The sequence below is a fragment of the Loxodonta africana genome, chromosome 7 (genome assembly GCF_030014295.1).
Source record: "Loxodonta africana isolate mLoxAfr1 chromosome 7, mLoxAfr1.hap2, whole genome shotgun sequence".
In the NCBI taxonomy this organism is placed as follows: Eukaryota; Metazoa; Chordata; class Mammalia; order Proboscidea; family Elephantidae; genus Loxodonta; species Loxodonta africana.
In genome coordinates, this window is record NC_087348.1 from 36,673,340 (window position 1) to 36,744,070 (window position 70,731).

Consider the following 70,731-nt stretch of genomic DNA (forward strand, 5'->3'; position numbering starts at 1 on the left):
TCACCCTTCGAAAACTTCTGTTCAGCTCTTTTGCTTCATCATTTCTTCTGTTCGCTTTAGCTACTCTATGTTCAAGAGCAAGTTTCAGAGTCTCTTCTGACATCCGTTTTGATCTTTTCTTTTTTTCTTGCCTTTTTAATGACCTTTTGCTTTCTTCATGTATGATGTCCTTGATGTCATCCCACAACTTGTCTGATCTTCAGTCATTACTGTTCAGTGTGTCCAATCTATCCTTCAGATGGTCTCTAAGTTCAGGTGGATATGCTCAAGGTTGTACTTTGGCTCTTGTGGAGTTGTTTTAATTTTCTTCAGCTTCAACTTGAACTTGCAGTCATTGCCTGGCCTTGCTCTGACTGATGATATTGAGCTTCTCCATTGGCTGCTTCCACAGATGTAGTCGATTTGATTCCTGTGTATTCCATCTGACGAGGTCCACATGTATACTAGCTGTTTATGTTGTTGAAAAAAGATATTTCCAATGAATAGGTTGTTGGTCTTACAAAATTCTATCATGCAAACTCTGGCATCATTTTTATCAGCCAGGCCATATTTTCCAACTATTGATCCTTCTTTTTTCGAGCTTTCACGTTTCAATCACCAGTAATTATTAAGGCATCTTGACTGCAGTGTTTTATCAGTTTCAGACTGGAGGACTTGATAAAAATCACCAATTTCTTCATCTTTGGCATTAGTGTTTGGTGTGTAAATTTGAATAACATTTGTATGGATTGATCTTCCTTGTACGTATATGGATATTATTCTGTCATGACAATGTTGTACTTCAGGTTAGAACTTGAAATGTTCTTTTCGACAATGAATGTGGTGCCATTCCTCTTCAATTTGTCATTCTTGGCATAGTAAACTATAGGATTGTCTGATTCAAAATGGCCAATGTCAGCTCACTAATGCCTAGGATATCCATCTTCAAGTGTTTCATTTCATTTTTGGCAATTTCCAATTTTCCTAGATTGTACTTTGTACATTCCATGTTCAGATTATTAATGGATGTATGCAGCTGTTTCTTCTCATTTTGAGTCATGCCACATCAGCAAATGAAGGTCCTGAAAACTTTACTTCATCCACATCATTAAGGTCTACTCTACTTTGAAGAGGCAGCTTTTTCCCAGTCCTATTTTGAGTGCCTTCCAACCTGAAGGGCTCATCTTCTGGCACTGTATCAGACAGTACTCTGGCGTTATTTGTAAGGTTTTCAACTGGCAAATTTTTTCAGAAGTAGATCACCAGGTCCTTCTTCCTAGTCTGTCTTAGTCTTGAAGCTCCACTGAAACCTGTCCACCATGGGTGACCCTGTTGGTATAGGAAATACCAGTGGCATAGCTTCCAGCATCGCAGCAACATACAAGCCACCACAGGGCGAAAAACTGACAGATGAGTGAGAACTCTCTTCCCTTGTGCCATATAAAGTAAAGTAATCTAATTATAAGGGTAATATCCCATTTTAGTCATAGGTCCTCAAGGGAATGGAATTATACAGAACATTTACGACAAACAAAAAAACTCAAACCCGTTGTTATAGAGTCAATTCCGACTCATAGCAACCCCAAGTGTTACAAAGTAGAACTGGTGCATAAGATTTTCTTGGCTGTAATCTTTACAGAAGCAGATCACCAGGCCTTTCTTCCATGGTACCTCTGGGTGGGTTCGAACCACTAACCTTTATGTTAGTAGCTGAGCACAAACTGTGCCACACATGTACACCAGAGGGCAGGCATCTTGGATGCCATATTAGAATTCTTCCTACCACACAGGTAGCTGCTCTAGGTCTTGAACCCAGCTCTTTCTACTCCAAAATCCGTGCCTTTGATCCAGCTGAGGCAAAGGCTACAAGGACTAAGAAATTGGTAGGTTTTAGGAGAACCAAAATAGACACTGTGCACCCAGCACCTAGCACAGTGCCTGCCCACTGTAGGTGCTAAATGCTATAGTTCCCATCCCTGTTGTTAGATGCCGTCGAATCAGTTCCAACTCATAGCAACCCTCCCTATGTACAATGGAACAAAACACTGCCCTGTCCTGCACCATCCTCACAAACCTTGTCATGCTTGAGCCTATTGTTGCAGCCACCGTGTCAATCCATCTCATTGAGCATCTTCCTCTTTTTGCTGACCCAAGCATGATGTCCTTCTCCAGGGACTAGTCCCTCTTGATAACATGTCCAAAGTACGTGAGAGGAAGTCTCGCCATCCTTGCTTCTAAGGAGCATTCTGGTTGTATTTCTTCCCATCCCCACAAGAAGTCCCTATATGCTCTCTGCTTCTGCACCCAGCCGTAGTGGGTACTTGGAGGAGACTTGGGGTGTGGGGATTGCTGCAGAATTCTTTGACTATCACGTTTGAATTCTGTACCTGGCTGGGTGAGGGAAGCCCACTAGAAATGCCTTCTCACACCCCTCACAGACTAGAAACTCCATTTACTCTTCCCACTCCCTCCTCTCTCAACCCACCGCCACCCCCACCGCCCATGAAGAAAGGTACAAAGTCAGGGATTGATGCTGCGTCTTTTTTTTTTTTTTTTGATTTTGCCTTCTTAAAGCATGTGCTGAGCTAATGGATGGAGCAGTTTGGCAATTAAAAAGGCCCAGCGGCTTGGGCAGCAGCAGGGGGAGGCCAGGGGAGGGGGGGGCAGACCCTCTTTCCTGGGCCAGGGAGCAGCAAAGCCCGCACTAACTTCAAAAAATATAAAACAAGGGAGGGGGAGGGGAGGAGGGAGACTTGTAAAATACAATATCTTAGGGGCTTGGCAATAATAAAAAATAAGGTTCATTATTTACAAACAATTTCTGTTCTTGGTCTCTGTACAGTGGGAGGTGGGGTGAGGAGGAGTGTGTGGGTGCATGTTGTGTGCATGGTGGTATGTGCGTGCACGGGGGTGGGGAGGCAGTGGTTGTGTTGGTAGTTAGGAGGAAGGAGGAGGGTACCCAGTGAGTGGTCTGTGGACGGATGGCTGTGGAGGGACAGGTGACAAAGGAGTGGTTGGCCCAAGGGAACAGTCCAAATGTCGGGGTGACAGGAGAGGCCCCAGACAGGGAATGGGGCAAAGAGGGGCTGGGGAGAAGTGGGGCCCTTTCTCCTGGGATGGGAACCCCCAGGGGGCAGGGGTGCAAGCCGGATCCGGGTTGGTGAGCGAGACAAGCCCTCTTCTGGGTGTCGGGGTCCGTCCTGTGTCCTGGGTCTTGGCATGGTCTAGGAGAGTTTAATGGTGGTGTTGGGGCCCAGATCCCTGGAGAGAGAAGAGAAGCCAGGTGAAGCAGGGGAAGGGAGAGGGTGCTGCAGGGATGACCCCAGGGAGAATCCTCTCACCCCTCTGCATGGGGGTCTGCACATGGGAGGGATGGGGCCTTGGGAGGGTGTGAGTGGTGTGGGGGACTGAGGGTGGGCAGAGGGCAGGTGGAGCCCAGGACCCCAGGAAGAGTGAGGCCACCCACCCACCTCTCATGGAACCACTCCTTGGGATGGGAGAAGTCGGGGCTGGTGCCGTTTCCGCCGACATCCTCCGGCCAGGTCTCACTCAGGTACTTGGTGGTCTCGTGGGTGCTGTCCAGAAGGTCATGCTGCAGATGGTCCTGGGGCCGCTGCTCCGCTGGCCCCCCGGGCTTGATCTCCCAGCCATCCGGGGGCTCCACGGGCAGCAGGGCTCTGTGGCCATCATCCCATGAGCCTGCTCCCTCATCATAGAACAGGAGGCTTCGTGAGGGCACTGCAGAAGGGGGGCAAGTGGTGAGCCGCCCGGCCAAGGGGCACCCATCCTAGTTCCATTCCTGGCCTTGTAGTTAAAACTTGGGCCCTGGAATCTTACAGGCCTAGATTTGAGTCCCAGCTCTAACGCTTCCAAGCTATGTGACCTTAGGCAAAACCACACATTTAGCTTTAACCTTTCTGAGCCTCAGTTTGCTCATCTGTAGAACTAGGATACCAGGACCTACCTCCTACAGATGTGAGGATTAAATGAGATAATACTGAAGAAGCTACTGAAACTATGTTTAGTGAGCACTTAGAAGAAGTTAGCTCTTCCTAAGCAGAGGGTACTGGGTTGAGGCATCAGGAGAGCTGGGTCCTAATCTCCCCTCCACCACTCTCTTCATGTGAGACCTTGAATAAGTCTCGTCCCCATTCTAGGCCCTAGTGTTCCCCTCGGGGAAATGAATAGAAAGGGAACAAACATTTGCTGGACACCTGCTGTGTGCCGAGCATTGTGCAAGGCCCTTTAACCTACATCAAATCGTTAAAATCTTAGAGAGACTCCTGAGAATGAGTTAATCCCATTTCACAGAGTGAGTGAATGAGGTACCAAGCTGTCAGGTAAGTTGACCCATGCTAAAAAATAAAACCAGCTGCCATTGAGTTGATTCTAACTCATGTTGACCCCATGTGTGTCAGAGTAGAACTGTACTTTATAGGATTTTCAATGTACGATCTTTCAGACGTAGATTGCCAGGCCTTTCTTCCAAGGCACCTCTGGGTGGCCTTGAACCTCCAAACTTTCATTTGGCAACCAAGTGTGTTAACCATTTGCATCACCCAGGGACCTCTATTCCATGCTCCCAGGGACCTGTCAGCACTAAAACCAAACCCAAACCCTTTGCTGTCAAGTCAATTCCACCTCACAGTGACTCTACAGGACAGAGTAGAACTGCCCCCTAGGGTTTTCTATGCTGTAATCTTTTCCGAGCAGATTGCCAGGTCTTTTCTCTGTTGGAGTGGCTGGTGGGTTGGAACTGCTGACCTTTCAGTTAGCAATTGAGCGCTTAACCACTGCACCACCAGTGCCTCTTGTCAGCACTAAAGCCGTTGCCATCCAGTTGATTCCGATGCACAGTGACCCTATAGCATAGATTAGAACTGCCCTATAGAGTTTCCAAGGTTGGTGAATTTGAACTGCCAATCTTTTGGTTAGCAGCTGAGCTCTTAGCCACTGTACCACCAGGGCTCCTAAGCAGCACTGAAGGTGGGTGCACATCCAAGCTCCAGGCTCTGTGCTGTTCCTCCCCTCTTGCAGCTCTCCTGGCTGTGACCTCACAGTCTAGGTGAACAGCGCCCCCGGGCATCATGCAATGCCTTAGCCCTGTCTGCAGGCAGCTCTGTGAACCAGCCTGTTCCAAAAGCCATCCCCTATCTCAGACGGGCCTCCCCTTCGCCCTGTCCAGATAATAGTGAAACCAGCTGCCGCCTAGGCGACTCTAACTCCCGGCGGCCCCATGTGTGTTGGAGTAGAATCGCACTCCATAGGGTTTTCAATGGATGATTTTTTGGGAAGTAGATCACCAGGCCTTTCTTCCGAGGTGCCTCTGGGTAGACTCAAACTTCCAAACTTTCAGTTAGCAGCCGAGATCATTAATAGTTTGCACCACTCAGGGACCCCACCCTGGCCAGATACAGGGCCTAAAATTCATGGCATCCACTCCAAGGGGCTCATTTATTTCCTCAAGTCCCCGACTCTGGCTTTGTCCCACATCACCTCTCCACCTCTCACTCGCCCCCTTTACCTCCACGTGCCTTTGGAAAAACAGACCTTGCATCCCTGCTGCCCACCCTGATTAGCAACTGTCCTGTTCTCTTTTCTTGAGCCACACTTGTCCAGGGAGTAGCTCTTACTCTCAGTCTCCACTTCCTCTTCCCCAGCTTCCCACGCTGGCTTCCTCCCCTCAAGGTCACCGATGTCTTGTTCATTCTCCTGGCAGTGTCCCTTCTTCGTAAAACTCACTCCTCCCTGCTCACCTCTCTCTGAACTTCCATCTGTTTCCTCTTTTCCCCCTGCTGTGCCAGATAAGTTGCTCCTGATAAATGGTGGACAGCCGGGAAGTTCCTCTGTAGGTCTACCTGAAGTAGCTACCCTCAGCCTCTGAAATCTACCATACCCTAACCAGCTCTTCCCGTGCCACCCACATGTCTCTTCTCTCATCTTGTGCGCTATTCTAAAAAGGAATGAGTGTGCCCATTTAGTAAGTGCCTGTCGTGGACCAGGCAGTGTGCTAAGAGTTTTACATGCACCATCACTTTTCATCTTCACAACGGTTGTGCTCAGTAAGTGCAGAACTGCAATGTGTATTTTCCCGATAAAGAAATTAAAGCTTAGAGAGCTTAAGACACGTGCCCAAGATCATACAGTTAGCAAGTGGCAGCGCCATGGACTATAAAGCTCCATGCTCTTAACCGTACCTTATACACCCCCATGGGAATGGCAAATATTTGGCCACCACTACCTATCTTCTGCCCGTGGTTGACATCGGCAATGGATTATGGCACATCTTCCTGTTGATCCTGAGTGGTGACTCAGAGTGCTTCTCAATACAGAGCTTCAGTCAGCCACTGCCACCTCTTTGGAAATGGCCCTTGAGTGGAAACTCATTTTCTCTTCCAGTCGTAAAACAGTGATGGTGCTTAGCAGATGTCCCATAACCACTGGTACCCATAATACAAGGGGACTAGGTCCAGAATGTTCTTCTTATCCCCTAAGCCCTCCTCTCCCAGACCAGAGGGGGAGCTGTCTGAGAGGTAGGCTAAGAATACTAGTCCCAATTTGACCACTAACATGGAGCAAATCATTGACCCACTTTGGACCTCAGTTTCCTCATCTGCAAGATGAGGAAGTAGAATGAGATAACGCCAGTCCAAAATTTGGCTCCTCTCTCACGTCTGGCTTCACCCAGAAGTTGGGGTTGGGGATGGGTAGTTGGCAGGACAGGAGGGCACTCACTCTGACTGGCCGTGTAGACACTGTCAGTGGCCATGGGGTCTTCCTTCACAGTCTGGGAGCTGGAGGAGAACTCAGGAAGGCAGGGCATGAGACAGCCCAGCACCAGAACAAAGCACAAGGCTGCTACCTGGTTGTTGAGAGAAAGCAGTGGTCAGGTCTGGGCAGGGAGAGCTGCAACCCTGGCCACCCCAACGCTCCTCCCCCCAAAACAATGGGTGCAAAAGGCTCAGAATTTTTCCAAGAAAGTGGCTCCCAGTGCTATCCACACCCCAGATGTGGGGTCGCCCATCCTCTCCGGAGAAGACGGAGACTACTTTAGCCATCCTAACCCATTGCAGAGGGGCCGCCCACATAGCAGTGCTAGAAAAAAGACGGATGTGGCCAATGTGGTTATCATCTATGGGGAGGAGAAACCAGGACAAGGAAGGAAGGGGAGGTGGAGGTGGGGTTTGGCAGAGGGGAGGGGGACTTATTGCCACTCCAGGTTCTCGGCTGGATTCTTAGGAAAACTGGCTAGCAGGGAGGAGCTGAGAGTCATGGAGCCTAGATTTCTGCCGATATCATGGCTCTGCCATCTGACATGACAAGGATTCTGGAGCGTCTGGGGCAGCCAGGAGGCAAGAGGCAGTACTTTTCCAGGGAAGAATGGATGAGGGACTGGCAGAGGCCTGAGTCACACCCTGGGCATACTTTTGGGTTCTAGGAATTTGCTCAGACTTCTCATCACCTTCCATTCCAGGAAGAATTAAGTCCATACCTCTCTGCATCTTCCCAAGCCCTTCACTCCACAGAGTCTCTGGAAGTCACTGTCTCAAGGGACATTCCCCATCATTCCCTAGCTGGGTTCACTGGAGTCATTAGGCCATTGATACCCATGTTAGAACTGGTCAGGGAAGGCTGTGTTCTGAAAGGCTCCATGGGCTTGGTGAAGGAGGCGCTAGGATGGTTTACCCTGGTGATATGCCTCACAGTATCACGAATCCCTCAGAGTGCTGCCCACTCCTCTAGAGAACCAGCCTAGAGGGTTGTCTCCTGTGGCTCTGTGGTGGAGGGAGAGCACCTACCATGAGGCAGGTCCCAGTTTGGGTGGCAGCCATCTTGTAAGGTCTGGAGATCTTGTTGGTGACCAGGGTCTGGAGTTTCTGCAGCTGTTGGAGCAGGGTCCTGAGGAGGGCACAGCTGTCACCCGCAGGCTCTGATCCAGCAGGCATCTCAGCCCCCTGGAGCTCTCTTGGGGAACCTGGGCTGGCTTTAGACTTGGCTTCCACACCAGGTGACCATTTCAGTAAAGACAGAAAAGGTCACCTCCTGCTTGACTCCTCTGTGGAGTGGTGGGGGCACCTGGGGCCTGCCTCATGGTGACTATCTGGGCCATCCTGTGGGAGCTCTGGGGTGCTCTGTGATGTTCCTGGCCAAAGTGGGGGTTGAAGGGTGTCTGCCACAATCCACCTGGGCTGTGGTCAGACCAACCAAAATCAAACCCATGGTCACCGAGTCGACTCCCACTCCTAGTGACCCTATAGGACAGAGCAGAACTGCCTCCTGCCTCTTAGGGTTTCCAAGGAGCTCTTGGTGAATTTAAACTGATGATCTTTCAGGTAGCAGCCATAGCACTTAACCACTATACCACCAGGGTTTCCTACCCTACACCAGCCACAGATAAGCTGATGTTTTCTCCTTCCCCACAACACTCCGAGCTGACAATGAAGGCACACGTTTGTCACAATGCCTGGTATGTAGTGAGTGTTCAGTAACAGTTATTTGTTAATTTTATCGCTGTTTTTCCTTTGATCACAGCACCTGTAATGCTTTTTTTTATGTATGAATTTCCACATCACTCTCCTTCGCTAACTGTGGGCTCCCTAAGGGCAAGGACCGGGTCCCACCCATGGTGGAATCCTCGGGGTAGAAACAGAAGATGCTCAGCCAAAGCTTGGTGAAAACCAAAAAAAAGCAAACCCACTGCCGTGGAGTCAATTCCGACTCATAGCGACCCTATGGATAAGCTTGGTGAACAAGTGTTTTAGTCATCGCTGTCCTCCACCCAGCCCGGCAGGTGGGGCTTGCAGTTTCCAGAATGTACAGCAGGTGGCGAAATAACTCCAAGCCCCTGGACTTGTCTGGAGCCAGAGAGGAATCCGGGCCAGAGGTATGGGGTGGGGGGTTCCCATGAGAGGGCCCTGCTCCCTTCTCTGCACCCTGCCCACAGTGGGGTTTCCTGGCGAATCACGGCAGTGGCTGGATCCCCTTGGAGGAGCCCGGGGAGAAGGAAAGAAGGAAAGAAGGAAAAAGTCTTGTGTTGAGTATGTGCTACATAACCAGGCTATTGTCTATGTTATTTTAATTAATCCCAGAAAATAATTATTAAAGACCTACTGTGGGCTCACCTGGAAACCCTGGTGGCATAGGGGTTAAGAGCTACAGCTGCTAACCATAAGCATGGCAGTTCAAATCCACCAGGCGCTCCTTGGAAACCCTATGGGGCAGTTAGTTCCACTCTGTCCTTTAGAGTTCCTATGAGTCGGAATCGACTCCACGGCAGCGGGTTTGTTTTTTTTTTTTTTTTGGTGGGCTCAGAGCTGAACACTATCAAGAACTCAGAATAACAACAACAAAGAACAAACGCTCATATGAATGGAGTATTATTAAATGCCAAGCACTCATACCATCTCATTCAATCCTCACATTAACCCTATGAGATAGTGCTTCTATCACCCATTAGGACAGGAAACTGAGGCCCAGAGAGGTTTAACAATTCCCCCCGAGTCACACAAATGCAGAGCAGGATAAGAACCCACAGACATGACATCATGGACCTTCTATGTGCTAGGCACTGTGCTGGTTTCTCCACACTCTTGTTTCTCAAACTGTACTTGTGCATGCAAATATCTAAGGGTCTTGTTAAACTGCAGATTCTAATTCAGGAAGTCTGGGGAATGTCCTAGATTCTGTGTTTCTAACCGGCTCCCAGGTGATGCCTGTCGGGAACTCACTTTGGGTGGCAAGGATCTACGCCAGTGGTTCTCAGACATTGGGGTGCATCAGAATTGCCTGGGCACCCCTGGAGTTCCTGATCCCATAGATCTGGCATGAAGCCTGAAGATATGCATTTCTAGCAAGTTCTCAGGGGGGATGCTGATGCTGCTGGCCTGGGGGCCACGCTCTGAAAACCTCTGCTCTGTACCATCTTATTGAAGTTCCTCAACAGCCCTGTCTGGTGTTCCCTAGTGTTATATACTAGGAAGCAGCATTATTTGTGAGGAAGGATGGGAGGCCAGTGAGGGGCAGGATATAAGAAGTCCTAGGTTGCAGAGTCCTTGTCTCTGCAGTCATTGTCATCCAGAACTCAGTCTTGTCTCCTTGCTCCTGCCTCCCAGTGCAATGTCAGAGCCAGGTAGCAGCTGAAGGGGGCAAGGGGATGGGAAAGGATGTATGTGGCACCACCCACCTGTTGGCATTCTCCAGGGTCTCCACCTTCTTCCATAATTCGTTGTTCTCTGATGTAAATGTCTCCACCCTGTGAAGGCCAAGCAGGCTCAGGCTCAGCGACAGCCCCCAGACTCACCACTGCCCTCTCAGGCCTGCCCACCATGACCCCATTCTCTGTGCCCCAGGCCCAAGGCCCTGATGGCCCCTGCCTCTGGTGTCCCTTGAGAGAGGACTGCAGAGAGCAGGGCTGGCTGGGGAGTGGGCCCAGGCCCCCCACCCATCCCAGGACCCTTACTTCTTTTCTAGACATTCCACGTATTCCTTCTTCTTACGACGGCTCTCCTGGGCCGAGATCTAGAGGGGGAGGCCCCAAAACAGGGGTTACTACTGCCACATATCCACTTCCTGAGACCCCACCCACCCAGTTTCAGGACTGGTATCACTAGGGGAGCAGAGGCCCCATCCTCCAAGGAATCCCACAGAAGTCCCAGGCTCATGCCTTACCTTGTTCTTGATTTTCCTCCGGACCCTCTTCAAGGCCTTCTCCTCAGCTTTGGTGAGGGGGAGTTTCGTGGGGATGGGGTAGCCCTCTGCAATTAAGGTGCGCTTCTCCTCCTCTGTCAGGAGCAGTGGCCCTGATGTCCCCTGTAATTTCTATAGGAAGTAGGACACGGTGGTTAGGAGCTAGACAGCCCTATGTTCAAGTTCAAGCTCTGCCATTTATTATCTGTATGACCTGGGCAAGGTACTCAATTGTCTGAGACTCAGTGTCCTCATCTGGAAAAGGGGCAGATGCGAATTAAATCCAATAACAGGTATCAAAAGTGCCCATGTGGAGCAATGGTTAATTAACGGCTTGGCTGCTGACTGAAAGGTTGGTGGTTCGAACACACCCAGTGGCTCTGTGGGAGAAAGACCTGGTGGTCTGCTCCCGTAAGGATTACAACCTAGAAAAGCCTCTGGGGCAGTTCTACTCTGTCTCAGGGGGTCGCTATGAGTTGGAATTGACTTGATGGCACCAGCAACAAATATCAAGTATTTGGGGTAGTGCCAGGAGCCCTGCAGGGTAGGCACTTGGGACATTGTTTGGGCGTGGGGGCTCCCCAGATCCCTGAACCACAGCCCCAAAACTCCAGGGCCCCTACACAGTCCTCCTCAGACCCATCCTAGGTCTCAGGGTTTAGCTCCATGCCTCCTGGCGGCTCTGGGCATCCTGAGCACTGCACCACAGACAGTGCTCCTTGGAGGCAGCCTGGGCCTCCTCCTGGGGGTCAGGAATATCAAGTTCAATACTGTCCCTGCAACCATGTGAGCTTCAAGGCCTCTTGGGCCTCTCCACCTCAGTTTCCTATTCACCATGAGATGGGGCGAAAAGATTCTCGTTCCCATCTGCCAGGCATGCCCCTCTGTGAATTCTGTTGGGAGTGAGGGTCAGCCTTGGGGCTCCCCAGACCCTTCCCCGCTGGTTAGTGTGCTGGGGTGGATTTACTCGCTCCCTCACCTCCAGGGTCAGCCCACCCCCAGCTCCTTACGTGTGGGGCAGTGAGGAGGGGAGATGTGGAGATGGCTGTGGAGGAGCGGGCCATGGGCCGAACAGGGCTGGAGGGTGGCAGAGAGCGGGGACTCTGCGAGCCATCGCTGTCGCTGCCGTGGCTGCTGGGGGGCGTCGGAGGCATCTGCACCAGGTCCTCTGGGGAGAGCCGGGGAGACCAGATTAGCAGGGTTAGGCCCCAGCTCTGCCCTGACGTTGCGAGTCCAGCTTATCATGGGCCGGCAACCGGCCCCGACCTCATGGAAGAAGGACTGCATGGTCTTGACCTCGGCTGTAACACCAGGTGCCCCTCTGTGGTGTCAGGAAGATGAGCTGACATTCCAGAAGCCAATCCCATCTCTGATCCTGCAGAGGCCTGGCTCCTGTAAGCTTGGTCCTTGGCTTGGACACCACAGAGCTGGCTTCTTGGGGTCCCTCCCCTACCCCTGACTTCATAGGGTCTGGGGTCTTTAAGCCTCACCCCCCAGCTTGGACAACTCCAGGAGGTGACTGTGATCACTGCCCAAAACCAGAGCCAGGCTGGGGAGGGGGCAGGCTCTTCCCTTCCTCCCACTCCAAAGTGTTTAGCTATTGCCACCCCAGGGTTTCCATTTCTAACTTCAGGTAACAGGACCCTGGCGTTGGGCTTTCGGCAGACCAGCCAGGAGCACTTCTCCCCCTCACCCCATTGCCTCCCCAGCCGTGGCAGGTGGTCAGGAAGAGGTGCCAGAGAGACCTGGACAGAGCCAAGAGGACCAAGTGCCTAGATGCAGGGTGAGCTCCCAGGATAGCAGAGAATGTTCAGATAATTCTAGGTTCCAGGAACCTGGAGCTCTACTGTGCTGCAGAATAGACTAAGCCTGGAGAGGAGCTGCTGCGTCCTTCCAGGCTCAGCTCAAGGTTGGCTTCTACAGGGGTCCTCGCTGCCTCCCTGACTCTCATTTGCTTCTCATGGATTCCCTACTGTGAAGAGCACTGTACTCAGAGTCAGAGAGACCCAAGTTCAAGTCCCGACTGTTGCACCCACTGACTGCATGACCTCTGTTATGTTTACTTAACCTCTCACAGCCTCAGTTCCCTTCTCTGTTGAAAGGACTCCCTGCATGGGGCCATGAGGATGCAATGAGCTAAGGTATGTGAAAATGCTTTATAAATGGAAGGGCACTCTACAGTGTAAGGTGTGTGAACACTGGTCCTTCTCTACCCTGTGTGTATCCTGTCTTCTCTCTGAGGCTGTAAGCACCTTAGGGCAAAAGTTGGGCCTTATTCGTCTTTCTAAATCTTGTGGTACTTAGCCCAGGGCCCGCTGCACAGTCGGTGCTTCATCGATGTTTGATGAATTAATGAGGTGGGATTGGGAAGATTCAGTTAGCCTTTTGTCCTTCTGTCCAACTCTAAGAAGCGTTCTCTGCCCCCTTCTCCCCTGTCTGGGCTGGGTGGTCCAAATACGTATTCCCAAGGCTCCCTGGGGCTCTGCTGCCTTCACAGCTGGTGGCGTAACTGGTGGTTTGTGTGTGACCCTCACTCCTCTGTGATCTGCTTGGGTGCAGGGACTGTCTTCTCTTTCTGCTTCCCCAGTGCCTGGGCCTGGGAGATGTCCAATGGACTCTCATTGGATGGATGGATAAATGGGTGAATGGATAGGTGGATGATAGATGGGTGGATGGATGGCTATAGAGTGGGCTTCAGCTAGTGAGCAGATGACAGGGTGGAGGATACTGAGAGCAGTGATGACAGTTGTAGATTGGGTAGGAAGGGAACTGGAAGTAGGAGGGGAACATGGGTGGATGGAGAGTGGGCAAGGGGAGGGTGAGGAGAAGATACTCCAGAGGAAAGTGGAGGCTTAGAGGGGAAGGGGTGGGCTGGATCAAGGGAGTAGGGATGCTGTCTGCCCCAGACTGGAGAGGAAAAGAGCCCCTCCCCCGGACACACTTACCGGGTGTCACTTTGAGGAACTGGTTCACCTCCTGAGGCTCAGCTTTGATCACTGGCAGCTGTGTCATCTCTCCTGGGGCCTAAGGAAGAGATAGTTCCAGCCCTATCAGCTGCCCTCTGGGGCTATTCTCACTGTGCCATTCATCCCACCTCCCTCCCTGAGGCTGGTGGTGTGTCCTGCACAGCTGGAAAGTGGATGGGCTCAGGATTCTGGGCTCAAGTGCCTGGAGAAGCCAAATCACACCTAAGAGAAGAGAATCATGGCCAAGTGGTGTAGTTCAGGCCTTCAGCTCAGAGGACAGCTTCCTATGAAGACCAGATAAGCCTTGGTACGCAGGTTGCCATGATGACAAGAGGTGGTATCTAGCCCATTATAGCTGCTCAATGAATAGTAGTAACAGAACGGAAATAATTACTATAATAAATAGTAATGATAATAATAACAGAAAAAAGAGGCATTGACTGGCATTAAGCTTTCTGAGCAGTTAAAGTTTGAAAGGAGTCCTGAAGTTTAAAAAGGAGTATTGCAGACAAAGGCCAGGGCAGGCAGTGAGTGAGAGGAAAGCCACTGGGGCAGAGGGAAGAGCACCTGCAAAGGCAAAGACAGAAAGGGCATTGCTTGATCTGAAGACCAAAGGTATTCAGAATGTCTAGTGTGCAGGGGTATGTGTTGGAGGTGGCATGTTAAGAAATGAGACCAGAAAGACCTGGGCAGGGGTAGATTACAGACAAAGGAGTTTGAAGCAATGAGGAGCCCCTAATAGGTTTGAATCAAGGAGCTGATGGAATTAGAGTTACATTTTTAACAGCATGCATTTGTATTTGTTTATGTCATAACTTGTTGTTCCAGAAAGGGCTTCAAGAACATGCGTGACCTCATATATATGATTACCAACACACATATAAGTGGTGTTCTCTTTGAGGAAGACACTACACTGAGTGCTAGATTTCAGGACTATTTCTCCCCTCTGGGTCTACAGCCAGCAAAGAGGTCAGAATCTTGCAAGTGGGACAAAAGAATCCCAAATTTAGGCAGATGAGTAAGAATCCCGGAAGGTTCAAGTTGGAAGGGAACTTGGGGATCCTAGTCTTTATCCCAGCTCTGCCCTGGGAGAGATGAGGAGACAGATTAGGGAACTAATACACATAATGTTGACAATACTTCAGTGGTCACACAGCTGGTTATTGACAATGCCAACTCCCGGTCTCTGTGCGTTCTGCTAGGGTGTTGTGACCTCACTAAAGTCTGGGCTTTGGGGTCTGGTGGGCTGAGCTTGGATTGCAATTCCTCTGCTTCTGCTTGTGCGATTTTGGCCAAGTTGATTGACCCCTGGAGCCTCAGTGTCCTTATCTGATGCACATGCCCAAACTCCAACACCCTGGCTGCTGTCACCCCTTCCCTTCCTGCTTTGGTAAGGCCTGAGGAGCCTCTGAGCCACTCTAGGAGAAGTTTTCAAAAGACCCTGCACATTTGCAGCCAACCCTTGATCATTTCAGTCAGTGGAGGGGCAGGGAGGGGCTGACCTTTCTTGCCTTTGGCCGCATACAGTTTGATCAGGTGAGCTGTGTGGCCAGCAGGGGGCAGGGCCAGCCACACAACTCCAGGGATTTAAAAAAAAAAACAAACCCTTGCCATCCAGTCGATTCCCACTCATAGCAACCCTATAGGACAGAGTAGACCTGCCCCATAGAGTTTCCAAGGAGCACTTGGTGGGTTTGAACTGATAACCTTTTGGTTAGCAGCTGTAGCACTTAACCACTATGCCACCAGGTTTTCCAAGGTGACCCCGTATTGTAGAATCTTAGGGTTAGGAGCAAGTTAGAGGTGGTACACTCTTCCATTTTACAGAGGAGAAAGCTGAGGTAGAAAGCGAACAAATCCAACATGCCCAGAGCACAAATGAAGAGTTGAGCTGCGGCCCAGGACCCTCTCTGGGGCGGGGGTCTGGGCCTAATGCTCCCAGAACAGCCTTTAGAGATCAGCTTTGGATTTATAGCTGAATGCCATTATCTATCCATGCATTCATTGGGGGGGGGGGGGGGGCTGGCATGAGAAAAAAAAACAACTATGGGTTAAAAATATTAATTTCATAATGTAAACAATGGAAATATAGCACAATTTTTATAATTCTATTTTGTTCTTTATTCTTTCTTCAAAATCCTGAAGCTTTGAGAAAAGTAAGCAGCCTTGGCTCTCTCCATTGCTGAACACCTTTACTGGGCTCCTGATGCCCAGCCCTGGCTGGCTCCCCTCAAGTTTTCCTTCTGCACACAGTGAGAGCCTCAGCTTACTCTGAGGATGCGGGGGTTTGTGCTCATGATAGAATGGTGAAGGGCCACCATAGCGGAGGCAGAGGTCTGGTCTGGGAGTCTGCTCTCAGTCCTAGGGCTGACATTGCTCCCTGTTCAGAGTCCTGCGGTGCACAGGGCTTTGGATACCTCTTTCCACCAATGACCCACCACCCCTTCTCCCTCCCTTTGCCCCTACACACAGTCCTCAGGCTCACCTGATGGGGGACGGGCAGACTGGACAGGGGGCTGAGGCCCAGCAGCGGGGTGGTGGCCATGGCGGCGGCGGCAGCCATAGCCGAGGAGGCGGCCAGAGGGTCCATGGGCAGCTCCGGGCTCTGTTCCTGCTTCACCATGACGGAGCACAGTTTGTGTCCCAGTGCCCATGCTCCATGCTCCATGTCTGGGGGGAGGGGCAGGACCCAGGCTCAGAGGATTCCTGGAGCAGACAGCTCAGCCCCTTCCCGCCCCTAGAAGCTATTCTCGACTGGACGCAGGAAGATGCATGGGTGCACCAGGAGGCGGCCAGGAAAGGGCAAGGGGGTTGCTTGTGAGGCGGCTGGGTGGGGTGGACTGGGGCCAGGTCAGATGAGGACAACCTCTTCACTTAGCTGCTTACCGAATGGGCTTGGCCAACAGACTTGGACCCCTCCTGTCTGGCTTATGTGCTAAGGCAAGTTGCTAAACCTCCCTGAGCCTTAGTTCCTCTTCTGTACAATGGGGGAAGGAACCAACCAATCAGCTGCTGCAGTGTTGATTCTAACTCATGGTGACCCCATGTGTGTCAGAGTAGAACTGTGCTCCACAGGGTTTTCAGTGACTGATTTTTCGGAAGTATATTGCCAGGCCTTTCTTCTGAGGCACCTCTGGATGGAGTTAAACCTCCAACCTTTCAGCAAGCAGCCCAGAGTGTTAACAGTTTGCACCAGCCAGGGAGTCTGGAAAGGGAACCAAACCAAAGAACCCACTGCCATCGTGTTGATTTCAACTCATAGCGACCCCATAGGGTTTCCAAGGCTGTAAATCTCTATGGAATCAGACTGCCACATCTTTCTCCCAAGGAGCCACTGGCGCTTTCAAACTGCCCACCTTTCGGTTAGCAGTTGATCACTTTAACCACTGCGCCACCAAGTCTCCTTGGGAAGGGAATAGGCAGGTCTTATTGCCTTCCCGAGGATCCTTGAGAAGGCGACCTAATAGGTCCTGCTAACCAAACAGTTGGAGGTTCAAGTCCACCCAGAGGCACTCAGAAGAAAGACCTGGTGATCTTCTTCCAAAAAATCCATGTGGCACAGCTGAACTCAGACACACGTGGGGTTATGAGGATTAAATAGACTAATGCACATAAAGCACTTAACACAGTGCCTGACAAGAAGTAAACATTTAACAAATAGTAGCAACAATCTGTGTTGTGCAGTAACCCCTTGCTGAGCCCTGTGCTAGGTGCTGGGGACTCCGAGCCAATGACAGGCAGTTTGTGTAGTCGGAATGGAAAGTGGAAGATGGAGTCAAGTAGCCAGAAGGGTGGCTCAGCCTTGGAGGTGGGGCTAGGAGCTGAGACTTGATCCCAGAGGTAATGGGGAGTCATTGAAGAGTTTTCAGCATGCTCGGATTTATATTTTTTTAAAAAGATCACTCTGTGTGCTGTTGAGACTGGAATGGCTGCAGGCAAGATGGCGGCAGGGAGACCCGCAGGTGTCCGTTGAAATAGTCCAGGCAGTGGGGATGGAGAGGAGGGAACATATTAGACCCAAATTTAGAAGGAAGAATCTACAGGACCTGGGGACCTAGGAGGTGTGGGAGATGGGAGGAGTGGGGGGTGATGTTCAGGTTTCCCGAAGACAATCTACCTCCTGCCTACCTAGTGGGCCTCCTGGCCTCACCTGGGCCACAGGGCAGTGGCTGGCTGACATCACCTCTTCTCCCTGATGGGTGCCCACAGTCCTCCACCCCACGTCAGCCCTGCTCATGGAGGCCCCAGTGCCTGGACCAGAGGGTAGACAGAGAAACAGCCTGGTGAGGTAGGGGTCTGGGGAGCCAACATGCAGGGAAGGGGCTGGAGGGACTCGCTGTGGGTAGGGAGACGGGTCAGCGGCTTGGCTGCCTGGTTTCATTTTAGAGACCAGGCCCCACCCAACTGGGAGCCTGTGTGCCCGGCTCTGGGCCGCAGCTGCCCTTGGGCTCCGGGAACACCCACTATCTTCCCAAATTACAGGACCAGACCACTGGCCTCCGGGAAGCTGCCCCCTGCAAAGGGCCCACAGACAAATTGCTTTAAAAATAGACTTGGGGTGGCCAGGGAGGAGTAGCTGGGCCGGCCCAGCAGGGGTGGATGGAGAACCTGTCATGGAGGGGGTCTATCCCACATCTATGAGGAGGCCCCCGGAAGCTTGGCTGAGGCCAAGCACAGTGAGAGGCCGAGACCTCAGCAGCCACAAGCTGCCCTCACCAGGGGGTGGTACAAAGGCCTGTCTCTGCTCCTGGGGACTCTCAGAGACCCTTAAATCTGCTCGTACTGCTTGTGCTGCTCATGGATCTAAGTTCTGGATACACATTAACTTGCTTCCTCCTCCCAACAGCCCTATGGGGTAGGCACTGTTATTCTCCCCATTTTATAGATGAGAAAACTAAGAAACTTGCTCAAGATCATTGTCAACTGGAGAGGGAAAAATGAATAAAAATCTTGTTCATTGTTTTAGCCATTCATAGTGTTAACAGGGTTTTTAGCTACACGATGAAAATGTTGTTGTGTGCCATCTAGCTGATTCTGACTCATAGCAACTCTATAGGACAGAGTGGAACTGCCCTATAAGGTTTTCCAAGCTGTAATCTTTATGCGGGAGCCCTGGTGGTGCGGTGGTTAAGAGCTTGGTTGCTAACCAAAAGGTTGGCAGTTCAAATCCACCAGCCATTCCTTGGAAACCCTATGGGGTAGTTCTACTCTTGTCCTTTAGGGTTGCTATGAGCACAACTTGAAGACAATGGCTTTGTTGGTAATCTTTATGGGAGCGGATAATCGGGTCTTTTCTCCTTCAGAGCCACTGGGTGAGTTCGAACCGCCGATCTTTCAGTTAAACAGTTGAACACTTAATCATAAAATAGTCACAAATTATTGGTTATTAACAAAGACTTTTTAAAAGTTATTTTTAAAAATTATATGCATATGGTACCCAGCTCAGTGCCTAGCACATAATATATATCAACAATGAAAATAGCCACTTATTATTGGTGTATATTTTGTGCTGGACACAGAGCTGGGTACTGTATGTATGTAATTTTTAATCCTGACCAGAAATCCCAAAGTACATATTATCTTCATTTTATAGTTGAGGAGACAGAGGCTTAGAGAGGTTAAGTAACTTGCCCAAGGTCACACAGCACCTGGTGGAGGCACCAGGATGTACACTAAGGCCTATCTGGTTCCAAACCCAGTACCCATGCTGCCCATTGAGGTCAGCAAATGGGGCAGGGGCAAGAATGCGAGATTTAGAATCAGGGGGCTTGGTCCCAAGTTCCTGCTGTGCCTTTTTCTATAACCTAGACAACTCAGCTTTCTTGAAGTTTCATTTTTCTTATTGGTCAAAAGGAGATTGTAACAAAAGAGGTCCTTACTTCACATGTCCGTTGTGAGAAACAAACGAGATAATTAACCAGAAGGTGCTTTGTAATTTGGACAATGCTGTAGAAATGCTGACTGTTATTTCTGTTCGTAGATGAAGAAACTGAGGCTTACAGAGGTTAAGAGACCTGTCTATGATTACTCAGCCAAAATTGACGGAGCCAGGACCACCTGTATTTGAGGAAATGTCCAAAGGGCCACTTCTACGTGGGCTAGTCTGGAGTTCTTAAGGACTGACTACCTAAGAGGAAGGACTCAGAGTCCCCTTTGCCTTAAAGGGGAAAAGGGGTTGGAGGTGAAGGGAGTTTTGGGGAACCCCATGTTCAGTAATAAAAGCAGAGTGCAGGGGTCTCCCCCAGGTAGCATCTCGGAGGGCAGCATAGTGCGAGGAGGTGGTAAGGCTCTAGGGTCATTGTAGCTTCTCCACATTTATTATTTTATCATCCCAGTTGTTCCCTCTATGTCAGTGGTTCTCAGACCTGAGGTGCATCAGAATCACCTGGAAGGCTGGGCCTCACCAGTAGGCTTCCTGATTCAGTAGGTCTGGGGTGGGACTTAAGAATTTGTATTTCTGACAGTTCCCAGGTGATGCCCATTCTGCTGGTCCAGGGACCACACTTGGTAAACCAGTAACCTAAGTTATCAGTGAAGATCCTTTGGAGAAGTATTCACATGGGTTTGATTTGCGGGAGAACACAAAGTCAGGGAGCAGCACCTCATGAAAGGGGTTTGTGGGTGGCTGCTTTGGGAGCCTCTGGGAGTCTCAGCTTGCAGGTTCTCCCTTGTGTCTCCACTTGTCCCTCCCTTCCTGGGCTTCTGGGCTTGTCCTGTCCCTAGGCCCTTCCCACCTCTTACCTTGGGTGGTGTCCTCCATCTTGATGGGCACAAGGGGACTCTGAGGCGCTGAGTCACCGCTCAGGGAGTAGCTGTGCTCGGCCTGGATGCCCGGAGTCGGGGAGTCCAGTTCCATGTCCAGGAGAGGGCTCTTCTCATCCAGTACGGGGTCATCAAAGAAGCTGCTGAACAGGTCGTTGGAGAAGTCCTCCATGTTCTCTGCGAAGTGGTCCAGGTGCTCAGGAAAGTGCTATGGGAGGAGGAGAAGGAGGAGAAGAGGGGATTCATATTAACTTGGGAAGGAGGTCCAGATGCTGCTGTGGTAGTACCCCCACTATCACTGCAACCTCTCCCTTACTGTTCCTACCACCATTAATACCGCCATCACTATTACCAACCACCCCACTACCAACATCACCAATACCATTAATATTATTCCCATCACTGTCATTACCACTGTCACCACCATTCCACCACTGCTACAAACCCCACACACCAGCCCTGCTACCATCACAGCACCATTACCACTGCCATCACTGTTACCTTCATCCCATGGTCCACTACCATTCCTCTACAACCATCAATACCACCAATCACCATCTTTATCCTCAAGGGTGAGCTGGGAATGGGGTGGAAGAATTCCTGCACCAGGCAATAGGACACTGGGTTCTAGTCCTGGCCCTGGGACCTTGGTCAAATCACTTAACTGGCCTGAGTCTGTCTCTTGGTTAGCTCTGCTTTCTTCATAGCCTTGATGTGAAGACTAAGTAAAAGAATAACTGTATGTCTGTGCTAGCAAGTTTACATCCCAAAGGCAACGGTAGAGACTTTGGTATTATCTTGTCCTGGGATATCGGGAGAGAAAGAGGCAGGGTGGTGGGATTATTGAGGCCCCCACTCCCCTCATTTGCACGGTCCCAACCTATCCTTGGGTCTCCAGTATCTTCCTTTTCCCAGCCATTATTTATGCCAAGAGATTAGGCTTGGAGCCTATTGCTTGGGTTTGAATCCTGGCCTTGACACTTCTAGCTATGACTCAGTGCTGTTCAGACTGTGGGTGGTGACTCATTTGGGTTGTGAAATCAATTTAGTGGGTCACAACCAAAATTTAAGAAAAAATAAAGCAGAACAACATAGAGTAGAAAATATCAGAATGTACTGCACATAGTAAAGTTAAATATTGTGATTTTTTTTTATCTCTGTGTATGTGTATACTTGGTAATGATGTAAAACATATTTCTTACAACTGAAAAAGTTTGAAAAATCCTGGGTTCTGTGATCTGGGAATGTTAATTAACCTCTCTGTTTTTCATTTCATCCTCCCTCTGTGCAGTAGAAAGATAATAGTTTCTACCTGTTAGGATTGTTGCAAGGATAAGACAAGTGAAACCACGTAAAGCACTTAGAACAGTCCCTGGCACGCTGTAATTACTCAACAAATGCTTCCTTTTACTATAAATAAAGCACCCCAGTGACTAGCACATAGTAGGTGCTTGTAAGTTCTTTTTTTCTCTCTCTCTCTTTCTCTCTAAAGAATTATAAATATTTATCCTAGAGAAATAAGAGCCGTCATATGAATAGATACAGGCACACCCATGTTCATTGCAGCACTGTTCACAACAGCAAAAAGATGGAAACAACCTAGGTGCCCATTAACAGACAAACAGATAAACAAATTATGGTATATTCACACAATGGACTACTACACAATGATAAAGCACAATGAGGAATCTGCGAAACATCTCACAACGTGGATGAATCTGGAAGGCATCATACTGAATGAAATTAGTTCAAAAAGGACAAATATTGTATGAGACCACTATTATAAGAACCCGAGAAAAGATTTAAACACAGAAGAAAACACTCTGATGGTTATGAGGGTGGGGAGAGCGGGAGAGGGGAATTCACTAACTAGACAGTAGACAAGAATTATCTTAGGTGAAAAAAAAAAATTTTTTTTTTTTTTTCATCTTAGGTGAAAAAGGGACCAACAATTCACCATACAGGGGAAGTCAGCACAACTGGACTAAACCAAAAGCTAAGAAGTTTCCTGAACACAACCAAACACTTTGAGGGACAAAGTAGCAGAGGTGTGGGTCTGGGGTCCATGGTTTTGGGGGACATCTAGATCAATTGGTATAACAATGTTTATTAAGAAAATGTTCTGCATCCCACTTTGGTGAGGGACGTCTGGGGTCTTAAAAGCTTGTGAGCAGCCGTCTAAGATGCATCAATTGTTCCAACCCACCTGGAGCAATGGAGAATGAAGAACAACAAAGACACAAGGAAAATATTAGCCCAAAAGACAAAAGGGCCACATAAACCAGAGACTCCATCAGCCTGAGACCAGAAGAACTAGATGGTGCCTGGCTACCACCCATGACTGCCCTGACAGGGAACACAACAGAGAGTCCCTGACCGAGCAGGAGAAAAGTGTAGTGCAGAACTTAAATTCACATAAAATTCACGTAATGGTCTGACTGAGACTAGAAGAACCCCAGAAAACATGGCCCCTAGACTCTCTGTTAATCCAGAACTAAAACCATTCCTGAAGCCCACTCTTCGGACAAAGATTATCCTGGACTATAAGACATAAAATGATACTCGTGAAGAGTGCGCTTCTTAGTTCAAGTAGATACACGAGACTAAATGGGTAGCTCCTGTCCAGAGGCAGGATGAGAATGTGGAAAGGAATAGGAGCTGATTGAATGGACACGGGAAACCTGGGGTGGAAAGGAGGAGTGTGCTGTCACATTATAGGGATTGCAACTAGGGTCACATAACAATATGTGTATAAATTTTTTGTATGAAAAATTAACTTTAGCTGTAAACTTTGACCTAAAGCACACACACACACACACACAAAAATCATGAAAAAAAGTATCAATATATAAGGAAGTGTTAGGGGGCAATGGTGGTTCAGTGGTAGAATCTTTCCTTCTATGTAGGAGACCTGCGTTCGATTCCTGGCCAGGGCACCTTAGAGCAACCACCACCTTCTGTCAGTGTGTTGCTGTGAACGTCCAGACTAAGGCAGACTAGGAAAAAAGGCCGGGTGGTCTACTTCCAAAAAATCAGCCAATGAAAACCCTATGGATCACAATGGTTTGATCCCACTGTGCATGAGTCCTTATCAGTACAGGCAACTTGACAGCAGTTAACCTCAACAAGGAAATATGACTGTTGATTGTTCCTTATTTGTTGAATGATAGAGGGAGGGGTTGCTTTAGGCCCTGGAGCCCCACCTAAAGACTTGCTCCTGGAGAATTATTTCAAGGTCTGGAATGGAGTTGCTGGCTTTTCTGGCCTGGAATACTAAGAGCCTATCCCAGTCCAGATTAGGAGCTTTGGTGGTACAGTGGTTAAACTCTCGGCTGCTAACCAAAAGTTTGGCAGTTCGAATCCTCCAGCTGCTCCGCAGGAGAAAGATGTGGCAGTCTGCTCCAGTAAAGATTTACAGCCTTGGAAATCCTATGGGGGCAGTTCTACTCTGCCCTATAGGGTTGCTATGAGTTGGAATCGACTTCATGGCAATGGGTTTGGTTTTTCTTTGATCCCAGTCCAGAAGGGGTGGGCAGAGAGACCTCCTGCCTAGTGATAAAGCTGAGAGCTTCAAGGTTAGAAGAGCATTGTCAGGCTGAGCAGAGGATGAGCACAAACTCTGGAGTCAGAGAGACCTGCTTTCCACAATTAACTCCTCTAATTGCTAAGTTACTTAGCCTTTCCGTGCCTCAGTTTCCTCATCTGTAAAGTGGGGGAAATAATAGTTCCTATCTCATTGGCTTGTCATGAGGATCAAGCATTTAAGTACTTAATACTAACCTTATAGGATTATGAGGATAAAATGAGTAAATACATATAAAACACTTAGAGCAGTGCCTAGTATGTAGCAACCCATTGCCATCAAGTCGATTCTGACTCACAGTGACCCTACTGGACAGACTAGAACTTTCCCTTGGAGCAGCTGGTGGGTTAAAATCACAGTTCTTCTGGTTAGCAGTTGAGCACTTAATCACTGTGCCACCAGGGCTCCTTTGTATGTAGTGAGTGCTCAATAATTGTTAGTATTATTAGGAAAACCACAGCCCCTAAATCCGAGTCTGAGCTGAGCTCTGGAACCAATGCAGGGGGTGGCTTGATTCCCCCCTGCCCCCAAAACAAAGTGTGATCAGAAAATCCAGGAAAAAAATGAGTTCAGAAACCCAATGAACTTAGGCACTCTCCCTCCTTCTCAGTTACCAGAAATCATCATCATCTTCCTCCTACATTTTGGTCATGATTTAACCTAACAAAGTGCTTTCATATGCATCATTGCATTTAATCTTCGCGACTACCCAATGACTAAGTGTGGTGCAGTAAGTTACTTACTATAGACCTCCTAGCCATAGTTTCAGTGACTCCCACACAATGACTGGGTGGGACTATGCAAGTAAGATGCTTGTGGCCCACCAATGGGGACTGGACAGCTTGCTATTAATGCAAATAAGGTATATGGAACACCTTGGGTGGGATCATGCAAATAAAGTGTATGGAACCCTAACAAGGGGATTGGTCAGTTTTGCCATCCTGCTAGGATTAAAGGGAGACATGGAGAGAGAGAGAGAGAAAGAGGAGCTGTAACAGGGAAGACAGTGAGAGACATGGCTCAGAAATAGCAACAGCGACAGCAGAGGTCCTGAGATGACAGGAACCAGGAGACTAGTGGGAGATGGGTGCGGTGGGGCTTGCCAACCCACGGAGCTAGGAGCTTTGTAACACTTGCCTGAGTAGGACAGAGACAAGGTGAAAGGCCAGGGCCAGAGAGAGGCCTGCCTGTGGCACAGCTGAGAAGTGGCTGTCCAGATCAATGAACTGTATCCTCAGTTGTCCCGGATTCCGAGTTGTACCTTGTTACTTCCCTAATAAATTGCTTAACTGAAAGTACGGTTCATAAGTTCCGTGAGATGTTGCAGTGAACTATGGAATCCAAAGACCAGCGGGAAAGTACCGAGGGGCGAGGGAACAGGTGATGTTAGAGATGATGAAGTGGAAAAGTTGGACATTTGAGACATCTTTAAACTTTTTTTTAACCTCAGCCTCCTAGGAACCAACTTTGCATTGATCCTTATTAAAGAAATTATTCCTTTAGTAAGGAAGGCTTGTATCTACATTTGACATACAGGGAAACTGAGGCCCAAGGAGCCAAGCGGTCTGAGGTCACACAGCAGGGAAGCACCAAACCCCTCACTGCCCAGTCCTTCACCAACTGCAGCAGATATCCTGCCGTTTGGTAATTGCCTGTTTGCCACCCCGATGTTCAGTAATTGTCTGAAAGCTCCCTGAGGCTCCGGGCTGTGTCTTGTTCATCTGCTGGATCGCAGCACCTGGTCTCTGATAAAAAATAACCCAGTTGCTGTTGAGTCAGTTTTGACTCATGGCGATCCCATAGGTGTCAGAGTAGAATTGTGCTCCATAGGGTTTTCAAGGGATGATTTTTTGGAAGTAGATTACCAGGCCTTTCTTCCGAGATGCCTCTGGGTGGGCTTGAACCTCCAACCTTTTGGTTAGCAGCTGAGCACATTAACCACTTGCATCACCCAGGAACTCCCTGGCCCATGATAGGAAAAAAAAAAATTAAAGTAAAAAACCAAACCCGTTGCCCTTAAGTGAATTTCAACTCACGACAACCCCATGTATGACAGAGTAGAACTGCTCCATAGGTTTTCTTGGCTGTAATCTCTACAGAGCTAGGAGCCCTGGTGGTGCAAGGGTTAAGCACTTGGCTGCTAACTGAAAAGTTGGTGGTTGAAACTCACCCAGCAGCTCCACGGGAGAAAGGTCTGGCAATCGGCTCCCTTAAAGACTGCAGCCTAGAAAACCCTATGGGGCAGTTTTACTCTGTCACATGGGGTCACTACGAGTCAAAATGGAGGCAGATTGCCAGACCTTTCTTCCTCGGTGCTGCCGGATAGGTTTGAACCGCCAACCTTTAGTAGAGGAGTGCCAAACTTTTGCACCACCCAGGGACTTTGGTTCATGATAAACCAAAAAAACCAAACCTACTGCCATCAAGTTGATTCTGACTCATAGCGACCCCATAGGGTTTCCAAGGCTGTAAATCTCTAGGGAAGCTGACTACCACATCCTTCTCCCAAGGAGCTGCTCGTTGTTTTGAACCACCAACCTTTTGGTTAGCAGTCAATTCCTTTAACCACTTTGCCACCAGGGCTCCTTTGGCCCATGATAGACACTCAATAAATACTGGTGGAGGGACAGGGCCTTGTACCCTAGAGGGCAATGCCTTCAGTGTGTTATGCCCAGCGATGCTTGGGCGAGGCAGTACAGGAGGTCAGTTCTCAGCTGAACAACTTTAGAAGAACAACTGGACCCCAGAAGAAAGCCATTCATGTGGTATAAAATCCCCAACCACCCATCTAGGACTCAGTCAGGTCTGTGTTAGCCACACCCTCTGCAGAGCCCAGGCCAGTCCAGCTGGGGGCGCCACTTCCTCCAGCTCTCTCACTCAGGGTCTCAAAGGCCTGGTGTGGGGCCGGTGAGAGGGGGTGGTGAGGAGAGGGTGAGTCAGCTGTGAAGGTATTTCTCCAGCAGCTGCTTCTCAGGAGATAAGGGTTTGCCAAGCCTCTTCCCGGGGCCTTGGAGAGGAGAGACGTTTCCTCCAGTCTGGGCTGCGGTCCCTGAAGGCCTCTGCTCCAGGCAGATGAAACAGGTCCTCCTCAGAGACCCCTTTTGGGGTGCCCACCAGAACCTGTTGAGCGAGCTCAGTTGGCCCCCTTCGTGAGCACCCCACACCCCACCTGCTGCAAACAGCAGCCAAAGCCCAGCAGGACTGAGCTTTCAGAGGTGCCGGAGCCAAGTGGAAGGGGAGGGCGGCCAAGGGGCAGGCAAGGTGGGGGTGGAGGACACCAGGAGCTCTGGTCCTTCTCGCTAAGGGCTTCCTGTATGCTGGGCAGACCTCTGGGGGCAGCGGTGGACATGTCCCCTCCCCTCCCGGCCTGTGAGACTACTGCAGACGGGATTCCGCCTAGAGAGATTTGTGGCCCCCATTTCCCTCTGGAAGGAGTCCCAGCGTGGTGCAGTTAATACGCTAAGCTGCTCACCAAAAAGTTGGAGGTTCAAGTCCACCCAAAGGCACCTTGGAAGAAAGGCCTGGCAATCTACTTCCAAAAAATCATCTATTGAAAACCCTGTGGAGCACAGTTCTATTCTGACATCCATGGGGTCGCCACTCATAGGAGTTGACTTGGGGGGGGTGACTGATTTTACATCCATCTGGTGCCCGGCCTATTAGGAGCTCAGTGACTGTTGGTTTATATCGTCAGTTTAGACAGATGGGACCTGAAAAATCCTTTGGTCCATGTCCCCCCTTACCTGATTTGCTATTGAGGAAGCAGAGGCCCAAATAACAAGGTCACACAGTGAGTTGGCGATGTTGTGGGAGGGGCTTCTCCACAGCTCTGGGGCGGCACAAGGGGTGTGGGTACCCTCTCCTTGTTGTCTTTCTCCCTCTGTACTCACCTTCTCGCCAACCCTGGGAAGCCCACAGTGGAGACCTCAGCTCCAGCCTCGCCCCTTGTCTCCCCTAACCATACCCCCCTTCACATACAAAAAGTTCAGGCTTCAGGCTATCCCATGGAAATTATTGCGGGGTGAGGGTGGTGTCAGGAGTCTACAAACTACATGGGGGTGGTGGGTCAACGTTCTGAGGGTTTAGGGTTCCACGGGGTTGAGGGTTCTATGGGGATGCCTTTCCAAGTAAAGGGGGTGGGAAGCCAGAGAAGGAAATATTATGATTTGTTTCCCTCCTCGTTAAAGACTTTTTCCTACAGTTGTGCCAACAAAAGCTCCTTCTCGGCAGCCACGCAGAGCCGGCGCCGGCTCCATTGCTTGGAGGAGAGTTCCAGGGCTCCCCCGCTCGCAGACTCGCGCACCCCTCCTCTCGGCTGCACCTCCGGCCGGAGCCAGGCCTCAGTAGCCCGCCCCTGGAATTTCTAAGATGCCAAGTCCTGTCTGCCCAGCGCGGCCCACAAAAGGTTAACGTCGACGCGCGTGGAGCCGCCCCTCGCCGGAATCCCGCTTTCTCATTGGTGGGAGCCGTAGAGCTCCTGGCCAATGAGAGGAAGCTGCGAGAAGCCTACAGCCGCAGAGGGGAAGGGAGCGGAGGAGCGCAGGGCTAACGCGGAAGGGGTCCCGGGGCTCGCTGACAGCCCGGGCGTCTAGGGGGGAGGGTGTTCAGGTCCGGCCTCAGCGTCCCCTTCTGTGTCTGGGGCAGCGTAGAGGCAGAAATGGCCCCTTTGAGGTTCCGGCTGGGCCCGGCAGTCCCTCGGTGTCCTAAGGCCCCGACCCCCGCGCCCGGAGTTGGGGAAGTGGAGAGGGAGGGTCTCCTCTGGCGTCCCGGCCGCGAGGAGCGGGCCGGGCCCCAGTTCTTAATTTCCTGTCCGGTTCTTCCAGCTGAGCCTTTTCCACCCCTCCTTGTGGAGCTACCAGGGGTGCACTGGTGGAGCAGCGGCTTTGGGTTCTGTTTCTGGGTGGGAGGCACCTCGGGAGCGATAACAGGACCTGTCAGGTTCCCTTCCGTCCCCCTCCCCTAGCCCCTCCACTGGGGTCACTGCAGAGAGAGGGTGAAGCTCAGGTGGCTCCGCTGTCTATGGGGGGGGCTGTGGGAAAAGGGGCTCCCCAGACCCCGGCACGCTCCCTTCCACAGGCCCCCATCCCCTCGGCGCCTGCACCCCCTCCCACAGACCCCCAGCCCCTCGGGGCCTGCACCCGCATCCCAGGCTTCTGCCCTCCCCCGGCCCAGGCTGATTCAGTCTGTGTTTGGGGAAAGGAGGGAGGAGACCGGAGTGGGTCCAGACTGAGATGTGGGATGGGGGGGGGGAGGGGGGAGGGGGAGGATACTGAGCCCGGACATTCCTTCCGACGCTCTTGGGAGAGAAGGGAGGAGAGTCCTCTCACATTTCCCCCTTCTCCTCCCCCGCAGCTGGGCCCTCACACCCCTCCCCCCAACACTGACCCATACATTCCGGAATGTTTACTTGCCTCGTGGTCACTAGAAAATTGCCCCCATTTCAAGCTGAGGGGCCACCAGCCTGAGTCACTGCTGTGCCCAGAGTGGGGGAGCGGACCAAGGGAGGGCAAGGAGGCACTGAGGGGAGGTGAGGTGGCCCCCTGGGCCCCCAGTTTTCAGACAGATCCTCTCTGTTCTTAAGCATCATCATCCAGGCATTGGGGACCCAGGACTCCCCTTCCCAGAGCTAGACTCAAAGGCTAGTCTGTGACAGGGAAAGGGCACTGAACTCAGACTCCAGAGACCCCGGTTCAAGGCCAAGCTCTGCTCTGAGCAGGTGGCATCTCCTCAATGGGCCTGATCCCCATCTGTTAAAGTCTGTGCTCCTATTGAGGCAGGGGCGACAGAGACAGGGTGAAGTGGGTCAGAAAGTGAGCTCTTTTCCTGTGCCCTGGCCTCTTTGGAGACTGGGAAGGGGTGACGCCAGCTCTCTGGGTCCCTGGAGCCAGCCCCTCCCTGGGCTTTCCTGGCAGGGCGTGGGGGGGGGGGGAGTAGGGAGAGCACAATGTTCCAACCTCTAACCTCACTCCCAGCCCCTGTTCCCCACAGGCCCATGGAAGGAGGCTGCTGAGGTTTCATATTTTCCCCCTACTGAACTACTCACCACAGAGCCCAAGTCCAAATAAACAGAAATCCTTCTGTGTGTATGTGTGTGTGTGTGTGTGCGTGCACGCAGGCACATGCTACAGGCATATGGACTAGGAGGTTCCTTCTTATATAGGAAAGCACCACCTCTCTGACACTACCTCAGCTACACACATTGACACATTCAGACAATTCCATATGCAGGTGCTACCACACGCAGACACATTCTCATAGCTCACATAGGCTGACAGGCACAAACTCAACAAGGACACACTCCTAAGATGTGATGAGACACAGATTCACAAGTGCACGCATACACGCAGTCATGTGCACACGCTTACACAAACACAAGCAACATCTTGCAGCATCGCAGAATGGAAAACTGACCTTATTGGGCCACCTGCCTGAGATGACTGAGTCATGTGACCTCCAGCTAGTGAGGCTGGGGAGTAGCAGGCTAGCCTTTGGGCTGGGAGAATGAGGGCTGGGACTGGAGGAGGGGGCAAAGGTGAAACTGAGCTTTTCTGTGCCAGTGCATGCCGAAGGAAGGGAGGGGGAAAGGAAAGGGCAGGCAGTACTTTCTGTGCGTGGGCTGCTCCTGTACAGAGCAGGGTCCTGTGGAGGGTGTGTATTCTCTGCAGCCCCCAGCCCTGCCTGCCTGGCCCTCCAGTTCTCCCCTCTGGCCGCACCACAGGGCCCTCAGGCAAGTGGAGAGCTGACCACTTGTAGGTTCCCAATCAGCCCCTGGCATCTTCTCACCAGGCGGCCTCTGTGCTGTGGCCCATCCCAGAAGCGGGCGCCAAGCACTGTCTGGGCAGGAGGAAGGGATGGTAGCGACTGCCGCTGCCCAGGACTAGGATTAGCTGTGATTGGCACCACCAAGGGCTCAGCAGCCCACAACCTGGCTGCTGGAGATGCTGGTCCCTAGGCAGTGGCTGGAGGATCTTATGGGGACAGCTCAGGACACCGGAGACCAACTGCCAGGGTTGGCCCTGAGGGCTCTGGAGAGTAAGAGCATCCAATCACATTCATTCAGTATTTACTGAGCACCTATGTTTGCCCAGCCCTGTGGATAGGGAGATAAACAAGGCTGAATTCCTGCCCTCAAAATGCTTCCTGTCTAGTGGGTGACCACTCCATTTATAAATGAAGGTTCAAGGCCTGAACTCTGATCCCTCTCCAGGGCATTCTCCATTGGCATCAAGAGAATCTTCTAAAATACAAATATGACCATGTTACTCTCCTGCTCAACATCCATTGATGACTCCCTACTGCCTTCAGGATAGAGTCCAAGTTCCTTAGTGTAGCTTGAAATGGCCCAGCCATACTGCTTCTGTGTCTTTACTGTGTCCAGCTCTCATCTGTATCCCCCAAACCTATCATGGGTCCAGGCACACAGTAGGTGCTCAGATGTTTGTTGAGTGACTGATTAAATGAGTGGGTAAATAAAAGAATGTATCAGTGAGCTGTTGGACTGAGGCCCTCTTCTTTGCAGCCGAGCCTCCAGGAATGACTGTCCTGAATTCTGCTCCAATGCCAGCCTGCTCCTGCTCCAGGCAGAATTTCCATTTGCTTGGATTCCTTCCCTTGGGTCCTCCCTAGTAGGGCTTGCTGTACCCATTCTCCAGGCTGTTCCTCCCCAGGGCCATTTCATTCTTAAACCTCAGCCAGATCAGGCATCTGGGGACCACAGCCCCCCACTGAGTGAGGGAGGAGCCCCAGACTCAGGCCAGCCCAAGGTATCAACAGAGCCTCACGGCCAGCCTGCTGGAGCTGTTCTCCCAGCCCCTGGCCAGCTGGAAAGCCCTTGGCTGGAGCCTACAGCCCAGCTCTGGCTGGAATTCCCTTGGCCACTTCCCTCTCCCTCTGTGCACTCAGCGCTCGGACTCTGGCTTCCTCAGCGGTCCAGGCCTGTCTGAGTAGTCCTCAGGTTTTATTTTTGGAAGGAGTCACATTCTCTCTCCTTATTTACTCTCTTCTTTTAGGGAAGGTGTGGGGCCCTTGGGCTCGGCTGGGGATTAGGCTGTAACTCCAGCCCCTGGAGCCTGGACCTCTCAGGGCTCCCAGGGGGTGGAGCCTCCGAAGACTCCTGGCCCAACAGATGCTCCAAAGCCAGCTGCCTCTGTCCTCCTTCCCCCACCCAGTGTGTGACTAATGCCTACCCCTGCCCTTCTTGAAGAGTCCCACAATGGCCAAAAAAAATCATGACAATTTTAGAGCCGAAAGGAATTTTGGCATCATTTGGTCCACCTCCTCTTATTTGCAGAGGCAATGTTGCTCAGTGGTTTCAAGCACGGAGGCAGACAGACCCGGTTCTAATCCTGGCTCTGCTACATACTGCCTGTGTAGCCTTAGACAATTTCCTTAACCTCTCTGAGCCTCAATATCAGTTATAAAATGGAGGTACTTATACCTACTTCACTGGGCTATTGTGAGGATTAAATGAGATAACATTTGTGAAGTGCTTTATACAGTGCAAGACACAAAGAAGGCTTTCATTAAATGTAGCTGTTCTTATTCCTGGAGCCCTGGTGGCACAGTGGCTAAGCATTCAGCTGCTAACCAAAAGGTCGGCAGTTTGAATCCACCAGTTGCTCCTTGGAAACTCTATGGGGCAGTTCTGCTCTATCTTACAGGGTTGTTATGAGTTGGAATTGACTCGATGGCAATGGGTTTGGTTTTGGTTTTTTATTATTATTCTTAAGGAGCCCTGGTGGCACAAGAGTTACGTACTCTGCTGCTAACCAAAAAGTTGGTGGTTCAAAGCCAGCTAGTGGCACCAAGGGAGAAAGACCTGGCGATATGCTCCCATAAAGATTGCAGCCTAGGAAACCCTATGAGGCAGTTCTACTCTGTCCTACAGGGTCACTATGAACCCAGCAACAATACCATTATTCTTGGAATCCCTGGGTGGTGAGAGTGTCTATGCCATGATATGGCGCATAGTAAGAGCCCAGGAACTATTAGCTATTATTACCCGTAGGAGTCCCTGGGTGGTGCATGCAGTTAAAGCACTCAGCTGCTAACCAAAAGGACGGAGGTTCAAGTCCACCCAGAGGTGCCTTGAAAAAAGTCCTGGCGATCTACTTCTGAAAACCTAGTCCTAATCTAACACACATGGGGTCACCATGAGTCAGAATCGGCTCATAGCAACTGGTTATTATGATTATTACAGATGAGTGACACTCTGGCCCAGGGAAGGGAGCAGACTTTCCCAGGATCACACAGCTCAAGTCAAGCAGCCATTTCTAGAGCCCCTTTTCTGTCTCTATCGCCCTTCCAACTTAAATTGAGGTGAAAGAGTTGTGCAGGGAAAGGTCTAGCACCAACCCAAAGGAAGAATCTTCTTGAGTTGGGTGGGCAAAGCTATGGGTCTTCCAAGTCTGCCTCCCCCCTCCATGTGAATCCCACCTCTGGGGAAGTGACCCTTTTCTCCACTGCCCTAGGGGCCTGCTTCCTGCTTGCTCACTGAGGGCAAGGGGTCTGGAGAGGAGAACCCAGCACTGAGCCCCAAGGTAGACCCCAGGTCAGTGGGACCCCGAGGAGGGGGGGGATGCTGCATCCTGACATCACAGAGTGCAGAAGCCGGAGCCACAGCCCTGCAGGCCAGCTGGGGCCCTTCCAGCCTGTCCAGATGTCTCAGGAATGTGCTGAGCTGGGAACTACCTCGCTCCTTCCCTCCCCCAACCCCTCATCTCCTCATGCTTGCTCAAGCTTGGCCTCCACCCGGCCCCTACTGCCCTTCCTCTTCCATCTCTCCCTGGGAGGGCCTGTCCACTACCCCTCTGGGCCTGGCTCCTTCTCAGTCCTCTGAAGGGGTTGCTGAAGGCAAGAAGCCCTTCCCCTTCTACAGACCCCCTGGGCTGACCATGCAGAGTAGGGGGAGATGGGAGCATGTGCTAACTGGGAGGGGAAAGCTCTGGGCAAATAGTGCCTGCCAGATCCCAAATGTGGAACTGATTTGCATCCCTGGAAGGGAGAGAGGTGAAGGCTTTGGGGCGGCTGAGGGCAGGGCTGGGCCTCCTCTCTGGGGAGGGACAGCCCTGGGGGATGGCTGATGTGGGGGCTGTGGACATCCTGTCCCAGCTGATGGGTGGGAGGGCCAGGGAGGTATGATGCCAGGCTGGGTTGGGCTGGGCTTGGGAGGGCTCGGATCCCTTGAGGTCCTGGGGCTCAACAGGGACATGGTTTGCCTGATAGTGGAGGATCCTGAGCTATAGGATGGGTTAAGGGAACTCTGTTAGGGTCCTGGGGTTGGGCCAAGGGGCTGGCATGGTTCAGCTTGGAACTCCCTGCTTTGGCCACCTAGCCCCAAAGAGGGACAGCCTGGCCCCAAGTGCTGGGGCAGAGTGAGCCAGAAGGGAACCGGTGTTCCTGCCCAGCTTGAGAGTCACATCAGGGCATAGGGTGGAGGGCAGAAGAGAGAAGGGGCCTGGGGCCAGCTGCTGCCTTGAGTTGCCCTAGGCTCAGGGAGATTCCACAATTCTGTCTCCCCTGTAGGTGCGGGTCCCTGATCATCTAGAAAGCTGACAGATGAAATCCCCTTAATGGACTCCAGACCTTCCAGCACTGAAACAGTTCAAAGGAGTTGGGGAACACCACCTTGAACAGCTCAGAACTAGCAATGGCTCACTCCTGCTGGCTGAACAAACTCCCAGCTCCTTAGCCTACATAGCATCCAAGGTCTGTCATAAACTGACTCCAACTGACCACTACACCTGAAGATCCCTCATCTTTTGCTTGCCTCCGGCATCATTGGACTGACCATTCCCAGCTCCCCAAACCTGCTATGAGTTCTGTTGCCCCAGGGCCTCTGCTTATTCCATTCCCTATGCCTGGAATGGTCTTGTCCTTTATCTTCCGACTTTGACTGTCCTTTAAGGCCAAACTCAAATACCATTTCCTCCAGGAAGCTTTCCTAGATCACTAGCCCCTCTCCCTCTCTGAACTACCACAGCACTTACAGGCTGTTAGGTTATTGGTTAACAGTATACCTTGAACTCCAATTACGCACAGTAGGGCTCCTTGCTAAACTCTAACCTCCTTGAGGGCAGGATCTAGGATGTATTTTATCCTTGAAATCTTTGCAGGGCCTCACACAGGACCCAGCCTATAGTATGCTTAATAGTAATGATAATAATAATAATAGCTAATATGCATGTGCCAGGTACTGTTCTAGATCCTTACATGCAGTATCTCATTTAAACTTCAGAAGATAAGGTAGGAACTATTGTTGTTGTTACCTGCCTTCAAGTCAGGCCCTGGACTCCTGGAACCCCACACACAACGGAATGAAATGCTGCCTGGTCCCGCGCCATCCCCGTGATCGGTTGCAGATCAGACCATTGTGATCCACAGCGTTTTTACTGGCTGATTTTCAGAGTTGGTAGATTGCCAAACCTTTCTTCCTAGTCTGTCTTGGTCTGGAAGCTCTGCTGAAAACTGTTTAGCATCGTAGCAACATGGAAGCCTCCACATGAGGGTGGCTACTGCACAAAGGTCCATTGGCAGGGAATCAAACCTGGATCTTCCTCATGGAAGGAAAGAATTCTACCACTGAACCAAGCTTATTTTATGGATAAGGAAGCTGAGGCACAGAGAAATTAAGTAGTTTGTGTAAGCTCACTCAGTTAGCCAGCGGTTGAGCCGAGATTTGAACCTAAGGACTCTGATTGCAGAGTTACTGCTCTTAGGCTCCCACAACACCACTGGTTGTTGAAGGAATGACTGACTTCCTGCTGTCCCACCCTAGCACCAAGTATAGGGCCAGAAACAAAGAAAACATGAGCCCCCAGCCCATGCCCTGGGTCCACACCGGGGGCCCTGGTTTTGTTCCTTCCATGGGCATCCCTCTCCTGATGCCCAGAAAAACAGAGCCCTGAGAAGGGGCCTTGAGCCTTTTGGATTTACTCAAAGAAAAGAACCTTCCAGCTGCAGAGAGGTCGGACAGATGGGAAAACAAAATCCCTGTGGTCAGGGAGTAGCACAGGCATGGAGAAGGTGGGGTGTTCCTCCAAGGGCTGTCCAACGGGGGACCTTCCTTTCAGACAGTGACAACAGCAATCAGGATAAAAACAGCAGCAGCAACTGTTGTTTAGAGAGAGTGTACTGTGTGCCAGGCAATGTGCTCGGCCCTATACTAGTTGCTACTGAGTCAATTCCAACTCATGGCGACACTACGTGGGCCAGAGAACTGTGTTCCATAAGGTTTTCAATGGCTGATTTTTTGGGAAGTAGATTGTTAGGCCTTACTTCCATGGCACCTCTGAGGGGGCTCAAACCTCCAACCTTTCAGTTAGCAGTCAAGCATGTTAGCCGTTTGCACCACCCAGGGGCTCCCAGGCCTATACAAATGTTGAATCCTCATAAGAACCTGGTGTTGTATGGTCATCCCTACTTTATGGATGAGGAAAATAAGAGGTCAAGGGACTCAAGATGACAAGTGGTGAGAGCCAGGGTTTGCTCTTGCTCCCGGGTCTATGAAGTGCTAGAGTCGACCATCCATGACTACACTGCCTCACCTCAGGTTGGCTCAGCTCCCCTGAGCTTGTCCAGGAATCTGCCATCTGATCTTCCTCCCTGCTGTCTGGTCAGGTGGGGCCTGGAAGTAGGCACAAGATCTCAGGACTTTTCCTGTTCAGAATCTGCCCAGAGTGGGGTAGCTCTCCTCTTCCCCAAACTCACGTGGCTCTCAGAGACCAAGGTGTCCAGAGCTGGGTCCATTTCTTAAGCAATGTAGTGAGTACCCAGGTGTCCATTTTACTATATAACTCGTATCTATGCATCATATAAAAAACATCATATATATCCTTTTATATGCATAATGTATTTCATAATAAAAAAGGCCATCATGGTTAAGTGAAAAGTAGATGTGGGATTTAGGTTAAGATTCATTACTTGAATAAGTAAATAAATAAATAAAACTCATTAAAAAAAAAAGGAAACCCTGCTGGCGTAGTGGTTAAGAGCTACGCCTGCTAACCAAACGGTCGGCAGTTCGAATTCACCAGGTGCTCCTTGGAAACTCTATGGGGCAGTTCTACTCTGTCCTCTAGGGTCGCTATGAGTCAGAACTGATTTGATGGCAATGGGTTTTTTTGTTTTCTTTTTTAAAGGGCCATCAAAGTGGAAGTGTCTTTTTTTCCTCTATCCATTCATCCACCCACTCATGATCCATCATCCTCTCTCCATTGGACCCTTCCTTCTACCCATCTTTCCATCCACCCACCCATTCATCTTCTATCACCTCCTTTCCACTCCTTCCTTCCTCGCTTCCACCTTTCCTCCTTCCCGCCTTCCCTCCACCCCTTCCTTCTTTTCTTTCATCTGTCCATCCAGCCAATAAATAAAAATTTCCTGCGTGTTATATGAGTGAGTCACTATAACCAGATCTAGGGAATGGACAAAAACAACTGATTGACACTCCTTGCCCTCAAAGAACTTTCAGTCTAGTTCAGCAATGCTCAGAACGGAGAAGTGATTTGCTCAAGGTCACACAGCAAGTTAGGGTCAGGACATTCCAGGCCAAGAGAAGGGCCTGGGCAGAGGCTCAGGCCTAACTGACTCCGCAGCAAGCCCCTTCAATCATTGCCTTGAACTGCCTCCTAGTCTCCGTGAGGGCCCGAAGAGCCTGCTGACTCTCCACCGCTGCTCTTAGTTTTGTTATTCTTTTGGAAAGGAAGGTGGGGCCTGGCTGCTGCTGTCCAGCTGTGATGTTGGACCACACATCCCAGCCCAGATGTGTCAGCCTCTCTGGGATGGGTGAAATGGCTTCTGGGCCGAGAGCCAAGGGCCAAGGAAGCAGCAGTGAGGGTTCTATCCCCAGAGAGTTGGGGGAGGGGGCACACTGAACCGGCAGCAGGGAAGCCCGTTATTGTTCAAGCTCTCGAGATGTGTGCCCAGGCCATGGGGATGACATAGTGTGTCCAGGCCATGGGGACCAGGATCTTTGACATTCCAAGGAAACCAATACCTTGACGTGTTTTCTCTGTGAGTCAAGAGTTCCAGGCCATATCCTGCCCCTCTACTTCTTCTGAACCAGACACTCCCACCCCCACTTTTCCCTGAATTTTGGTCAAGGGTCAAGAAGCTTCCACTTGTTCTGGCTTCCCCTAGTCTGCTCAAGGGGGTTACGTGGTGTTCCAGCCAGAGCAATGCTCATGGTCTTGACTTAACTCCACCCAAATCTTCGTCCTCCATCCTGCCCCCTGGAGCGGACAGAATTCCAGAAGAACAGCCTGTTCTCTAGCATCTGGAGCTAGTTTCTTGAGGGAGATTCAGGGGCAAGCCAGGTCCCCAAGAGGGATGCTCTGGGAGGACATCTGTACCAGGGCTTACGGGAGGCACCCATATAGGGAGCAGAGGACACAAAGGGGGGGTGCTCTTTATCCTCCCCTCTCCTGGAACAGCAGTCAGCCTAGGCCAGGCACAAACAGACCCTCCTGGGTCCCAGGAGCTGCAGAGAGCAAAGTCCAAGTCCCCAGGCAGGTGGGGGAGCAACATCCCAGATGAGGATGAGGAAAGGGTGTGGGGTAGGGTGTTGGGGCCTCTCCTCTCACAGCTTGGGCAATGTGCTGTCCTGGGCGAGGAGTTGTCTCTGCCCAAAGCTCTAGACATCCACAGATACCCAAAGGATAGGAGTGGGTGAGGGTGAGGGCAGGGCCTCTTCTGATACCCAAGATCCCAAATTTTCCTTGCCCTGACTTTGAAATCAGAGCAAGAGCCGGAGAGAAGATTGTTCCCTCCCCTCCTTGAAGGACTGCCTGGCCCTTAAACAGAAAGTGAAGGTGCTCCCTCCTCTCTAAGTCTCAGCCCCAGTCCTGCCTACTGAAATGCCTTCCAGGAACTCCCTTGCCAATGTTGTTTTTAGCTCCCATCATGTTGGCCCCTTATTCATGGTGACCCCATGTTGGAGGTCAGACCATTGTGACCCAAGGGGTTTTTTTCATTGGCTAATTTTCAAAAGTAGATTGCCAGGCCTTTTTTCCTAGTCCACGTTAGTCTAGAAACTCTGCTGAAATGTGTTCGGCATCACAGAACCACGCAAGCCACCACCGACAGATAGGTAGTGGCTGCACGTGAGATGCACTGGCTGGGAACTGAACTGTATCTCCTCATGGAAGCGGAGAATTCTACCACTGAACCACCAACTGTCTCCCCGCTCCTTGCCAATAGGGATGAGGAAACTTGGGGAGGGAGAATGTGGAGTCATCTCCCCTGGGAAACCTACCCTGATCTCCTGCTTGAGGTCAGCTTCCGCTCCATGACGGCACCCATCGCGGTGCTGACACTGTCTCTTTGCTGCCTCCCTCCTTTGGCTGTGAGTGCCTGGAGGCAGGCTGTGTCTTCTTCATCTGGGTAAGCCTGGCACCAGCACAGGTGCTCCTTTAGGGCCCAGTTGTTGAAGGAATGGATGTTTGCCTTAAAGCAAGTGAATCTCCGGCTGGTCCCGGGAATCCAGAGGGACCTCACAGCAGACGGGGGTGCAGACCCAATTTTTGTGGAGCCTAGCACCCCCACCACCCTCAGGGCTGGCCAGGCTAGGACCCTGAAACCCTGGAGCATCTACTGGAATTATCAGTACATGTCTTGAACGCTCAGGTCTGACTATTTTAACAATCTCCTCTTCCCTTCCAGGGATTGGCCCGATCTAAAGTAATTTTCTCCACAAATACAGTAAGCCCTTGAAATAGAGCAAAGTTTCCTACAATGTGACTGGCACTTAGCTTCCATTCTATGCTCAGGCCCAATCTCAAAAGTGGGCACAACTCTTGTCTCTGTGGGGTTGGTAAAGAAGTGACCGCTTGGAGTTCACTTAGATCTTTCTCTGTTGGGTCTGCTGCATGCAGCAAGGTGTCGTGGTCTATATTTTGTGTTTGTGTGTGTGTGAGTGTGTGACAGTACAGACTAACTAAAAAATATTGTTTTTCTTTAATTCTGCGATAACATAACTCCACATCTTATGTGATTGGGAACTTGGGACCTGGCTTATTGCATTATGGTGGGGTTTACTATATTGAGCACCTATTTTATGTCAAGATACTGTGCTAGGCTTATGGCAATGAACAAGACTGACATGGCCTCAGTTCTTGTGGAACTTATTTTCTCATGGAGGAAACAGACAAAAAGCCAATAAAATGACTGTTAAGGATAAGGACAATGAAGGAAATAAAAGGCATTAAGAGAAAATAACAGAGGTCTCACTTTTGGTAGTCATGGAAGATTCTCTGAAGTGACATTTGAGCTGAGAATAGAAGGGTGAGATGCAGAGAACTGGAGGGAAAGCATGCTACATGGAAGGAAGGAGTAGCAAATGCAAAGGCCCTGAGGCAGGACTAGGAAAGGCTTGCTTTAATGCTAGGTGACTGTGGATCCAGAAGTCCCAGGGCAATCCAAAGAAGTGGAAAACTGGAGAAGGTGGAAGCCCTAGAGCCAGTACTCAAGGGTGAGGCCTGAGCCACCAGTTCAAATTCCCTGTGGGTCAGCCAGCTCCCGACTGTCCTAGACCACTGGCTGTAGGGGCCTGTACAGCAGGGTGGGGATGGCTCAAGCAATGATAACTCACTGGAAAGCGTGGCGAGTCCTTCCTGAATCACAGGACCAGCATGGGCTGCAGGGCTCTGATGGCTGGGAAGTGGGTGAGCTTGAGCATGTGTCTCCATCTTCCTTAAAATTATGGGGTCTAGGCCCTTTTTCATTCATTTATTCATTCACCAATGATTGGTCAAGACCTACTTTTTTGTACCAGGCACCACTGTCCTAGGTACTGGGAATACAGTAGTGAATAAGACAGAAAAAGTCCTTGCCCTCATGGAGCTTGTATTTCAGTGGAGGAAAAAAAACAAAAAACAAAAAAACCCCACCTGAACCAAACTCAATATTTTCGTGGAGGGGTAGGGGCCCGGGGAGGTCTACCTTCCTGAGCAGAAGCCATGAGATTTGGACCTGGGTGGTACAAATGGTTAATGCACTTGACTGCTAACCAAAAGGTTGGAGGTTCAAGTCCACCCAGAGGTGCCTCGGAACAAAGGCCTGGTGATCCACTTCCAAAAAATCAGCCATTGAAAACCTTGTGGAGCACAGCTGTATTTGACGGACGTGGGGTTGTCACGAGTTGGCGCCAGCTCAATGGGAACTTTTTTTTTTGTTTGTTATTTTGTAGTGGATACTACTCTGAGACCAGGGTACCCTGGCCCTTCTACCCTCTTCCCTGTGGGTGAGAATTTAAAGAGAAACACATATATGTGTCTCCCCTTTCAAAGGCTGCTAAAGGCCCACACACAGACAGAGGAACACCCAAACACACATACTTCTCTAATCTCCTGAAATTCCCCAAAGCCAGGGATGGGGGTTGGCGGAGGGGGGTTTTCTGCTTCTCTAATTAGCTGGAATCGACTCCCAGACTCCAAGGGCAACAGGTTTGGTTTTTGTTCAGAATTAGCTCAGGGGAAGCTGGGCTGGGGGCCTAGGGAGCAGGGATCAGGCTTAGACCACTCACCTCCTTTCCCTGGGCTGGTCCCTGGGTCCCTGTCATCCCACACCTGGCCTCCCAGCTGCTGGGAGGTGGATGAGTGTTCTGGGCAAACATCCTTACAGCTTCCTGCTGCTCCCCTCTGAGACAACAAACTGCTCTTCCTCGTCGTCCTCCTCCTCCTCCTCCCCACACCTCCCAGCTGGGGCTTCTCTGGGATCCAAAGCTATTTATTTCCCACCAGAGTCACCCCCCCTCCCGCCACCCCTCAGCCTCCTGAGCCAGAGGAAGGAGGCAAGAGACACACAGACCTAGTTTCTCATCAGAGACATGACCCGTTCTCCCTTTGGCCCTATATTCCAGCTCTCTGAGCACTGAAAAAGGGCTGAAGGATCACAGGGTACAATAGAAGAGGGCTCTAGAGCAGGCCTGGGTAGTGTAGATGGTTCATGTGCTTGGCTGCTAACCAAAAGGTGGAAGGTTCAAGTCTACCCAGAAGTGATTCGGAAGAAGGACCTGATGATCCACTTCCAGAAAAATTAAAAAAAAAAAATTAGCCACTGTTAAACCCTATGGAGCTCACTTCTACCCTGACACATACAGGGTCACCATGAGCTGGAGTTGTGTAGATGGCAACTGGTTTTTATTTTCCCCTAGGACAGCCATATCAAGGTCTTTGGGAGAGTGAGGTGGGAGAAGAAGCCCCCACGTCTGGCAAGAAGGGCAGGAAGAGTAGCCTCTTCTGAGGGGTGTTTCTGAGACTCACATAAACAGGATTTTAACAGCATGAAGGTATCTTCATGAAGGTATCTCACAGGAGAACAAACCCATCAAACACACTTGACGTGACTTTGCATACAATGTCTCCTGCCCCTATCCCTGGGAATACCTTTTTACATAGTCATATTCGAGGTATGGGGCCCTGGTGGTGCGGTGGTTAAGTGTTTGGCTGCTAACCAAAAGGTTGGGAGTTTGAATCCACCAGCCACTCCTTGGAAGCCCTGTGGGGCACTTCTACCCTGTCCTATAGAGTCGCTATAAGTTGGAATTGACTCCACAGCCATGGGTTTGGGGTTTTTTTTTTTTTTTTTTTTGGTTTGTATTCGAAGTGAAGGTACATTTTGATTTTTTGCTTTTTGCAGAGAGCAACAAAGCACACATGTTTTCCACATGACTTTAGGGCCTTTATCTGGATTTTTAAGAAAGATAGGGAATACCCTGTTCTCCAACTTCCAGACTGAGAAGCACAGACTCCATCCCTTCCCAACTCCTTAGGCCTGGAAATATTCTTCTATCATCAGGCAGAATAAAGAAGGAGCTGGGAGTGGGGTTGGTATGGGATCCCAGCTGGAAGGGACCTTAGACATTGAAATGGAAGCCCTATTTCCAGGATGCTAAATGGGCTGCATGTCCCTTCCAGAAAAGGGAAGGCAAGTGACTTGCTCACACAGCAACTTCTAGCTGAGTACCTCTTACCACCGAGCCAAACCAAACTCATTGCCACTGAGTTGATTCTGACTCATAGCGACCCTATAGGACAGAGTAGAACTGCCCCACAGGGTTTCCAAGGCTGTCATCTTTTATGGAAGCAGGCTGCCACATCTTTCTCCAGCAGAACAGCTAGTGGGTTCAAAGTGTCGACCTTTTGATTAGCAGCCGAGTGCTTAACCACTGAGCCACTAGAGCTCCTTCTCATCCAGTCTCTGGGATGAGTTAGTGATTACGGACTCTTACATGCCAGGCATTGTGCTAAGTCCTTTACATTCATTTTCTCACCAAGTCTCTACCACAACACTGTGGTGAAGCTTCTAAGAGCCCCCCACTTTTCAGATGAGGAAATTAATGCCCCGAGGAAGAAGAGCCACTTGTCTGCATTGGCCTGGCTGGACCAATCTCCAGATTTTCAGCCCAGGGTTTTCTCTGTCTCCCCTCAGATGCCCCTTCTTCTCCCTCTATCTCGCCTAGCCTTGCAGGTTCTAGGCACAGGAGGCTCCCCAGCAGGGCTTCTCCTCACCACAGCCCCAGTGCTGGACACCACTGCCTGATTTCCTGCGCCGGACCGAGGCCCAAATGAGCAGCTGGGGACGCAGGGCTGAATGGAGCTGAAGGAAGAGGTGCAGGCTGCAGAGTTCATTCAGAAGAAAGTCCAACTCAGAGCTGCAGAGGGCTGGGGGAAGATCACCAGGGGCCTATCCTGGTTCCATGGCCCTCCTTGGCTGCCAGGATCCCAGCGCCAACAAACCTTCTCCTTCTGACCAGTACCTCCTACCGACCCCAGGAGTGTGTGGACTCCCAGCACCTACTGGTTTATTCCTTGGATCTACGCCAGAACTGTTCTTAGAAAGACTTGATCCAACCTTTCTCCCATTTTACAGGCAAAGAAGCCGAAGGCCAGGGAGGCAGTGAGTGACCTGGCCCAAGCTCACAAGCAGAGTCAGCAGAGCCAGGACTAGAACCTAGGTCTCCCGCTGTCAGCGCCAGGTCTCTCCCTCCTCTGCTTTGACTGGGGCAAGGGGCCTTTCTCAGGGAGCAGGGTGACCAAGATTTGCTGGCTAATGGAGATGGGGGAGACCTCACACCCTATCCTATGCCTTCCTGACTTAGGTTCTGTCTCTTGGCCTCAGTTTCTCCACCATTAGTCAAATGGCCTGTGACAGTTCTGGTGGAAGTCTAAGATGCCCAGGCCCAGGCTCTCCAACCCTATAAGTCTCTGTGGAATTGGTACTTGTCTGGCCCAGTTTATCTTATTCTGAGGAGGTAGAAGCCATCAGGGAGAGATCCCCAAGATGATTACTGAGGCTGTGTAGGGGGGTGGGAGTGGGGGACTGATGGTTCACAGAATAGGGGGCTCCCACCAGATTCCTCAAGCAGCTCTCATGTCATAGGGCAGCACCTTCCCTTCCCCAACCCAAATATTTCTCCTTTTACTGAGCCCATGGCCCTCCTCAGGGCCTTAGGGCTGAGCCTGAGAAGGAAGACAGGGAGGGAAGAAGAGAAAGAAAGAAGCCACATTTCCTTAGGGAGGGAGGCAACAGGGAGCAAGAGGAGAAAGACAAACCCAGAGATAGATACAGTCGTGAAGACACAGGGAGGGAGACAGAGACAGCAAGACATGAGGGGCAGGGACACAGAGCAGTGACCCAGAGACACAGATGGAGAGGGAGGCTTCCCCTCCCTGAGTGCCACCCTGTGCTACCCCGACCAGCTGGGCTCCTCCACGGGGGATCTCAGGCCCGACTCCCTGTGGGAAGCAGCCGCGGCTGCATCCCTAAGTTTCCGGGTCTGGCTCTGGCCTCCGGGGGCGCCGGGTCTCTGCCGCCCTCCCCACCCCCCGCGGGAGCCGGGTCTCTGGCCCTCTGAATGCTCCGCTGTGCGCCCCCCAGCGGAAAACCAGACGCTGAGCCACCGAGGTCCTAAAGGGGGCGCAGGAAAGGGCGCCGCCACTTTTCGTCCAGGCTGATTCCAGAAGCCCGGGGTGGGTGGAGGACGGCTAGATGAAGTGGTGGGGGGATGGTGTCTCAAGCTCCTATCCCAGGACTGAATAGCCCCGACGCCTCGACTTCCCTTTGCCCTAGAAGGCCAGGGCGAAAGTATCCACGGTCCGAGCCCCCGGAGGGACGCGCGCTGGGGCGAGCTCGGAGGCTCCGGTCCAAGATCGGTGTCTACGGAAGTGTCAAGGGACCCAGCTGCCAAATCTCAGCGCTCAGAGCACGTGTCCCTCCAGGAGATCCTATACCCTTGGGCCCTCCAGGGAACTCTCCCTCGCTCCTGCCCAGTAATGTGTATAGTGGGGTCCTTCCGAGGGGCCCAGGCGCGCCGCGAAGAGAGGTGCGGGGCGTCGGGAAGAGGACGCAGACCCCCCCTCCATCTTACCGCATTGTTGAGGAAATCAGACTCGTTTAGATCCCCCAAGTCCAGGAAGCTGTATCCGGGGAACAGCCTGTCGGCCGGGAAGGGCTCCAAGACGGCGTCCATCGCGGCGGGCTCCGGGGACCCCCTTCGGCCTGGCTCTCCTCACTCCAGGGCGGCTGCGCGCTCCGCTCCGAGCTGGCAGGAGGCCGGGGGGCAGGTCCGGGGTCAAGCCCCCGGGGAGGGGTAGTGGGAGGCAGGCGGCCCGGGCTGAGGGGCTCAGGGCGCGGGGCCTCAGGACAGCGGCTCCGAGCGTGTTGGGCTCAGGGGCCCCGGGCGCACCGTGGGCATCTAGCCGACTCCTCCTCCTCCTGCTCCTCCCGGGGCACAGCTGGCTTCCATGGGGAGCCCAGGGGTGGGGCTGAGGGCTTGGGGAGCCCCCTGGACAGGATGGGAGCCGGGGTAGGGAGCTAAGCGCTCCCCCGAGATTGGGTGGGCGCTGGGCGCTAGCGCTCTCTCCGCGTCTCCCTCCACAAGGCTTCTGTCACTTTCCCCCCCACTGTGAAACCGGGAACCCCGGGCTGGTTAGTTCAGCCGGCCAGGGCGCCACGCCCCCACATCAATATTCACAATAGCTTAATATTCATGAGAAGGGGGCAGGGTTTGAGGAAACATCACTCCTCTTTTAAAGAAACATCCGCAACCTGGTTTCCCTTGCCAATTTCTGTTCTCTGAATGCTCCAGGTAGGTAGGAGCTTGAAGCAAACGCGTCTTGGAGCCTATAACAATGTTCCTGGGGTCTCGACACCTTGTTTAGGCTTTGCCAACTATTCTCCCATAAGTTGATGAGGAAGTTGCTTTTTCCATTCTTCCAGCCTTATGCTAAAACCTGAAACAAACCCACGGTTAGGGGATTCCATCTCACGGTCTCTCAACAGAGCTCCCTCAATGAGGATATAGTCAATTTCTTGACTCATCTTTAGTGTCTCAGCTCAGGTGTCTCCTTCTCCAGGAAACCTTCCCTGACTTCCAGGCTGGGGCAGTTACCACCCCTATACACTCACAGGAAGCCGTGTGCTTACCTCCATTGTGGCAAATCTAATGAGGTACTATCATTGTTCCCTCACTGACCCCACTGGACTTTGAGATCCTTCAGGGCAAGGACTGTATCCAACTTTCCTGTGTGTGAAAGGCTCGGTTGAACAGCAGAGATGAGGGGAGGACCCCTCCTCTCATCAGTCATCAAGTGCCCCTAACGGTTCTGTGGAGGAGTCCCTGGGTGGCGCAAAAGTTAAGCACTTGTCTACTAGGCAAAAAGTTGGCAGCTCAAACCCACCCACAGGTAACTCAACAGAAAAGTCTAGCGATCAGCTTCTGAAAAGTCCCAGCCTTGAAAATCCTATGAAGCAGTTCTACTCTGTACACATGGGGTTGTCATGAGTCCAGAATCAACTCAACAGCAATTAGCAGCAATAACAATGGTTCTAAAGAGTGGGAAGTTGGAGCCTTTGGCTGAGTGACATCCTGTGTTTCGTAGCAGGTGAAGGCGTTTGTGGAGAGAGAGGCGGATTCCATGTGTGCAGGCAAAGCGTGTGCTGAGATGATGAGTCGCTGGAGACCAGGGTGGACTCTTCAGACCCAGGATAGGCCTCTGGCAGGTACGTGTCAATCTCTTCTGCCAGAGGCCTATCTTGGCTTTAGAGTCTGGATGAGCCAAGATACTGGATGGCTGCATGCTCCACGGTCACCTGGACACTCCCAGGCCACCTGGATCCATCAGCTAAGTGGCCCACTCCTATGTACAACTTAATCTCTTGAAAGGGCTGATAAACAATTACCAGGCACCTGAACAAATGGAGGTGATTGAAAAAGGCGCTCCGTCAGAGGGCTGGGCACACCAGCTCCTCCAGCTCAGAAGTCATTGATAGGATTAAGTGTTTCCTCCTTTTCTGGGGCTTTTAATTAGCTCAGGAATGAAAAGGCCTTTTAAGAAGTGGAGATGTCACTGCACCTAAGCCATGGATGTCACTGAAATTGTTCTCTCGGTGCCAAGGTGGGAGAAGAGCACACACCGGGGCTGAGAGAGTGGCTGTTTGCTTGCCTGGGGCGGGCAGGCAGGCATGTGGCTTTCCCCCAACTCATTACCCAGTGGACACAGTTCTGGGTAGTGAAGCTCTGACCCTCCAGGCTGTCACACGATTGTTAGCTCCCAGGCCTCCTGGAGAGTTTGCTCCCAAGAAGCTGGGATTATAGGCCATGCTCTGGGGACCAGTTCACCAGCAACACTACCCTGAGAAGTTAAAAACAAAAACCACCACCAAACCTGTTGCCGTCAAGTCTATTCCGATGGCAACTAACAATAACAACAGTCTTTATGAAAGCAGATCTCCAGGCCTTTCTTCCATGGGCTTCTGGATGGGTTCTAACCACCAACCTTTGGGTTAACAGTCAGGTGTGGACCGTTGGCACCTCCCAGGGACCTGAGAATTTAGGCTATCCCCCTCAGCCAAAAACAAACAAAAAAACACACCAGTTTATTCTCAAAACAGTGGTACATAGAATTAGGATGCTGAGACTGTGGGTGTTTTCCCGTGGTGTAGTGGTTAAGTGCTAGGGCTGCTAACCAAAGGGTCAGCAGTTTGAATCTGCCAGGCACTCCTTGGAAACTCTATGGGGCAGTTCTACTCTGCCCTATAGGGTCGCTATGAGTCAGAATCGACTCGACGGCACTGGGTTTGGTTTTTTGGTTTGGTTTCACATGTGGCCAACTGCGGACCATTCAATGTGGCTGATCACTTTCAGGGTGGGAGGAGCAGTCTCTGACTGGATGAACAAGCCAGTCTGTTGTGGGTGAGCTTGTGGCAGCAGGTGTCTGGAGTCCTGGCTCCTGAGCTGGAGTCCCCGCAGGCCCTCTGGAGGAACAAAAGTGCCCCTCTGCCTGAGGTGGGCTGGAAATTTTGCCTGTGTTCCTCCCAGCCTGCTCTGTAATTAGAGACACAGGCACCATTTAAGTGATTGGGGAAGATTATATAGTTTTAGATAAATAGGATTAGAGTGTCCTCTCTTTCCTGATTCTTACCCAGGTGAACACCCCAGGAAACCATTGAAAATAATCCTGGGGAGACATTCTGGTTCCGGCACCTCCTGTGGAGTCTGAGAGGCAAGATCCCCTAAGAGGAGTCCTGGGGGAGGGGTGGGAGGAGGAGAGAAGAGAGAACGGGCAGGGCAGAGTCTGGCACGTAGTAGAAGCATGATTTTTTTTTTTCTGGAATGAAGGGGATGGCAAAGCTCAGCAGAAATGAGGCTGGCAGGAGATTTATTCACACATGCAATAAGTATTATTGAGCACCTATTATGAACAGTCCCTAGAGCAGACACTGGAGACATGATACTGATGAGGAACGTACATTCCAGAGTGAACGTGGGCGTGCAGGCACTGGGGCAGGGGAGGAAAGTAGGGGTGAGTAATTTTTAAAAGATAATTTCAGAGACTGATAAGGATTCTGAAGGGAATATCATAGTGTGACGTGACTGTGCGGGGAGGGAAGGCCTCTCTGAAGAGGTGAATTGAGCTGTGAACTGAGGTTATGTATGGAGCAAAATGGAGGGAAAAGCGTTCCAGGCAGAGGAAACAGCAAGTAGAAGAGAAGGAGAGAGAAAGGCCTAACTGGGAAGGGTAGGGAGGGGCCTGGAGGGCGATGATGACTGTGAAGCCCCAAGCCCCTACATAAACCTTAGGGCCACACTAAGGAGTGAGGCTGTGTTCCACACAAGGATTGAGGAGAACTGTGCCAGTTCAAACGAGAGAGCCCACCTGAGGCTTCTGTAGGGTGTCATCAGCACTGTGTCCATTCCGAATAGTCTCTTAAAGATTTTCCAGGACAGGAAATTGGACAGCTCATGGGGTCTGAAGTCTGGGTTCTGACCCAACAGGGAGGGTCTGCTCTCCTTCCTGCCAGTCCCTGGGCCTGGTCCCACAACACAGCCCCCCTCATACGAAAAGATGGGGTCTGAGGAAGGAGGCCAAAGTTCGTTCTGTAAACACCACCCTCAGACCCCCAAATACTCCAGGCAGAGAAAATAAGGGAGCACAGCCCTTCTGGCTCAGGAACACCTGGTCTCTGCTTTTCAGCAGCTGCTCCAGCTGTGAGGCGAAGCTTCAGGCATAAAGACTCCCCAGCCCAGTCAGTGACGCACAGAGCGGAAAGGACAGAGATAAGCTTCCTGTCTGTCCCAGGCACTGGGGGCCAGGCAGAGAGAGAGAGGGAGAGAGAGAGAGAGAACACGCGAGCAAGCTGCCAGGCTGAGCTATGTGAGCAGGGCTGTGTGTATGTGGGGGAAGGCTTCTTGGCTGGGGACTGCTACACTTTGACACACCTGGAGCATCATTGCCTTTCTCTGGGTCTCAGTTTCCACATCAACAAAATGGGGAAGGTGTTCATTCATGACCCCTAGAGTCCTGTCCTCTCCAAGGATCTTCCCAACGTGCCCCAACCAGGACAGGGTCCCACAGCGGAGGAGGTGGGGGCCGGAGGGCCTGCCTTCTCAGTTTTACAGCCTTATGCCCCAAGCCTTGAGGAAGGTGCGAGGCGGGCTGTTTACACTTGGCAGGCAGGTCCTGGGTGGTGGCGAGAAGGTTGCCCAAAGTAAACCTGCCTTGTTTGCCCGGATTGTAAAGGGAAAACGTTTTGGCACGTTCTAACAGGAACTTCTGAGAAATGAAAACATACTCATCCTGGAGATTAGGCTGACTTCCGGGGCGCAGACGGGGCCCTTTGTTCTCTTGTGGCTCCCGAAAATGGGCCTCTTTCCCTGTGCCCCCTGCTGTGGCGGCACCCTGCCAAGGACAGCAGGGTGGGCTTCAGGCTCTGGACTTTTCTTCATCCCCTGGTCTGTGGTCCCTTCCCTGCCCTGCCCTGAGTCATAAAAATAGCTAACATTTATCGAGTACTTGCTTTGTGCCAGGCACTAAATACTTTACTTATATTATCTCGTTTAATTCTTGGAACAAGCTGATGAGATAAGCGCTGGATTCCACTGACTCTAAGATGCACATTTTTTCACTTTTCAACATCTCTGAAATGAGAATGTCTTCTAATCGATGGTGTGTCAGAGTTTAAATGGCAGCATTTTCTTTCATTCTTAGAATATATAAAATAATGGTGCGCTATATGATTGATGATAAACCCTGGTGGCATAGTGGTTAAGTGCTATGGCTGCTGACCAAAAGGTCAGCAGTTCGAATCTACCAGGTGCTCCTTGGAAACTCTATGGGGCAGTTCTACTCTGTCCTATAGGGTCACTATGAGTTGCAACCGACTCAAAGGCAAAGGGTTTGATTTTTTTTTTTTTTAAATGATTGATGAAGGAGCCCTGGTGATGCAGCGGTTAAGTGATCGACTGCTAACTGAAAGGCAGTGGTTCCAACCCACCAGCCATTCCTTAGGAGAACAGACCTGGTGATCTACTCCCATAAAGATTACAGGCTAAGAAAACCTATGGCTATGAGAGAGTTCTACTCTGTCCTATAGGGTCATACAACAACAATAATATGATCGATGGCATCTGAGATTCAGTGAAATATGGTATTATCATCCCAAACTACAGAAGAGAAAACCGAGGCTCGGAGACTTTCTAAATCCATCCCAAATCCATTGCCATCAAGTCAATTCTGACTCATAGAGAGTAGAACTGCCCCATAGGGTTTCCAAGGAGTGGCTGATGGATTAGAGCTGCCGACCTTTTGGTTAGCAGCCAAGCTCTTAACCCCTGAGCTCCGGGAGAGACTTTCTATGACTTCTTTATTTTGCAGATAAGGAAACCAAGGCCCAGTGCCACAGGAGGTTTATCAGAGGTTACCTAGCTTTGATGGGACAGAGATGGGACTGAAATCCAGGCCTCCTGGCTCCTTATCCAGGGCCCTTTCCACTCACCCCAGATGAACTGGGGCTGCTCACTGGAGAGAGGCAGGAGCCGAGGGGAGGAGCCTGCCAGAGCCCAGTACCTTCCTCAGCACAAGTGAATCACCAGCTGCCCTGCCTCGGAGAAAGGCTTTAAAGATAGATTTTTTTTTTCCTCTCCAAATTCTCTGAAGACTGAAGTTCCTTAAGGGCTAAGAAAACATTGCCACCCTACTGTTCCTTTTCCTGGTAATTATTTTAGCTTCTCTTTCCCTGAATTTCTGCTCTACTGTCCCATCTCTGGACTGGAGATGGGCCCGCCCTTGGCCCTCAGTCCGCCAGTGCCTGAGGAACAGCTCCACCCGCTTCCTGCTTTGCTCTCAGCCCTCCCCTGAATTCACCCTTCTTTCCTCCAGCTCCAACCACCTGTACCAAATCTGCTTCTCCACAAACCCAAACCCTTTGTCTTCGAGTCGATTCCAGCTCATAGCCATCCTATAGGACAGATTAGAACTGCCCATAGGGTTTCCAAGAAGCGGCTGGTGGATTCAAACTGCCCATCTTTTGGTTAGTAGCCGAGCTCTCAACCACTGGGCCATCAGGGCTCCACCTTTGCTTTGCTTCTAGACGCCTCTATAACCCAAGCTGCCTGGCCCATCCCTCAAAGACACACAATCAGGAACACGGTCCTGTGTTCCCCTGGCTCCCCAAGTCTAAAGTCAAAGGAGAAAACTCAACAAAGCCAGTTGTTTCCTCTTGCCTCAGCGAGTCCTCTTGTTGTTGGGGATGCCCCCCGCCCGAGATTCCTGCCCCACCTAGAGCTGGCAGAACCAGAACTGAGACACTAAGAAGAAGGGCAGGGGCATGGAAAATTGAAGCCCTGGACGATCTTGCACTTGCCAAGTCCTTCCCCACCCTGTACCTCTCTTTCCCCAAACTTCATGGCTGGTGTGGTAAGTGGCTTGTCACCAGGAGCAGAGAGGCAACATTGGAAGTTTAAACCAAAGGCTTTGTTAAAATAACCATTTGCCGTTTATTTGATTCCGACTCATGGCAACCCCACGTGTGTCAGTAGAGCTGTGCTCCATGGAGTTTTCAGTGGCTGAGTTTTCCTGAAGTGGATTGCCAGGCCTTTCTTCCAAGGCACATCTGGGTGGATTCAAATCTCCAAACCTTCATTTATCAGCCTAACATGCACAGTTAACCTTTTGCACTACCCAGGGACTCCTTTTGTTAAAATGCAACCAGTCAATTCAGAGCGGATTGATCACAGTCAAGTTTAAGCCAGGGCCTCAGATTCTTCCCTCTAAAATGAGCACTTGGACAGGATGGTCTTGAAGATTCCGTCCTACCAGCTCTATGACTGTGATTCTGTGTGCTTCTGCCCAGAAAGCAAATGTGGGCCTTGTGTGTGAGAGCCCATGTGTCCTCTGGGTAAAGATTGGCCAGGTATGGAGTGTGGCATGGCTGTGCATGCACACACTGGGCCCTGCAGAAGACCCGGAGGTGTGGACCTCGGGGTTGGGGTCCTGACACCCACCCGTGTGCATGCCTCTGAAGGAGAGAAGGCCAGCTCCCACCTGGGGCATGGCGTGCCCACCCCTCTGCCAGCAGCTGTGCCAGAGCGTGCAGCTACAAATCTGGTTTCCATCTTCTTCCCATCGGCTGCAGGGCTGGGGGGAGTGGAGTGGAATATTAATTGTGTTTTGCAAGTGGCCTTGATCCATGAATGTGGTGGTCGGCAGGAGCAGCCGGAACCTATGTGGAGAATAAAGGGGAAGCCGCAGGAGCAGGGCTCCCTGCGATTTATTGCTGGACTTGGGAGGGGGCAGAGCCCCAGACCCAAAAGGGTGGGTGGCAGGGGGAGGGAGAGAACTTCTGAGGCTAAGGATTTGGGGACAGCAGAGAAGAGGCCAGTCAGGTGTAGGTAAATTCACACGTTTGCCTAAGGAGCCTTAGTGGCACAACAGTTAAGGCTCGCCTGTTAACCAAAAGGTTGGGGTTCGAACCCACCCAGTGGCTCCACAGGAGAAAGATGTATAAAGACTAGAGCCTAGAAGAGTCTATGGGGCAGTTCTACTGGGTCACATGGAATCCTATGAGTTGAAATCAACTCGAAAGCACCTGACTACAAAGTGCTCTCAAAATGTCTAGGGTGATCAAGAAGTGTTTACTCAGTGACTGAATAGTTTACACACATGTAAGATCTTATGCAGACCCTTTCCCCGGTAGATGACAGAATAGGAAGGAAGGAAATGGGCCCATATTCCACGTGCTGCTCACTCAGAGTCACTGTCAGGCGTTTTATTTTATTTCAATCTCTCTAAGACCCTAGCAGACAGTATCACACTCACTTAGGGGAGGGGCCCACAGCATATAAATCACCCCCTCTCCCCTTTAGAAAGGCTCAGGGGAGAAATTTTTCTTTGACTTCAGGATCCAGGAAAGTTGGTTTCCTCTAAGCAATGGGTTTATTTTTTGTCTAATGGACACTCTGAGTTTGTGGTTCAGTGCATTTCCTTCTTTCCTTGGCCTGCGAGGAAATCCAGAGATGAACTAGCTGAGGTCCGCCTCTTGCAACAGGGTCTCATGGGGGTGCACTTTACAAACTAACAGCATCTGGGACTTCATCTGATGTTTTGATCCCGTTCTCTATATACTTTCTCTACTAAAAATCCGTGAATTTTATTGTCTGCAGAATTTCTCAAATACTTTTAGAAACGAGACAGGTATAAATGTACCAATGTTATTAACTTTTATAGATGAGGAATGTGAGGCTCAGAGAGGTTATGGTATTTGTCCAAGGTCACACAGCTATTAAGCAAGAAAGTTGGAAACTGGAACTTGGGTCTGTGTGACTAAATATTTCCACCACCCCAGACTCTAGGATTGGACAAGTTGAACAGAAATCAAGGGGCTTTTGAAGAGTTAGGAGGAGTCTGGGGCCTTTGCAGACTCAGCCTTTAACTCCCTGTGGCCCTCGCCCAGACATCCCTCCTGGAGATGCAGGCCAAGAAGGCAGGCTTGTCACACAGGCCTAGGTTGGTGGTGGTGGGGTACTCCCATCCTTTGTCATGCACACAGAAGGGGCTCTGGGAGTTTATTGTCCTCAGGGACCAGACCCAGTGCCCCCCCCGCCCCCCCCCGCCCCCGTGGCTGAGCAGAACAAACAGAAAACCAGCAGGGCTGGCCTTGGCAATCACCAGTTAAAGCAAATATATATACCAGATGCTCTGAAGAACGTTTCTGGAGCCTGGAGAACTGAAGGGCGGACCAATTCCCAGGAGAAAAATAAATGGATGCGGGCCCAGGGGAGCCGCATTTCTCAGCTCTAGGGCAAGCAAGCACCAAGGATCAAAGGGGCAGGGTGAGAGGCTCCAATGGTGTGTATCCTGTGCCTTGACCCCTCACTGCACCCTCAGACCTGCCCCCCCAGGAATCTCTCTTGCCTGGGGAATCCCACGGGCTTGGTGGCTCAGAGGCCCCTAGATGAAGGCCTAGGTTCCCAGGGTAAGCCTTACACTTATCCAGCGAATTCATTACTTACAGGAGCTGGCACCACATGGTTGCTCCACAAACCGGACACACTGGAGAAAGCACCAAGAATGAGTGTCTTCTAGTGTGGAGAAAGAGCTGTTGTTCTGAGAACTGCAGCTGGAGGTGTTGTGGAGAATGGCAGTCTCTGACAACCCAGGGAAGACTGGCAGAGATGCAGAGAGGGAGCCAGTGAGGAAAGACCCCATTCCTTGCGGCTGTCTAGATGAGCCCTGCGTATGGGGTGTCCCAGTGTAGGATATCTTCAGACCCTGGCACATGTGGCCTGGAGGAGAAACGATCATGGCAATAATGATTCCCATGTGCTGCCATTTACGGGTAGCAGCCCTGGGGCGGGAGGCAGCGGTTAAAGTACTCGGTCGCTAATCCAAAGGTAGGTGGTTCAAACCCATCCGCCGCTTCACAGGAGAAAGATGATGTAGCAGTCTGCTTCTGTAAAGATTTACAGCCTTGGAAACCCTATGGGAGCAGTTCTACCTTGTCCTATATGGTCGCTATGAGTTGGGATTGACTTGATGGCAGTGGCTTTGGCTTTTGGCCATTTATTGAGGCCCCATGGGCCTTCAGTGCTCTGCCATTTTGCAATGCCTACCTCAATCTTCAGAATCTATAAAGCATACCTATGAATCAGGCCAGTTTCAGAAGAGGACGTGGAGCCAGGGATATCATTGCTGATGTCAGATGGATCCTGGCTGAAAGCAGAGAATACCAGAAGGATGTTTACCTGTGTTTTATTATGCAAAGGCATTCGGCTGTGTGGATCATAACAAATTATGGATAACACTGCGAAGAATGGGAATTCCAGAACACTTAACTGTGCTCATGAGGAACATTTACATAGATCAAGAGGCAGCTGTTCGGACAGAACAAGGGGATACTGATTGGTTTAAAGTCAGGAAAGGTGTGCGTCAGGGTTGTATTCTATCACCATACCTATTTAATCTGTATGCTGAACAAATAATACGAGAAACTGGACTATATGAAGAAGAACGGGGCATCAGTATTGGAGGAAGACTCATTAACAACCTGCATTATGCAGATGACACAACCTTACTTGCTGAAAGTGAAGAGGACTTGAAGCACTTACTAACGAACATCAAAGACCACAGCCTTCAGTATGGATTGCACCTCAACATAAAGAAAACAAAAATCCTCACAACTGGACCAATGAGCAACATCATGATAAACGGAGAAAAGATTGAAGTTGACAAGGATTTCATTTTACTTGGATCCACCATCAACAGCCATGGAAGCAGCAGTCAAGAAATCAAAAGACACATTGCATTGGGCAAATCTGCTGCAAAGGACCTCTTCAAAGTGTTGAAGAGCAAAGATGTCACCCTGAAGACATGGTATTTTCAATCACATCATATGCATGTGAAAGCTGGACAATGAATAAGGAAGACCAAAGAAGAGTTGACACCTTTGAATTGTGGTGTTGGCGAAGAATATTGAATATACCACAGACTGCCAAAAGAACGAACAAATCTGTCTCGGAAGTAGTGTGGCCAGAATGCTCCTTAGAGGCAAGGATGGCAAGACTGTGTCTTACACACTTTGGACATGTTGTCAGGAGGGATCAGTCCCTGGAGAAGGAAATCATGCTTGGCAGAGTACAGGGTCAGCAGAAAAGAGGAAGACCCTCAACAAGGTGGATTGACACAGTGGCTGCAACAAGGAGCTCAAGCATAACAACAACTGTAAGGATGGCGCAGGACCGGGCAGTGTTTCGTTCTGTTGTGCATAGGGTCGCTATGAGTTGGAACTGACTTGACAGCACCTAACGATAGCAGCCTCAATCTTCAGAATCTATAAAGCATACCTATGAATCAATAAAACAAAGTCCAAAAATCCTATAAAAATGTTAGCAAAGAATATGAGCAGTGAGTCAGGTACATTGATACAATATAGCATTTATCATGTCCCAGGATCCTAAGCACTTCCTACGTGTTTTCTCACCTGTGCCTCACCACAATCCTTGAAGGCAGGCACTGCCATTACCCTGTTTTACTGAGGCTCGGAGAGATGAAGTAAATTGCCCAAGGTTGCACAGTGACTTGGTCTGATTTCAGAGTCCATGCTCTTGAGGGAGAGGCAGCCAGTGATGTAGAATCAGCTCTACTCAGCAGCCTGGGAACTCCAGACTCTAGGTAGAGGTGGGGTCTTTGCGGGGTGAGGGGTGGGATTTTTTTTTTTTAATTTGTTGAATAGATAATGTTTTCACATAGCTCAAAAAAAAAGAGTACAATGAAAAGTGATTGTCCCACCCCTACATACTGTATCCTAACCACTAAGTTCCCACCTTTCAACCAAAATATGATCAATTTTATTACTTTTTTGGGTATCCTTCTATGCTCTGTGTGTGTATACACATGTGTATATGTGTATAGATATTTCTTTTCCTTTTTTACCCAAATGGAGCATATTGTGCACACTGTTCTACAACTTTTTTTTTTACTTAATCTATTTTGGAAATCTTCCCGTATCGGTGCATAGAGAACTTCCTCGTTCTTTTTTTTTAAATAGGTGCATAGCCACACATTGTATGAATGTACCATAATTTATTTACCTATCCCCAACTGATGGACATTTGGATTGCTTCCAGGTTTTTTACTGTAACAAGCAATGCGACAGTGATAGCCTTGTTCAAGCACTGCATCTCTATAGGATGAATTCTCATTCACTGGGTCAAAGAGAATGTGCATTTATAATGTGGAAAAATATTGTCAAATTATCTGGTATCAATTTTACACTTCCACCAGTAATATATGACATTGCTAGTTTTCTACCATCTCTCAACCAGAGGATATCATCAAACTTGTGAATTTTTCTAGTCTGATAGATAATAAATCGTTTTCCAGTGTGTTTTTAATTTGGATTTTTCTAATTTTGAATGAGGTGAGCATCTTTTTAGATGTTCCAGAACAATTCGGTATGAGTCAGGATTGATTGGATGGCAAATAACAGAACAATTTATTATCCCTTTTCTGTAAACTCTTCATATTCTTTGACCTTTTAAAAATCAGTCTTTAAAAAATTGGTCTTTGTCTTATTGATTTCTAGAAGCTCTTTATATATGAGGGAGATCGTGATATGAATTGTAGGGGCTGTGGGGCCACAACTTGCATGCCCTATGGAGCCCTGTGGTGCAGTGATTAAGCATTCAGTTGCTAACCAGAAAGTCAGCAGCTTGAATCTACTAACTGCTCCTTGGAAACCCCATGGGGCAGTTCTACTCTGTCCTATAGGCTCGCTATGAGTTGGAATTGACTTGTCAGCAACGGGTTTGGTTTTTTCCATTTACGGGAAGGTCTTTAGAGGTAGAGTCCCCACAAGTCCCACCATCTCATCCAAGCCCAATCATTTATTTGATAAGCATTTATTTAGTACCTCTTGTGTACAAGGCTCAGTGCATAGGCACATGAGACCAGAGGTGACTAGAGCCCTTAAGTTGCTCACAGCTGGGCAGGGGAGCCAGATCTGTAATCAGATGTGTTGCAGTCCAATGTGAGAGGAACTGTAGTTCAGGGATTCAGAATGAGTGCTTCAGGAGCTTGGGGTGGAAGGAATCACCTCTGCCTGTCCCAACAGACTCTGACATTTATCTCTATCTGCGGCTGGCTCAGATCTGCTGAGGTTTGCCTGCCTCCCCTCTCCCTGTGGGCTCAGCCTTCTGACTCTGGTTGCAGAAATGCTCTGCCCCAGGAAGATGGTTCCCCGGGTACATATTTACAGAGTGCTTACCACCTGATAATCTTCCAGGCGCCCATCTTGTCTGCCCTGCCTCCATGCTGCCTCCTTCTCTGCCCTTGCTGGTCCTCACCGTCTGATTCTACCCTGTCCTGCTGTTTCTGATGTACATATCTCCACTGCCCAGAATGATCATAACCTCCTTAATGGCCGGAAGGGAGGCTTTTCTTTGGGTCCCCTTCCCTTGGTCCTTGGCATCTGGTGACCCTCAGTAAAGGTTTGTTGGATGATGGCTTGGCTGATGTTGTTGTTAGCTGTCACTGAGTTGATTTGACTCATGGTGATCCCAAGTGTGCAGAGTAGAGCGACTCCATAGAAGTTTCAAGGCCATGATCTTTTGGAAGCAGATCTCTAGACCTGTCTCCCCAGGCACCTCTGGGTGGGTTCAAACTGCTGACATTTTGGCTAGTTGTTGAGCATCTAACCATTTGTGCCACCCAAGGATGATATTCCAGAAAACTAAACCCATTGCCATCGAGTCAATTCTGACTCATAGCAACTCTATAGGACAGAGTAGAACTGCCCCGTAGGGTTTCCAAGGAGCAGCTGGTGGATTTGAACTGCCAACCTTTTGGTCAGCAGCTGAACTTTTAACCACTATGCCACCAGGGATGATATTCAGGAGGCCCAAAACCATGGCTCACCTGGACTGAGGTGTGGGGAGTGGGGTGAGGATGAAAAAAATCAGGAATGGATGGTATGCCGAGTTGAAACCCGGGCATCAGGGCCCAGCCAGCAAAGAGTTAAGCTTGCCCAAGTTTTGTGTATGAAATGGCACCAGAAAAAAAAAATGTGCAGACTAGCAATTGAGCCATGTCTCATCATGGTTCAAATGACATTGTCTGAGCTTCCCCAGCCTCGCCTCCTGCACTAATTACAGACCTTCCCTGGGGAGGGAGACTAGGGCCAGGAGGTCCTCATTATAGGCTCCCTTGCTGCACGGAGCAAACCCCAATGATCCAACAGACTTAAAGAGAGGCCCAGGGGTTCCACTGACGAGCCTCCCTGCTGCTGTCTGGCTGGGAAAGGGTTAAGAAGCTGGCATGACCTGGAGGAATGGGTCTAGATGTAACCATGCGGTCCTGACCCAAACTAAATTACACTTTGAAGTCTCTCCTTGCCCAGGCCTGAGCCCCATCCTCTGCTCTTTGCCCCCCGAGGTGGCTGCAGCCATGGCTGTGTCAGGGCCTCCCCACTGTGGTCGCCTGCCCGGCCGCCTCTCCCTGTGGCCTGTGGAGACAGCGCCTTCTTTAATCTTCCATTTATCTCAAGGCCTCGCCCCTCTGAGAGTGGCTTTGATGTGGGGCCTGCTCTGGGGGGAAATCACGGGTTTGTGAGGCCTGGTCTGGGCTCTGCCCACTGCCCCCCAGCCCAGTGGGGCCTAGAGGTCTCCCAACCACCAGGGCCAGACCCTGAGGATGACCTCAGCAGACAGGGCAAGAGCTTTTGGCCCTGATCTTCAGGTAGACAGAGGGGCTGCTGCCTGGAGCCTAAGGTGGAGAGAGCTCAGGAGAAAGAGCGTTGTTATCACTCTGTGATTATTGTCACATCTGTCTCCACCATGAGACTGGGCTCTGCAGAATAATAACAACAACAGCAGCAGCAGCTACCATTACTGCGTGCCAACTAAATGCCAGGCACCAGGTTAAGCATCCTGCATTTATAACATCATTTAATCTTTGTAACTATGTGCTGTTGGTATCATTTTAAAGGGGAGCAAACTGAGGGTCATCGATTCATTCACGTAACATACGTTTATTGTCTACTCTCTGGCAGGCACCAAAGAGGTAGGAGTGGGCAAAATGGGCACATTTCTACCCTTACATATTAGTAGGGGAGACAAGTCATAAACAAATGATCAAATATGTACGTAGTGTCATGTTAGGGAGAGGTAGTGCCTTCAAGAAAAAATACAGTCGAGAGTGGCAGGATCACCCATTTGGACACAGTGGTCAGGGGTAGCCTCTGTGAGGAGGCAGAAAGCTGAGGGGGGCAAAAGAGTCAACCATGCGACGATCTGGAGAAAGAGCATCCAGGAAAGAGAAGGGAAAGGGCCAAGGCCAGGGGGTTGGAGGTGCTTGTCTCACTCCAGACACAGCAAGGAGGCCGCTGTGGCTGGAAGATTGGACAAGGGATGGACAGTGATTGGAAACAGGCTGGATAAGTGAGCCAGGGGTTGGTCATGTGGGGCCCTGTGAAGGAGTTTGGATTTTATGCCAAGTGTGATAGGGCTTGCTGGAAGATTCTGAACATAAGTGTGACCTGGTCTGATTTCTGGTTTGAATCTGAGATACAAAACATAAGGCCCAGAGATGAGTTACCAGCTCAGATTCACACAGCTCGTCAAGTTCAAACAGGTTCTGTCAGAATTGAGAGTGCGATCGGCCAGTACGCTGTTGTTTCCAGGAGAGGCAAGGACTGTGCCCCATCTGCCTCAGTTTCCTCTGTGCATAGCAGAGGACCTGGCCAGGCTAAATGCCCAGCTTGAGGAGTGATGGATTCAGTTCTGGCTTTTCCGCTGGCCAGGCAGTGGGGCTGGGAAAGCCCTTTACATCTCTCTGAGTCTCAATTTGTTCGCCTGAAAATTGGAGAGGAAACAATGCCTGTCTTGCCTGTAGGTTCTATCTCGTGAGGATCAAATGAGACATAGTGTGAGAAAGGGCTTGTGCAGGGTGAAGTGTCAGAAAATGCTTGGCTATCTAGTGTCATTTGTCCTTGCTTACACTCATGGCTCTTGCCATGACTGCTTAGAGGCACAAATATGTCCTTGTGACCGTCTGCTCTGCCCTATCGAGCAAGGCATGTTCATGTCACTTGTCCTGTGGGTGTGTGAGCATGTGTGTGTGTCTGTTCACTCGTGCAAACTTGACCTCCAGGGTTTGTGGAGAGGGAATGGAGACATAGAAACAATGGCTTCCCCTCCCTGGAATTTCTGTAGCTCCTTCTACACCCTTTCTCCTACCTCCTAGTGAAAGGTGTAGGGATTGTCTCTGTACCTGTCATTCCATCCCACCTACCCGTGGACTCTGAGGGCTGGGACTGCACCTTGGTCTTGTTCCCCAGGGACTAGCTCAGTGTCTGGCATATGATTGGCGCTTGGATTCATGACTGCATGAACGAGCCATAGCCCCCTAGAGACAGAGCGAGTCCGGGGTTATAGGACTTCTGCATTCTATTTTGGCCAAATCCCTGCTCCTTTCTGGGCTCCTATTCTTCTATAAACAGGGTTTTCGTTTTCCTTCATTTAGTCATTCACTCATTTGCAACCATTTCTTGTGAATGTGATAATACTGTGGTAGGTTCTATAGATACCGAAATTAACTACAATCAGTGCTGCCCTCAAGAAGACAAAAGGAGTCATAGGTAAAAAAAAAATATAGATAGCAAAAATTGCAACGAAAATGTTTTGGGTCTTAAACGCTAACAAGCAAGCGGCCATCTGAGATGCATCAACTGGTCTCAACCCACCTGGACCAAAGGAGAATGAAGAACACCAAGGATACAAGGTAATTATGAGCCCAAGAGACAGAAAGGGCCACATAAACCAGAGACTACATCCGCCTGAGACCAGAAGAACTAGATGGTGCCCGGCTACAACCGATGACTGCCCTGACAGGGAACACAACAGAGAATCCCTGAGGGATCAGGCGAGCAGTGGGATGCAGACCTCAAATTCCTGTAAAAAGACCAGACTTAATGGTCTGACTGAGACTGGAAGGACCCCGGCGGTCATGACCCCAGACCTTCTTCTGTTGGCACAGGACAGGAACCATATCCAAAGCCAATTCTTCAGACATGAATTGGACTGGACAATGGGATGGAGAGGGATTCTGGTGAAGAGTGAGCTTCTTGGATCAGGTGGACACTTGAGACTATGTTGGCATCCCCTGCATGGAGGGGAGATGAGAGTGTAGAGGGGGCTAGAAGCTGGTGGAATGGACACAAAAAGAGAGAGTGGAGAGGAGGAGTGGGCTGTCTCATTAGAGAGAGACAAATTGGGAGTATGTAGCAAGGTGTATGTAAGTTTTTGTGTGAGAGACTGACTTGGTTTGTAAACTTTCACTTAAAGCACAATAAAAATTAAAAAAAAATTGCAACAAGAAGTAAGTGTCTTTATGGAGGGTACTGAAGTGACATTGGAGTGCACTGGGGAGGTGGGCAGGAAGGCTTCACAAAATAGGGGGTTCTTGAGGGGAGTCTTGGAGGATGAGTAGGAGTTTGCTAGGCAGTCAAAAAGGAAAAGGGCATTCTGGGCAAAGAAAATGGCATGTGAAAATCATGGCGATATGGCAGAGCCTGGTACCTTGGGGATCTGCTAACAGCTGGCTGAAACAGTGAGGCAGGGAGGGCGTGATGAGATATAGGGTGGCAGAGGGTAGCCAAGGCTAGATCAGCCAGGGCCTTGAAGGCCACTCTAAGGAATTCCAAGAGTGCTCCTGAAGGCAAATGGGAGCCACCGATGGGTTGTAAGGAGGGAAATAATATGATGAGTACTGCATTTTAGATAAACCATTCTGCTGCGGTACAGACAATAGGCTGGAGGTGAGCAAAGCTGTAATGAGCTAGTCGAGTTATGAGGCTGGTGCTGTTATCCAGGCAGGATATGATAAGAGCCTGAACAAAAACCAACAATGGCTAACAGTTACCGAGCGCATACTATGTGTCAGCCAGGCTCAATGTTAAACATTTGCAAATATTATTGCATTTCATTCTTATAACTACCCCAAGAGATAGGTGCTATTAATATCATCACCCCTATATTACAGGTGGAGGGACAGAAGCTCAATTCCACAGCTAGTAAGTGGCTTCAGCACTTACTAGTACCCACGGACTTAACCACTATAGTACTCTGCTAAATAATAAAGGCAGTGGTGGTGGGTGGGGACAAGGGCTGGGGACTCAGGGCTGGTTGGGGGGGTTGGGGGGGGCTCACCAGGACACTGGAGCGTGGGCAGGGGAGGAGGATTAACTAGTAGGTAAGGTACGCGTGGGCTTACAGTAAGCAAGGTATGCAAGGGCTTAATTGTATTTACTTACTAATCTGTAGTGCGCGATTTCACATGGGTTTCACCACACCTAAAAGCAGGTGAAATTGTGCACTACAGATTAGTAAAAAAAAGTAAGCACAAATAAGCCCGGGCATACCATGCATATTTGGTAATCTACCCTGGCAATGGGCTCAACAGTGAATCCAAGTGAATGAGTGGGTTTGAGGGCCCTTCCATCTATGGTTCTGGGATTCTGGGAAAGTGTCCAAGCCAAGGAAGAAGATTCCAGTGTATCATTGTTACTATTACCATGGGCCTTCCCGTGGGATGATGACATGAGGCCAGGACCCCATCAGAAGCCTGGGCTGAAGCTGGAGTCATCCCTTCCTCTACCCCTTTCCCTGTAGTAGTTCTAGGAAAAGCGGTCCTATCCTGAAGCTTGGGCCCTAGAAGAACATTTCTGCAGCCTCCCCTGTCCTTTCAGAACACTGCCCCTCTCAGAGGGCTGATTGGACTCACACTGGAGGTTGACGAGGCAGTGTTATTGTAGGCACACTGGTGGATGGGTCAGCTTAGCACTGGTCATCTCAAGGCCAGACCCTGGCCTTCTCTTGCCTGAAGCCTGGCAAAGGGTGACCATCTCCTTAGGCCCTGAAGACTCCCATGTTGGGGTTGGGGAAAGGAGGAACGTCCCCTGAATGGCATCTGTTTCCTACAAGCGGTTTCCAACGTAAAGTGTGGCTCTGTTTGTGCTTCTTCTCTGGGGCCGCGATTTGAGATGCCAGCCTCCCCACTTATCTCTGTGGGCTTTTCCAGGCCCCGTTGATGACTGCGTCAGCTGACGTCAGGAGATGGACTACGTACATTGCTGCTGATTCAGTCTCCGGCCTTGGACGCCTTGGCCTCCACCTGCAGCTTTGCTTTGTTCTCCTCAGGTTGGGGTGTTGGTTTTCTTTTTTTAATAAACAACTGAGGCTGAGTCACAACTCAACTGAGGCTGCAGCTTGCTCAAAGCCATTAGTATCACCATGGCAACCTCACCATCCATGAACACTTGAAAATGTCATTGTCAACAGAGACCCTGCATCTTCCTTCTCACCTCACAGCAGCCCAGGTCCTCCATGGCTGCCTCACTGTCAGGGCTGGGTGGATGGTCTAGGCCTAGGCCTGGGCTCCCCTGACAGCAGGGAGTTGACAGTAGGGACTTGAGGTTCCTACTCATCCTCATCTTACCTGTTTGCCACTTGCATACCCTTCTGGAAGGAGCAGAGAAAATCTTTTATGCTGGGGCAGGCACGAGAGGTAGAAGTTACGCCCACGTTTTGGAGTCTTACAAGCCATGAATTCTATTTGGGTGAATAAAATTGTGTTGTCTGGAGTTAAAAATGTACGTGAGAATGTTAATAATAATAATAATGTTGTTAGCTGCCGTTGGGTTGGATCTGACTTATGGCGACCTTATATACAACAGAAGGAAATGTTACCTGGTCCTTTGCCATCTTCATGACCATTATGTTAACAATAATAATTGTTGTTGGTGTGTGCTATATAGTTACCATTTATTGAATGCCTGCCACCATGAGTCAGGTAGAGTATGAGATACTTTACAAGCCTTATTTCCAATCCCTGCTATAATTACTTACCTAGACACAATTTTAATTAATACGTTAGTTTTAATTAATAGTAATAATAATATCTAGCATTTACTGAGTGCTAGACATTTTGCTGGAGCCCTGGTGGCACAGCGGTTAAGAGCTTGACTGCTAACCAAGAGGTTGGCCGTTCAAATCCAGCAGCCGTTCCTTGGAAACCCTATGGGGCAGCTCTACTCTGTCCTATAGTGTTGCTATGACTCAGAATCGACTCAACAGCAACGAGTTTTGGTTTAGAACTCTGCTAAGGACTTTAACATTTAATTTCACATGGGAAGCACTATGATTACCCCATTTTACAGACAGGAAAACTGAGGCATAGAAGGAAGTTAAGTCATTTGGCTGAGGTCACTCAGCTACCAAGAGATTGAGCTGAGCTTTCAGTTTGGGTCTGTTTGACAGGTGTCCGCATTACTTTGTTATCGCCTAAGGCTCAGTTGAGGTTTGAGCTGCACAGTGAGTAGATAGAGGCCCTGAGTTTGCCTGCTTTAGGAGACTTCCCCAGAGAGCCTTGACTGATAAAAAAAGAAAAAAAAAAATTTTTTTTTTATAGTTCCCCCCAAAAGTGGGCCCTGACCACCCTCATCAGGATCACCTGGGCAGATTAAAAAATGCAGATTCTAGGCTCACTAAGACCTATTGCATTGGATTCCTGGGTGTGGGCCACAAGATTCTATATTTTATGGTAATTCTCCAGATTGAACGCCAACCTCTGAGACTTTGGAATTAACTGAGCCCCTGGAAAGCCTGAGCTATGTCTTCTCTGTGGCACCTTCAGGGCCTGACCCAGGGCATAACCTGAGTAGGGGCTCAAAAAATATTTATTGAACCTGAACAAAGAATGAATCGCCACCCTCAGGTCCCCCAAGCCTTTCCTGGGCCAGGTCAGCCCTGGCTCCTGAGAGTCTGTGTAGCCTGACTCCTGAGGTTCCCCAACACTGAGGCAGGTGGGCCTCTGATCTGGTGTTCCAACCCCACATCGCCCCCCTCCCCACTATATGGCAGAACTGCCCACCAGGCTCTGCTCACTCCTTTGGCCTCCTCTGCAATGGTGGCAGCAGGGTGCACCTTTTGCCAAAAAGCTCCATTTGTTAGCAGGAATGAACTCAGTTCCTTAAACCAGTTTTCCATGTAGATGCTGCTCTGATTCCCCAACAAAATGTCTTAGGCAGGCATCCACTGTTGGCAGGAAGATGGTGTGGAGATAGAGAGGAAAGCTTGGGATCTCTTCCTCTGACAAGTTTAAAACACAGAAGAGACTTATAAGAGCAAAACACCCAAATATCAAGCAATAAGGCATTGGGTCTATAAGGAATGCTACCTGTACATTATGGAATGTTAAGCAGCCATTAAAAATTAAGACTTTTGAAGAGTATTTAATGACATAGGGAAATGTTCTTAAAAGAATAAGAAAAAGGCAAGATAAAGTCTGTATACCCTGGAAAGATGCTTGTGATGTGGCAGAGATGTCCCCTGCTATGGATTGAATTGCGTCCCCAAAAAAGATATGTTGAAGTCCTAACCCCTGTACCTGTGAATGTGAACTTGTTTGGGGAAATAGGGTGTTTCTTGGAAGATATTATCAGTTTAATCATGCCAGAGTAGGGTGAGTCTTAGTCCCAATTACTTCTGAGTGGTGTCTTATAAAATGGGAGAAGAGATACAGAGACAGAGTCACATACAGGCGGAAGACAGATGCCATGTGAAGATTCATCTACAAGCCAAGGATGCCAAGAAACACCTGGGGGTATCAGAAACTGAAAGAGGGCAAGGAAGCTTCTTCTCCTAGAGCAGACAGAGAGCATGGTCCTGTCAATGCCCTGAATCTGGGCTTCTAGCCTCCAGAACTGTGAAAAATAAAATTCTGTTCTATAAAGCCACACTCTTCGTATATTTTGTTACGGCACCCCTAGGAAAGTAAGATATTCTCTGATATCTGTTCTCCCCTTTTGCTGCAGTAACAGAATCCCTACTTAGGTAAATATTACATTTCCCAGTAGCCATGGGACTAAGTTCTGGCTAGTAGGATATATAAGCAGAAGTGATCACGTGAATTACAGGCACTGTCCTTTGAGGAAGTGTTCTTTGCTTCTTCTTTCCGGCTCCCTGGAATGTAGACGCAAGCGGCCATCTTGGGTCCTGAGGGGTAAGCCCTGTGTTGAGGATGGGAAAGATGGAAGGAGCCTGAGTTCTGATGATCATGGAGCTGCTGTGCCAGCCTGGGCTGCTGACCTCTGGACTTCATTTACTGGAGAGAGAAATCAATGTGTTTTGGGCTTACTGTTATTTTGTGTTTTCTGTCATCAGTAGCTGAAACAATCATAGTGTAAGATACATCATTAGGTAACCAAAAAACGCAAGTTAAAAAATAGTGTGAAATGTATGATTCACGTCTACTTTGAAATGTGTATATTTTTATGTATATACATAGGAAGCAGATAAAAAGGTTAAATACTAAAATGTTAGTATTTTTCAGGTTGGTGAGGCTACAAGGATTTTATGTGCTTGTCTGTGTTTGCTAATTTTTCTGCAACAAAAGTGTATTTTTTTAATAAGGAAAATTAATAAAGATATAAATGTAATGACTCCAATTATGATAAAAAAGATACCTTTTTCAAAACTGCATGGAATAAAGACTGAAAAGAAGTGTACAGTTAAGGGCATGAGAAACTGTTCAAAAGGTATCATTTAGGGGAAAAACAGGTTACTAAACAATATGATTTCATTTTTTTGTAGAAAGAATAAATGGACATACATATACGCTGGAAAAAGAACCAGAAAGAAATATACCAGTATGTCAGTGGTCTGGCCTCCAAAGGATGGATTCTGGGAATTCTACTTTCTTCTTTATATTTATCGGTATTTTTAAAATTTTTACCCAATAAGCCTGTGTTAATCTTATTTAAAAATTATTTTTACTTAGACAAAATTTCAACAATACAGCAAAGTATTTTACAAAGAGGAATACAACACACTCGTTTATGGGGCAGTGGTGGTTCGGTGGTAGAATTCTCACCTTCCTTTGATTCCTGGCCAGTGCACCTCACGTACAACTACTGCTCCTCTGTCAGTGGAGGCCTCCATGTTGCTATGATGCTGAACGGGTTTCAGATGCACTAGGAAGGATGGCCTGGTAATCTGCTTCTGCAAATCAGCCAACGAAACCCATCGTTCAAAGCAGTCTGATCCTCAGCTGATCATGGGGATGGCAGATTTTGTTCCATTGTGCTTGGGGTCGTCATGAGTCTGGGCCTAACCTGACCGCAACAACAATAAAACACACATCTCCACTACCCAGAATTAAAACTACTAATATTTTGTTCCACTTAGTTTCAGGCTTTTCTTTGTAAAGAAATTGAACAATAACAGTAAAGTCCCCTTTATACATTTTCTATCACGATCATTAAAAAAATTCAAATTAGAGAGACGCTGTCCTTTCTGGGTCAGCCCAGGGTGGAGCTGTGTCGGCCAGGCGCCGTTCACTCAGGGACTTTTAACTCCGTTCTGCCTTCAGCCAAAGGTTTGGCTTTAAGAGACTGTTTCCAGGATGGAGGCGGCCTGGGTTCAAGGGAGGCAGATCTGCCCAGCGCTTCCCCTGGAATATCCAGCAGCAGGCAGGGCTGGAGGAGGAGGGTCCTGTGGAGCCCTTCCCTCCTGAGGTCAGCCGGTGCCCAACTAGTGTTTACCCAGAGGGTGGGGCCTGAATCTACCAGCTCTGTGGCCTCTGCTCTCAGGGGAGCTGGCCCATGGCCGGCCACAAGCAAGGGATGGTGAAACCACTGTCTCCTGTGAGGCCGAGTTGAGGCCTCTGCCTGGGAGGATTCTGGGAAATGAGGGCCTTGCAGCTAGGTGGTAAAGTGGTCAGTGGAGGTTATGGGGATCCAGATGGAGGAAGCAAAGAAAGGAAGAGGAGGGGAGAACTCACATTCACTAGGCACCTACTTATTGGTAACTGAGGCATTGGTGGTTGTGGTGCAATGAATTACTTAATATGGCCCTTCTAGCCATTTTTAGTCTTTGTAACTCTGACCAAATGACTGGGTGGGACTATGCAAATGAAGTATATGAAGCCCTAACGAGGGGATTGGTCAGTTTTACCACCCTGATAGGCTTAAAGGAAGATACTGAAAAGAGAGAGTAGGATCTATAACTCAGAAGATAAAGAGGAAGAACTGTAATACTGGAGATGGTGAGAAGCAGTGACAGAGAAGTGGCAGTGGCTGAACCAGGAGACCGGCAGGAGATGGCTCGGTGGGCTTCCTGGCCCACTGAGCTAGAAAGCTGAGTGCCTTCAGGCTGGAGGCTTGCTGGTGGAGTAGGGTGCCTCCGGGCACTTGGTGGAGCTAAGTTTGCCGACCCACAGAGCTAGGGCTAAATAGCTTCTGACTGAGGCTTACTGGAGGAGCGGGATGCCCCTGGGCACTTACTGCAGAGCTAAAAGAGCTTTGTAACACTTGCCTGAGCAGAGCAGAGGCCAGGCCCAGGGGCCAAGGGGCCAAAGTGCCAATAGCTAGGGAGAGACCTGCCTGCGGGCATGGTTGAGAAGAGCCTGTCCTGATGGAAGAACTGTATCCTGAGCTTTCCTGAGCCTGAATTGTAACCTGTTACTTCCCTAATAAACTCTGTAACTGTGAGTATGGTCTGTGAGTTGTGTGTGGCCATTGCAACAAATTAGCAAACTCAGCAGAGAAGTAGATTGTGCTGTGGGAGGGACAGATTGTGTCAGAAGTGGTAAAAAGAACCAGTGAAAGGAGATATGTTTGACCTCCACCTGGTAGGAATCAGTCTTGGGCTGTTGATATTGAATTTCTTTCCCCCTTTGTGAAGTTAGAGGAGGTCAGATGCCCCTGCCATGCCATTTTTTTCCCCATTGGTTCAGTGGTAGAATTCTTGCCTTCCATGTGGGAGACTTTGATTCCCAGCCAATGTACGTTATGAGCAGTGGAGGTCTGTCAGTGGAGGCTTGCCTGTTGCTATGCTGCTGAACAGGTCTCAGTGGAACTTCCAGACTAATGTGGACTCAGAAGAAAACTTGATGATCGATTTCCAAAAATCAGCCAACGAAAACCCCGTAAAGCAACATCAACACCAAGCAAAAAAATACAGGTGTGGTTACACAAAAAATGTATATAGGCATATAAGCATATGAGAATGAATATATGGGTACATATGTATGCACAGAAACCCTGATGGCATAGTGGTTAAGTGCTACGGCTGCTAACCAAGAGGTCAGCAGTTCAAATCCGCCAGGCACTCCTTGGAAATTCTATCGGGCAGCTCTACTCATTGGAATTGACTTGATGGCAGTGGGTTTGGGTTTTTGGTTTTGGTATGTATGCACAGACAGAAGTATCTATAATCATACGTACATACAGGTATGTGTGTGCATGCATATATATTCATATACGTGATATGTCACACAGGGGACACAGGTACAGATACTTCTTAGACATAACCAAACACCAACTCGAGATTGGTTTTTGGGACTTGAATACTTAGGACCATAGTCTCGGGAGACAACTCAGTTAATTGTCAGGATACAGTTCATAAAGTATATGTTCTACATC

General features: G+C 49.9%; 1 protein-coding gene across 2 annotated transcripts; it reads right to left on the minus strand.

The window, feature by feature from the left end:
* Positions 1 to 3,037: 3,037 nt before the first annotated feature.
* CREB3L1 (cAMP responsive element binding protein 3 like 1) lies at positions 3,038 to 45,884 on the minus strand. 2 transcript variants are annotated; one of them, XM_064288217.1, is made up of 12 exons: positions 45,344 to 45,884; positions 20,373 to 20,601; positions 16,117 to 16,301; positions 13,611 to 13,689; positions 11,676 to 11,833; positions 10,648 to 10,797; positions 10,439 to 10,497; positions 10,163 to 10,231; positions 7,775 to 7,878; positions 6,715 to 6,837; positions 3,446 to 3,717; positions 3,038 to 3,240 (listed from the first exon to the last, which is right to left on the minus strand). In XM_064288217.1, exons 1-12 carry the CDS (start codon positions 45,443 to 45,445, stop codon positions 3,214 to 3,216), a joined length of 1,557 nt encoding a protein of 518 aa, XP_064144287.1. In that variant the 5' UTR covers positions 45,446 to 45,884; the 3' UTR covers positions 3,038 to 3,213. The 2 variants fall into 2 exon arrangements, with proteins under 2 accessions (XP_064144287.1, XP_064144286.1); XM_064288216.1 differs by having other exon boundaries at positions 3,450 to 3,717; positions 45,344 to 45,883.
* Positions 45,885 to 70,731: the final 24,847 nt, after the last annotated feature.

Bases quoted from the DNA above. Each gene is read 5' to 3' on its own strand.
- CREB3L1 (XM_064288216.1), bottom strand. From the start codon at position 45,445: ATGGACGCCGTCTTGGAGCCCTTCCCGGCCGACAGGCTGTTCCCCGGA. The intron at 11,834-13,610 runs GTAAGTGTGTCC...GGCTCTCCCCAG, and splicing joins GTTCCTCAAAGTGACACCCG to AGGACCTGGTGCAGATGCCT. The intron at 6,838-7,774 runs GTGCTCTCCCTC...ACAACCAGGTAG, and splicing joins TGGGACCTGCCTCATGGTAG to CAGCCTTGTGCTTTGTTCTG.